The sequence below is a fragment of the Hordeum vulgare genome, chromosome 6H (genome assembly GCF_904849725.1).
Source record: "Hordeum vulgare subsp. vulgare chromosome 6H, MorexV3_pseudomolecules_assembly, whole genome shotgun sequence".
Classification (NCBI taxonomy): Eukaryota; Viridiplantae; Streptophyta; class Magnoliopsida; order Poales; family Poaceae; genus Hordeum; species Hordeum vulgare.
In genome coordinates, this window is record NC_058523.1 from 127,559,851 (window position 1) to 127,631,939 (window position 72,089).

General features: G+C 44.1%; 3 protein-coding genes across 4 annotated transcripts; 2 read left to right on the forward strand and 1 right to left on the reverse strand.

Moving 5' to 3' along the window:
- The first annotated feature begins 8,280 nt into the window (after positions 1 to 8,280).
- Positions 8,281 to 10,003, forward strand: LOC123406269 (aspartyl protease AED1-like). Its single transcript, XM_045099754.1, has 2 exons — positions 8,281 to 8,470; positions 8,580 to 10,003. The coding sequence occupies exons 1-2, from the start codon at positions 8,309 to 8,311 to the stop codon at positions 9,843 to 9,845; spliced, it is 1,428 nt and encodes a 475-aa protein (XP_044955689.1). The 5' UTR covers positions 8,281 to 8,308; the 3' UTR covers positions 9,846 to 10,003.
- A 16,545-nt stretch (positions 10,004 to 26,548) lies between these two features.
- Positions 26,549 to 30,130, forward strand: LOC123401715 (putative clathrin assembly protein At5g57200). Of its 2 annotated transcripts, none has more exons than XM_045095569.1 (15): positions 26,549 to 26,656; positions 26,798 to 26,867; positions 27,016 to 27,113; positions 27,255 to 27,393; positions 27,570 to 27,697; positions 27,793 to 27,885; positions 27,961 to 28,011; positions 28,116 to 28,181; positions 28,283 to 28,348; positions 28,428 to 28,508; positions 28,613 to 28,684; positions 28,770 to 28,946; positions 29,041 to 29,119; positions 29,298 to 29,416; positions 29,542 to 30,130. In XM_045095569.1, the coding sequence occupies exons 1-15, from the start codon at positions 26,576 to 26,578 to the stop codon at positions 29,977 to 29,979; spliced, it is 1,758 nt and encodes a 585-aa protein (XP_044951504.1). In that variant the 5' UTR covers positions 26,549 to 26,575; the 3' UTR covers positions 29,980 to 30,130. The 2 variants fall into 2 exon arrangements, with proteins under 2 accessions (XP_044951504.1, XP_044951505.1); XM_045095570.1 differs by having other exon boundaries at positions 28,773 to 28,946.
- Positions 30,131 to 30,339: 209 nt separating this feature from the next.
- LOC123401717 (glycosyltransferase BC10-like) lies at positions 30,340 to 37,341 on the reverse strand. The gene is made up of 11 exons (XM_045095571.1): positions 37,128 to 37,341; positions 35,986 to 36,498; positions 35,775 to 35,873; positions 34,057 to 34,157; positions 33,906 to 33,977; positions 33,398 to 33,488; positions 32,321 to 32,401; positions 31,742 to 31,798; positions 31,537 to 31,659; positions 31,402 to 31,440; positions 30,340 to 30,872 (listed from the first exon to the last, which is right to left on the reverse strand). Exons 2-11 carry the CDS (start codon positions 36,364 to 36,366, stop codon positions 30,744 to 30,746), a joined length of 1,173 nt encoding a protein of 390 aa, XP_044951506.1. The 5' UTR covers positions 36,367 to 36,498; positions 37,128 to 37,341; the 3' UTR covers positions 30,340 to 30,743.
- Positions 37,342 to 72,089: the final 34,748 nt, after the last annotated feature.

Below are 72,089 nucleotides of genomic sequence, written 5' to 3' on the forward strand. Positions count from 1 at the left end.
GTGGCGCCGGTGACAAGAAGATCGTGCCGGTGCTTTGGTGATGGAGATCAAGAAGCACGTGATGATGGCCATATCATGTCACTTATGAATTGCATGTGATGTTAATCCTTTTATGCACCTTATTTTGCTTAGAACGACGGTAGCATTATGAGGTGATCTCTCACTAAAATTTCAAGACGAAATTGTGTTCTCCCCGACTGTGCACCGTTGCTACAGTTCGTCGTTTCGAGACACCACGTGATGATCGGGTGTGATAGACTCAACGTTCACATACAACGGGTGCAAAACGGTTGCGCACGCGGAAACACTCGGGTTAAGCTTGACGAGCCTAGCATGTGCAGACATGGCCTCGGAACACATGAGACCGAAAGGTCGAGCATGAATCGTATAGTTGATATGATTAGCATAGAGATGCTTACCACTGAAACTATTCTCGACTCACGTGATGATCGGACTTGAGATAGTGGATTTGGATCATGTACCACTCAAATGACTAGAGAGATGTACTTTTTGAGTGGGAGTTCTTAAGTAATATGATTAATTGAACTAATTGTCATGAACATAGTCTAATGGTCTTTGCGAATTACGATGTAGCTTGCGCTATAGCTCTACTGTTTTTATATGTTCCTAGAGAAAATTTAGTTGAAAATTGATAGTAGCAAACTTTGCAGACTGAGTCTGTAAAACCGAGGATTGTCCTCGTTGCTGCACAGAAGGCTTATGTCCTTAATGCACCACTTGGTGTGCTGCACCTCGAGCGTCGTCTGTGGATGCTGTGAACATCCGACATACACGTTTCTGATGACTACACGATAGTTCAGTGCAAAGTACTTAATGGCTTAGAAGCAAGGCACCGAAAACGTTTTAAAACGTCACGGAACATAAGTGATGTTCTAAAGAGATGAAATTGTGATTTCATGCTTGTGCCCTTGTTAAGAGGTACGAGACCTCCAACAAGATTCTTTGACCACAAAGTAAAGGAGAAAAGCTCAATCGTTGAGCATGTGCTCAGATTGTCTGAGTACGACAATCACTTGAATCAAGTGGGAGCTAATCTTCCAGATGAGATAGTGATGGTTCTCCAAAAGTCACTGCCACCAAGCTTTGAGAGCTTCGTGATGAACTATAACATATCAAGGATAGATACAATGATCCTTGAGCGATTCGCGACGTTTGACACTGCGAAAGTAGAAATCAAGAAGGAGCATCAATAGTTGATGGTTTGGAAAACCACTAAGTTTCAAGAAAGGCGAGGGCTAGAAGGGATACTTCGTGAAACGGCAAAACAGTTGCTGCGCTAATGAAGAGACCCAAGATTAAACCCAAACCCGAGACTAAGTACTTCTGTAATAAGGGGATCAGTCACTGAGGCGGAGCAACTCTAGATACTTGGTAGATAAGAAGGCTGGCAAAAGTCGAGAGAAGTATATTTGATATACATAATGTTGATGTGTACTTTACTAGTACTCCTAGTAGCACAAGGGTATTGGATACCGGTTCGGTTGCTAAGTGATTAGTAACGCGAAATGAAAGCTACGACATAAACAGAGACTAGCTAAAGGCGAGGTGACGATACGTGTTGGAAGTGTTTCCAAGGTTGATATGATCAAACGTCGCACGCTCCCTCTACCATCGGGATTGGTGTTGAACCTAAATAATTGTTATTTGGTGCTTGCGTTAGGCATGAACATGATTGGATCGTGTTTATTGCAATACGATTATTCATTCAAAGAGAATAATGGTTACTCTATTTGCTTGAATAATCACCTTCAATGGTTTATTGAATCTCGATTGTAGTGTTACACATTGGTGCCAAAAGATATGAGTTAATGATGATAGTACCACTTACTTGTGGCACTGCCGCTTGAGTCATGTTAGTATAAATTGCATGAAGAGGGTCCATGCTGATGGATCTTTACTCACGTGATTGCGAATCACTAGTGACATGCAAATCATACCACATGAGCAAGGCCTTGTTTTCATTGAGATGAAACAAGATAGTAACTTGTTGGAAGTGATACATTTTGATGTATGCAGTCCAATGAGTGCTGAGGCACGCAGTAGATATCATTATGTTCTTACTTCACTGACGACTTGAGTAGATACATGAGTATTTACTTAATGAATCACAAGTCTGAAATACTGAAAAGTTCAATTCCGTTTCAGAGTGAAGTTCGTCGTAACAAGAGGATGAACTCTCTACGATATGATCATAGAAATGAATATCTGAGTTACGATTTTTGGTACACAGTTAAGACAATGTGGAAATTGTTTCACAGTTCATGCCACCTGGAACATCATAGTGTGATGATGTGTCTGAACGTCATAGCCACGCACTATTTAGTATGGTGCATGCTGTGATGTCTCTTATAGAATTACCACTATCGTTTATGGGTTATGCATTAGAGACAACCGCATTCACTTTAAATAGGGCACCGCGTATTTCCGTTGAGATGACACAGTATAGACTGAGGTTTAGAGAAATCTAAACTGTCGTTTCTTGAAAGTTTGGGGCTTCGACACTTATGTGAAAAAGTTTCAGTCTGATAAGCTCGAACCCAAAGCGGATAAATGCATCTTCATAGGATATCCAAAACAGTTGGGTACATCTCCTATCTCAGATCCGAAAGCAAAGTGTTTGTTTCTAGAAACGGATCCTTTCTCGAGGAAAGGTTTCTCTCGAAAGAATTGAGTGGGAGGGTAGTAGAACTTGATGAGGTTATTGAACCATCACTTCAACCAGTGTGTAGCAGGGCATAGGAAGTTGTTCCTGTGGCGCCTACACCAATTGAAGTGGAAGCTGATGATGGTGATCATTGAGCTTCGAATCAAGTTACTACAAACCTCGTAGGTCGACAAGGTCGCGTACTGCTACAGAGTAGTATGGTAACCCTGTCTTGGAGGTCATGTTGTTGAGCAACAGTGAACCTACGAGTTATGGAGAAAGCGATGGTGGGCCCAGATTCCGACAAATGGCTGGAAGCCATGAAATCCGGGAGAGGATCCATGTATGAAAACAAAGTGTAGACTTTGAAAGAACTACTTGATGGTCATAAGACTATTGAGTAAAGATGGATCTTTAAAAGAAGACAGACGATGATGGTGATAAGTCACTATTAAGAAAAGCTCGACTTGTCGCAAAGATGTTTTCGACAAGATCAAACAGTTGACTATGATGAGACTTTCTCACTCGTAGCGATGCTAAAGGTCTGTTAGAATTATGTTAGTTGTTGATGCATTATTTATGAAATATTGCACGTAGGATGTCAAAACATTGTTTTCTCAACGGTTTCCTTCAGCAAACATTGTATGTGATACAACGAGAAGGTTTTGTCGATCCTAAAGATACTAGCAAGTATGCAAGCTCCAGTGATCCTTCAATGGACTGGTGCAAGCATCTCGGAGTTGGAATATACACTTTGATGAGATGATCAAAGATTTTGGGTGTGTACAAGGTTTATGAGAAACTTGTATTTCCAAAGAAGTGAGTGGGAGCACTATAGAATTTCTGATAGGTATATGTGGTTGACATATTGTGGATCAGAAGTAATGTAGAATTTATGTAAAGCATACAAGGTTGTTTGAAAGAAGTTTTCAAGGGAGTACCTGGATTACGCTACTTGAACGTTGAGCATCAAAGATCTATGGAGATAGATCGAAAACGCTTAATAGAAGTTTCAACAAGATGCATGCCTTGACAAGTTTTTGAAAGAGTTCAAAATAGATCAGCAAAGAAGGAGTTCTTGGTTGCGTTGTGAGGTGTGAATTTGAGTAAGACTCAAAACCCGACCACGGCAGAATAAAGAGAATAGACGAAGGTCGTCTTCTATGCCTTAGCCGTAGAATCTAAAGTATGCCATGCTGTGTACCGCACCTGATGTGTGCCTTGACTCAAAGTCTGTTGAGGGTACAGAGAGTGATCCATGATTGAATCACTAGCAGCGGTCAAAATTTATCCTTAGTAACTAATAGACTAAGGAATTTTTCTCGATTATGGAGGTGGTTAAAGAGTTCGTCGTAAAGGGTTACGTTGATGCAAGCTTTGACACTAATCCGAATAACTATGAGTAGTGAAACGGATTCGTATAGTAGAGTAGATATTTGGAGCATTTCCGAATAGCACGTAGTAGCAGCATCTATAAGATGACATAAAAATTTGTAAAGAACACACGGATCTGAAAGTTTCAGAACCGTTGACTGAAAACTCTCTCACGAGCAAGACGTGATCAGACCCCAGAATTATATGGGTGTTGGATTCGTTGGAATCACATGGTGATGTGAACTAGATTATTGACTCTAGTGCAAGTGGGAGACTGTTGGAAATATGCCCTAGAGGCAATAATAAATTAGTTATTATTATATTTCTTAGTTCATGATAATCGTTTATTATCCATGCTATAATTGTATTGATTGGAAACACAATACTTGTGTGGATACATAGACAAAACACTGTCCCTAGTAAGCCTCTAGTTGACTAGCTCGTTGATCAAAGATGGTCAAGGTTTCCTGGCCATAGGCAAGTGTTGTCACTTGATAACGGGATCACATCATTAGGAGAATCATGTGATGGACTAGACCCAAACTAATAGACGTAGCATGTTGATCGTGTCATTTTGTTGCTACTGTTTTCTGCGTGTCAAGTATTTGTTCCTATGACCATGAGATCATATAACTCACGGACACCGGAGGAATGCTTTGTGTGTATCAAACGTCGCAACGTAACTGGGTGACTATAAAGATGCTCTACAGGTATCTCCGAAGGTGTTCGTTGAGTTAGTATGGATCGAGACTGGGATTTGTCACTCCGTGTGACGGAGAGGTATCTCGGGGCCCACTCGGTAATACAACATCACACACAAGCCTTGCAAGCAATGTGACTTAGTGTAAGTTGCGGGATCTTGTATTACGGAACGAGTAAAGAGACTTGCCGGTAAACGAGATTGAAATAGGTATGCGGATACTGACGATCGAATCTCGGGCAAGTAACATACCGAAGGACAAAGGGAATGACATACGGGATTATACGAATCCTTGGCACTGAGGTTCAAACGATAAGATCTTCGTAGAATATGTAGGATCCAATATGGGCATCCAGGTCCCGCTATTGGATATTGACCGAGGAGTCTCTCGGGTCATGGCTACATAGTTCTCGAACCCGCAGGGTCTGCACACTTAAGGTTCGACGTTGTTTTATGCGTATTTGAGTTATATGGTTGGTTACCGAATGTTGTTCGGAGTCCCGGATGAGATCACGGACGTCACGAGGGTTTCCGGAATGGTCCGGAAACGAAGATTGATATATAGGATGACCTCATTTGGTTACCGGAAGGTTTTCGTGCATTACCGGAAAAGTTTCGGGCTCATCGGTAGTGTACCGGGAGTGCCGGGAGGGGTGCCGGGGACCATCGGGAGGGGTGTCACGCCCCAAGGGGTCTCATGGGCTATGGGAAGAGATAAACCAGCCCCTAGTGGGCTGGAATGAGTTCCCACTAAGGCCCATAAGGTTTGAGAAGGAAAAAACACAAGGTGGAAAGAGTTTCCAAGTGGGAAGGTGGAATCCTACTCCAAGTAGGATTGGAGTAGGACTCCTCCACCTCCAATTTCGGCCAAACCTTTAGGTTTTGAGGCTGCCTCCTCCCCTCCCTCCCACCTATATATACGGAGGTTTTAGGGCTGATTTGAGACGACTTTCTCACGGCTGCCCGACCACATACCTCCATAAGTTTTCCTCTAGATCGCGTTTCTGCGGAGCTCGGGCGGAGCCCTGCTGAGACAAGATCATCACCAACCTCCGGAGCGCCGTCACGCTGCCGGAGAACTCTTCTACCTCTCCGTCTCTCTTGCTGGATCAAGAAGGCCGAGATCATCGTCGAGCTGTACGTGTGCTGAACGCGGAGGTGCCGTCCGTTCGGTACTAGATCGTGGGACTGATCGCGGGATTGTTCGCGGGGCGGATCGAGGGACGTGAGGACGTTCCACTATATCAACCGCGTTCTCTAACGCTTCTGCTGTACGATCTACAAGGGTACGTAGATCACTCATCCCCTCTCGTAGATGGACATCACCATGATAGGTCTTCGTGCGCGTAGGAAATTTTTTGTTTCCCATGCGACGTTCCCCAACACACCGGGGGGGCAACCCACCCCGGGGAAGCCCATAGGCATTGAGGGTGGCGCACCAGCCCTTAGTGGGCTGGTGGGACAGCCCAAGAGAGCCCTATGCTCCATAGGCAGAAAAATCAAAGAGAAAAGAAAAAAAGAGGAGGTGGGAAAAGGGGGAATGACTCCTCCTTCCAAACCTAGTTGGACTCAGTTTGGAAGGGGAGGGTTTCCCCCTTAGGTTCGGCCGACCCCCTTGGGAGTCCTTGGACCCCAAGGCAAGGCTCCCCCCTCCTCCCCCTATATATACGGAGGTTTTAGGGCTGATTTGACACAACTTTTGCCACGGCAGCCCGACCACATATCTCCACGGTTTTACCTCTAGATCGCGTTTCTGCGGAGCTCGGGCGGAGCCCTGCTGAGACGAGATCATCACGAACCTCCGGAGCGCCGTCACGCTGCCGGAGAACTCTTCTACCTCTCTGTCTCTCTTGCTGGATCAAGAAGGCCGAGATCATCGTCGAGCTGTACGTGTGCTGAACGCGGAGGTGCCGTCCGTTCGGCACTAGATCGTGGGACTGATCGCGGGATAGTTCGCGGGGCGGATCGAGGGACGTGAGGACGTTCCACTACATCAACCGCGTTCACTAACGCTTCTGCTGTACGGTCTATTAGGGTACGCAGATCACACATCCCCTTTCGTAGATGGACATCACCATGATAGGTCTTCGTGCGCGTAGGAAAAATTTTGTTTCCCATGCGACGTTCCCCAACATTTCGGGCGTCCACTTCCGCGCGCGGCAGACTCGAGCGCGCGCGCGAACTCTCCCTTTTCTTCCTCCTTTGCTCCCGCGCGCGCCGGCGCCAGCGCCCGTGCCACCATGGACGCGCACACCGGCGCCCCGCTGACCCCGCTGTACAGCCGCGACCCCCCGCCGCCACCCCCGCCGCAGCCACTGCCGCCGCCGCCGCCGGAGCTTCGCCGACCGTCGGCCTCGCGCGCAGCCTCTTCTTGCCGCCGCGGATGACCACGCCGACGGGTGGCGTCGCGCCGGCGCCGTCCCGTGCCGCCGCCGCACCGTCGGATCGGAAGAGAGGAAAAACATCCGCGAAGAAGAAGACGACGGACGGCTCCGGCAGCTCGAAGCCGAAGATGATGCGCAAAAGGAATATGTCAACCTTGCCCGTGAAGAAGTGTTGATTCAAAAAAGAGCCATGATCCGCACAATGGGTGGCGGTGGCCTTGGCGGCATGGGTGGCGGTGGGCTCGGCGCCATGGGAGGCTTGGGTGGCTTCGGAGCCATGGGAGGCATGGGTGGCTTTGGAGCACCCTCCAACGCTATGGGAGGCATGGGTGGCATGAGTTTTGCTTCTCTCATGGGCGGCATGGGTGCACCTCCGGCCATGGGTGGAATGTCTTTCGATGTGCCTCACACACATACCCATGAAAATGCCGTTGAAGATCTTGCCAAGACAGTCGGAGCTACACGTGATACGGTGCGTGATGAGGTTAGGGAGGAAGATTCATCTTCCAAGACGGAAGAATCGTCTTCGGAAGAAGAGGAAGACGACGAGGAAGATGATTGATGTGTTATATGTCTTCAACTTTGTTGGATGAACTTGTATTTTGAACTTCGTTTACATTTTGAACTTGGTTGGATGAACTTGTGGGCATGACTTTTATTCATCTACTTGTTTGTGTTAAATTTCACATGTTCATTGCATTTTGATGAATGTTTTAAACTATTTTTTGTCCAAATGCCATATATTTGGGCGCTGCTGCAGCGGCGCGCGCTGCTGCAGCGAAGCGCGCGCTGCTGCATTTTGAAGCTACTGCTGGAGCCAGCGCTGCGCGACGCGGCAAACTAGTTTTTTAGGCGCGGCGCGAAGCGCGTCTGTTAAAGATGCTCTAACCCGAGTTAGCCGTACAATTTTGTCCTCCCTCTGCTGCAAGACACGAACGCTAATCCAGATCCACTTACGTATGCACAAACGTTGTGTATACGTACGAGCTTTGGGCTGATCGTATGCGGAAAGATATAAACAAGAGAAACCATGCAGATGATGAGAAAAAACATTTTATATGGCCCTATGTCTCATATCAGTCGTCGCACAGCCTCGACGCCATGGCTATATATATGGCATGTCTCTCTACGAGGTACCATACCCAGCAACACTTGGTACAGGTTACCACCGAGATACCACAAGCAATGGCTTCTCCCATGCCTTCTCTGCTGTTCTGCCTGCTTGTTCTTGCCCCTCATCTCGGTAGCTCCTCCCACACCAGCTTCATCAATGGCGGAAAGCGGACCTTTGTCCGCTCGTCCGATCCGAGTGTCCCGCCGACCTGCTCGCCAACGCCTTCAGGTGAAGTACCGATCGATCGCATTACTACAGCATAAAACGTACGTACATCATTCGATGCAGGCTGACGGATTAACTTGTCGACACATATGCATATCTTTAGGAGGCGGTGGTGAGGTACCGGCGGCAGGACGCCTACCTGTAATGCACCGGTTGAGCCCGTGCTCTCCTTCGGGCGCCGGAGAGGGCCAAAGCATGTTATCTGCCGGCGACGCCTTCGACCGCGACTCCCTCCGCCTGCGCGCTCTCTTCGGCGAGGTAGAGCCGGAGGAGGACTCCAAGGCTGGCGTCGTCACCATCCCCGCGACCGGCGCTCCCCTCGCGGCTCTTCCTGGCGCGGCGGACTACAGCGTCGTCGTCGGCTTCGGCACTCCGGTGCAGAAACTCGCCGTGGGCTTCGACACGGCCACGGTGGGAGCCACGCTGCTCCAGTGCAAGCCGTGCTCCGCCGACGGGGACCCGTGCGACAAGTCCTTCGACCCCTCCCGGTCGCGCTCCCTCGCCCAGATCCCGTGCGCCTCGCGAGACTGTCCCCTGATGGCTTGCTCCCGGCCGAGTAGCTGCGCGGTGGCCCTGAAGAAGAAGGGCGCCGTGCTGATCAACGCCACCGTCGTCACCGACACGCTCACGGTCTCGAGGTCGGTCCATGCCGACGACTTCAGGTTCGCTTGCTTGGAGATGGGCGCCGCGACGACGGAATACAGCTCGTCCGGAGTCCTCGACCTCAGCAGGGAACGCCACTCGCTGGCATCACGGGTCGCCGTGTCTCCGGACACGGTGGCTTTCTCCTACTGCCTGCCGGCGGACCCAGGCTCCCCGGGTTTTCTCTCCCTCGGCGCGACACGGCCGGAGCTGTCCGGCCGCAGCGTGGTTGGCGGCTACGCCACCGTATGGGACAGGGCTTCCCACCCGAACCTCTACTTCCTCCGGCTCGTCGGCGTGAGCGTGGGCGTGCGGCACCTCCACGTCCCGCCCGCCGCGCTCGCCACGGATGCGCTGCTGGAGGTGCACGCCACCTTCAACTACCTCAGCCATCACGCGTACGCGGCTCTCCGGCACGAGTTCAGGGAGCTCATGCGGGAGTACCGCCGGGCGCCGCCGGTGGGGGAGCTCGAGACGTGCTACGACTTCACGGGGCTGCGCTCTTTCTCGGTGCCGATGATCACCCTCAGGTTCCACGGCGGGGCGGACCTCGTCATGGACCACGTGCTCTACTTCAAGGACCCCAGAAACGTCTTCGGCGTGGCGTGCCTCGCGTTCGCGCCGGCGCCGGCGTACGTGCCTGCTGGTGTCGCGGTGGTCGGGTCGATGGCGCAGGCCAACATGGAGGTGGTCTACGATGTGCGTGGAGGCAAGGTTGGCTTCGTCCCAAACGGCTGCTAGCTCGCTCATGGATCATATTCATATCAGCTAGCATGCATGCGTGCATCTTAATTTGGGCATAGCGCATGTTGGTATGGTTTGCTTCAAATCTTCAAATAAGAGTCACGTTTGGTGTGGAAGTGTGGAGCGGAGTCATCTCCAGTTCTCCACACGGACAAATAAGCAGCAGCTGCGTAGCTATATACTGCATTTTTTTAAGATATGTAACCACTGCGCTTGTACTTTTGATGTTATTTTGAACAAGGATATATGTTTTCTTTACACACAGTGCAGATGCTCTTCCCTGATTTATTGATTGTGATTTTTTTTTTTAGGGTTGATTGTAATTTTTGTTAATAGCTTATCTAGCTGACCACTTGGTCTCCCCTGATTTATATTCGGTATGGTATTTATATTTCTATATGAAAATCACTTGTATCTTCACCGGACGCCCTGCTCGCTAACACACTTCGCCCTCGTGCGCATGCGACATGGCTCCACACATATCGCTTTCGGTTTTACTAGAACTCGACCAGTTGAGTTTTAAGTTTAGCCTCGTTCATCATCAAAACCGTTGGATTAAAAGCTCATCCTATTGCAGCGGATGATGTGTCAGGTGGTGTTTCTTTTCAAGGGACTAGACTTTTTTTTAGTCCCAGGGACTAAAGAAAAAAGTCCCTCCAATAGAGTCTTTTTCTAGTCCCTTAAGGAAAAGTCTCTCCTGTTTCTTTATCTAGGGACTAACAGTGACTTTTTAGTCTAGTCCGTGGCTAAAGAAACACCACCTCAGTCCCGTGGAAGCCTGTTTGGTTTTTTGTTTTTGTTTATTATCAAGATGGTAGCCTGTCCTGGCCGGTCACCTTCTTTTTTTGAATAAAAGGGTTCCCCTGCTCCATTTACTAATAATGAAGCAACGAAGTTCAGTTTTACATCCAAATGCAACAACCAGAGTAACATCAATCCCTGGGAAACATCAAGAGCTACCGAAATCCAAAAGCCGAAACAGCAACACGACATATTACGGACGCGACATTGAAACTAAGGTTTTTGCTCCAAACTCAGGCATGCGGAGATATCCACGCGATGCGTAGAAGCTCCCCCCGGAATTTTTCCAGCACTCCCTCCTGAGTGGCGTCGCATAGCACAGCCCATTGCCGGAAAAAACTTCGTAGTTTCACAAGAACTCAATCCAGACCTCTCCAAGACCGACCCTGGAAACAAAATTCATTTCTCAGTCTCCAAATACTCTACAAGGAGGCAACAGCAATCATATTTTAGACTGCCATTTTCTTATGAATCTGCCACAAGGCACATATATCATTAAAATAAGAAATATTGTGTAGTTGAAAAGACTCAGCAAATAGTTTCCAGACACATTTAGCAACCACACACTCAAATAACAGATGTTGTACAGATTCCAATTCACTATAGAATAAACAAGTAGGATCATCAACATTCCTACGCTTGGCTAGGTTGTCTCTAGTTAAGATTTTATTATAAACACTCAACCAAAGGAAAACATGGATATTTTGTGGACAGAGAACTTTCCAAAGTTTATCACCAATGGGCCACTCCCCCAAAATTAATAGTGTTATAAAAGGACTTCACAGAGTGAACCCCATTGGGTTCCAACATCCAAATGGGGGTATCACGGGCCTTAGATAATGTAACACCCTGAATAATCTCCAGCAGTTGTTTCCATTTATCCAGACCCCTGATATCCACACATCTCCTAAATGAGAGTTTAAGATTTACTCCATCCCACACCTGAGAGACAGTGCAGTTTGGTTGGTTATATATGTAGAATAAATCCCAGAACTGTACCTTCGGGGAATATTCCCCAACCCATAAGTCATGCAAGAATTTGATGTTTTTACCGTTACCAATATTCCACTTATAAAAAATCTTAGAAGCATTTAACGCCCAGGTTACGCTCTTCCAAAAAGAAGAACCATTGTCAGCTTTAGCCCAAAATATATTAGAAGATTCAGTGTTATATTTGAAAGAAATAACTTCTTTTCCAGTCTTTTCTTTGGGTATCAATAAACCTCTTCCCCCATGAGGCTAATAGGGCCATATGGAATTCCTTTAGGTTGGGAATCCCCATCCATCCAAAGGATTTCTTCCTGGTAATCAGCCCCCAATTGGCCAAATGATACTTATGTTAGTCTCCCACATTCCCCTAGAAAAAATGGGCCATCTGTGAATTAATAGCATCTATTGCCCATTTGGGGAATTTGATAACCGCCATAAAATAAGCAGGCATACTAACAATGCAGGCACATAGAAGAATCAGTTTACCTCTATAAGTAAGATGTTTACCCAACCAGCCAGAAATGCAACTCATAATCCTATCAATAATTAGTTGAATGTCTTCCCTACGTAGTTTGTCATAGTGCAGAGGCATGCCCAAATACTTAATGGGGAAAGAACCAATCTTGCAACTAAAGATCTGGGCAAATGATTTAGTCATCTCTTCCTCAATATTAATTGTCAGGAGATCACTCTTATGAGAATTGATTTTCATCCCAGATAAATTGTCAAAGCAAGATAGGATCCATTTAAAATTTCTAGCTTTGTCACAAGAATTTGCTAAGAAGAGCAAGGTATCATCAGCATATTGTAGGCTAGTAATCTCCCCTTTAATAACATGAGGCAGAAGCCCTCATATCAAGTTTTGTTGAGAAGCTTTAACTAGCATTTTAGAAAAAATGTATGCGACCAGATTAAAAAGTGTTGGAAATATGCCCTAGAGGCAATAATAAATTAGTTATTATTATATTTCTTAGTTCATGATAATCGTTTATTATCCATGCTATAATTGTATTGATTGGAAACACAATACTTGTGTGGATACATAGACAAAACACTATCCCTGGTAAGCCTCTAGTTGACTAGCTCGTTGATCAAAGATGGTCAAGGTTTCCTGGCCATAGGCAAGTGTTGTCACTTGATAATGGGATCACATCATTAGGAGAATCATGTGATGGACTAGACCCAAACTAATAGACGTAGCATGTTGATCGTGTCATTTTGTTGCTACTGTTTTCTGCGTGTCAAGTATTTATTCCTATGACCATGAGATCATATAACTCACTGACACCGGAGGAATGCTTTGTGTGTATCAAACGTCGCAACGCAACTGGGTGACTATAAAGATGCTCTACAGGTATCTCCGAAGGTGTTCGTTGAGTTAGTATGGATCAAGACTGGGATTTGTCACTCCGTGTGACGGAGAGGTATCTCGGGGCCCACTCGGTAATGCAACATCACACACAAGCCTTGCAAGCAATGTGACTTAGTGTAAGTTGCGGGATCTTATATTACGGAACGAGTAAAGAGATTTGCCGGTAAACGAGATTGAAATAGGTATACGGATACTGACGATCGAATCTCGGGCAAGTAACATACCGAAGGACAAAGGGAATGACATACGGGATTATATGAATCCTTGGCACTGAGGTTCAAACGATAAGATCTTCGTAGAATATGTAGGATCCAATATGGGCATCCAGGTCCCGCTATTGGATATTGACCAAGGAGTCTCTCGGGTCATGTCTACATAGTTCTCGAACCCGCAGGGTCTGCACACTTAAGGTTCGACGTTGTTTTATGCGTATTTGAGTTATATGGTTGGTTACCGAATGTTGTTCGGAGTCCCGGATGAGATCACGGACGTCGCGAGGGTTTCCGGAATGGTCCGGAGACGAAGATTGATATATAGGATGACCTCATTTGATTACCGGAAGGTTTTCGGAGTTACCGGGAATGACGAATGGGTTCCGGGAGTTCACCGGGGGGGCAACCCACCCCGGGGAAGCCCATAGGCCATAAGGGTGGCACACCAGCCCTTAGTGGGCTGGTGGGACAGCCCAAAAGGGCCCTATGCGCCATAGAGATAAAAATCAAAGAGAAAGAAAAAAAAGGGAGGTGGGAAGGAAGGGAAGGACTCCCACCCACCAAACCAAGTCCAACTCGGTTTGGGGGGGAGCCTTCCCCCCTTGGCTCGGCCGACCCCCTTGGGGCTCCTTGAGCCCCAAGGCAAGGTCCCCTCCCTCCCACCTATATATACGGGGGTTTTAGGGCTGATTTGAGATGACTTTCCCACGGCAGCCCGACCACATACCTCCACGGTTTTTCCTCTAGATCGCGTTTCTACGGAGCTCGGGCGGAGCCCTGCTGAGACAAGGTCATCACCAACCTCCGGAGCGCCGTCACGCTGCCGGAGAACTCTTCTACCTCTCCGTCTCTCTATCTGGATCAAGAAGGCCGAGATCATCGTCGAGCTGTACGTGTGCTGAACGCGGAGGTGTCGTCCGTTCGGTACTAGATCGTGGGACTGATCGCGGGATTGTTCGCGGGGCGGATCGAGGGACGTGAGGACGTTCCACTACATCAACCGCGTTCACTAACGCTTCTGCTGTACGATCTACAAGGGTACGTAGATCATTCATCCCCTCTCGTAGATGGACATCACCATGATAGGTCTTCGTGCGCGTAGGAAAAAATTTGTTTCCCATGCGACGTTCCCCAACAGTGGCATCATGAGCTAGGTTCATGCGTAGATGTATTCTCGAGTAGAACACAAAAGTTTTTGTGGGCGGTGATGTGCGTTTTGCTGCCCTCCTTAGTCTTTTCTTGATTCCGCGGTATTGTTGGATTGAAGCGGCTTGGACCGACATTACTCGTACGCTTACGAGAGACTGGTTTCATCGTTACGAGTAACTCCGTTGCTCAAAGATGACTGGCAAGTGTCGGTTTCTCCAACTTTAGTTGAATCTGATTTGACCGAGGAGGTCCTTGGATGAGGTTATAGCAACTCATATATCTCCGTTGTGGTGTTTGCGTAAGTAAGATGCGATCCTACTAGATACCCTTGGTCACCACGTAAAACATGCAACAACAAAATTAGAGGGCGTCTAACTTGTTTTTGCAGGGTATGCTTGTGATGTGATATGGCCAATGATGTGATGTGATATATTGGATGTATGAGATGATCATGTTGTAATAGAAATATCGACTTGCACGTCGATGGTACGGAAACCGGCAGGAGCCATAGGGTTGTCTTTATACTAACGTTTGTGCTTGCAGATGCGTTTACTATTTTGCTAGGATGTAGCTTTAGTAGTAATAGCATGAGTAGCACGACAACCCCGATGGCAACACATTGATGGAGATCATGGCGTGGCGCCGGTGACAAGAAGATCGTGCCAGTGCTTTGGTGATGAAGATCAAGAAGCACGTGATGATGGCCATATCATGTCACTTATGAATTGCATGTGATGTTAATCCTTTTATGCACCTTATTTTGCTTAGAACGACGGTAGCATTATGAGGTGATCTCTCACTAAAATTTCAAGACGAAATTGTGTTCTCCCCGACTGTGCACCGTTGCGACAGTTCGTCGTTTCGAGACACCACGTGATGATCGGGTGTGATAGACTCAACGTTCACATACAACGGGTGCAAAACAGTTGCACACGCAGAACACTCGGGTTAAGCATGACGAGCCTAGCATGTGCAGACATGGCCTCGGAACACATGAGACCGAAAGGTCGAGCATGAATCGTATGGTTGATATGATTAGCATAGAGATGCTTACCACTGAAACTATTCTCGACTCACGTGATGATCGGACTTGAGATAGTGGATTTGGATCATGTACCACTCAAATGACTAGAGAGATGTACTTTTTGAGTGGGAGTTCTTAAGTAATATGATTAATTGAACTAATTGTCATGAACATAGTCTAATGGTCTTTGCGAATTACGATGTAGCTTGCGCTATAGCTCTACTGTTTTTATATGTTCCTAGAGAAAATTTAGTTGAAAATTGATAGTAGCAAACTTTGCAGACTGAGTCTGTAAAACCGAGGATTGTCCTCGTTGCTGCACAGAAGGCTTATGTCCTTAATGCACCACTCGGTGTGCTGCACCTCGAGCGTCGTCTGTGGATGCTGTGAACATCCGACATACACGTTTCTGATGACTACACGATAGTTCAGTGCAAAACACTTAAATGGCTTAGAAGCAAGGCGCCGAAAACGTTTTAAAACGTCACGAAACATAAGTGATGTTCTAAAGAGATGAAATTGTGATTTCATGCTTGTGCCCTTGTTAAGAGGTACGAGACCTCCAACAAGATTCTTTGTCCATAAAGTAAAGGAGAAAAGCTCAATCGTTGAGCATGTGCTCAGATTGTCTGAGTACGATAATCACTTGAATCAAGTGGGAGTTAATCTTCCAGATGAGATAGTGATGGTTCTCCAAAGTCACTGCCACCAAGCTATGAGAGCTTCGTGATGAACTATAACATATCAAGGATAAATACAATGGTCCTTGAGAAATTCGCGATGTTTGACACTGCGAAAGTAGAAATCAAGAAGGAGCGTCAATAGTTGATGGTTTGTAAAACTACTAAGTTTCAAGAAAGGCAAGGGCTAGAAGGGATACTTCGTGAAACGGCAAAACAGTTGCTGCACTAATGAAGAGACCCAAGATTAAACCCAAACCCGAGACTAAGTGCTTCTGTAATGAGGGGAACAGTCACTGAGGCGGAGCAACTCTAGATACTTGGTAGATAAGAAGGCTGGCAAAAGTCGAAAGAAGTGTATTTGATATACATGATGTTGATGTGTACTTTACTAGTACTCCTAGTAGCATGAGGGTATTGGATACTGGTTCGGTTGCTAAGTGATTAGTAGCACGAGATGAAAGCTACGGCATAAACGAAGACTAGCTAAAGGCGAGGTGACGATACGTGTTGGAAGTGTTTCCAAGGTTGATATGATCAAACGTCGCACGCTCCCTCTACCATCGGGATTGGTGTTAAACCTAAATAATTGTTATTTGGTGCTTGCGTTAAGCATGAACATGATTGGATCGTGTTTATTGCAATACGATTATTCATTTAAGGAGAATAATGGTTACTCTATTTTCTTGAATATTCACCTTCAATGGTTTATTGAATCTCGATCGTAGTGTTACACATGTTCATGATATTGGTGCCAAAAGATACGAGTTAATGATGATAGTACCACTTACTTGTGGCACTGCCGCTTGAGTCATGTTAGTATAAATTGCATGAAGAGGCTCCATGCTGATGGATCTTTGTACTCACCTGATTTCGAATCACTAGTGACATGCAAATCATACCACATGAGCAAGGCCTTGTTTTAATTGAGATGAAATAAGATAGTAACTTGTTGGAAGTGATACATTTTGATGTATGCAGTCCAATGGGTGCTGAGGCACGTAGTGGATATCATTATGTTCTTACTTCACTAACGATTTGAGTAGATACAGGAGTATTTACTTAATGAATCACATGTCTGAAATGTTGAAAAGTTCAATTCCGTTTCAGAGTGAAGTTCGTCGTAACAAGAGGATAAACTGTCTACGATATGATCATGGAAATGAATATCTGAGTTACGAGTTTTGGTACGCAGTTAAGACAATGTGGAAATTGTTTCGCAGTTCATGCCACCTGGAACATCACAGTGTGATGATGTGTCTGAACGTCATAGCCACGCACTATTTGGTATGGTGCATACTATGATGTCTCTTATCGAATTACCACTATCGTTTATGGGTTATGCATTGGAGACAACCGCACTCACTTTAAATAGGGCACCGCGTATTTCTGTTGAGATGACACAGTATAGACTGAGGTTTAGAGAAATCTAAACTGTCGTTTCTTGAAAGTTTGGGGCTTCGACACTTATGTGAAAAAGTTTCAGTCTGATAAGCTCGGACCCAAAGCGGATAAATGCATCTTCATAGGATATCCAAAACAGTTGGTTACATCTCCTATCTCAGATCCGAAAGCAAAGTGTTTGTTTCTAGAAGCGGATCCTTTCTCGAGGAAAGGTTTCTCTCGAAAGAATTGAGTGGGAGGGTAGTAGAACTTGATGAGGTTATTGAACCATCACTTCAACCAGTGTGTAGCAGGGCGTAGGAAGTTGTTCCTATGGCGCCTACACCAATTGAAGTGGAAGCTGATGATGGTGATCATTGAGCTTCGAATCAAGTTACTGCAAACCTCGTAGGTCGACAAGGTCGCGTACTGCTACAGAGTAGTACGGTAACCCTGTCTTGGAGGTCATGTTGTTGAGCAATAGTGAACCTGCGAGTTATGGAGAAAGCGATGGTGGGCCCAGATTCCGACGAATGGCTGGAAGCCATGAAATCCGAGAGAGGATCCATGTGTGAAAACAAAGTGTAGACTTTGGTAGAACTACTTGATGGTCCTAGGACTATTGAGTAAAATGGATCATTAAAAGAAGACAGACGATGATGGTGATAAGTCACTATTAAGAAAAGCTCGACTTGTCGCAAAGATGTTTTCGACAAGATCAAACAGTTGACTATGATGAGACTTTCTCACTCGTAGCGATGCTAAAGGTCTGTTGGAATTATGTTAGTAGTTGCTGCATTATTTATGGAATATTGCACGTAGGATGTGAAAACATTGTTTCCTCGACGGTTTCCTTGAGCAAACATTGTATGAGATACAACCATGAGGTTTTGTCGATCCTAAGGATACTAACAAGTATGCAAACTCCAGCGATCCTTCAATGGACTGGTGCAAGCATCTCGGAGTTGGAATAAGCACTTTGATGAGATGATCAAAGATTTTGGGTGTGTACAAGGTTTATGAGAAACTTGTATTTCCAAAGAAGTGAGTGGGAGCACTATAGAATTTCTGATAAGTATATGTGGTTGACATATTTTGGATCATAAGTAATGTAGAATTTCTGTAAAGCATACAAGGTTGTTTGAAAGGAGTTTTCAAAGGAATACCTGGATTGCGCTACTTGAACGTTGAGCATCAAAGATCTATGGAGATAGATCAAAAGCGCTTAATGAAAGTTTCAATAAGATGCATGCCTTGACAAGTTTTGAAAGAGTTAAAATAAGATCAGCAAAGAAGGAGTTCTTGGTTGCATTGTAAGGTGTGAATTTGAGTAAGACTCAAAACCCGACCACGGCAGAATAAAGAGAATAGACGAAGGTCGTCTTCTATGCCTTAGCCGTAGAATCTAAAGTATGTCATGCTGTGTACTGCACCTGATGTGTGCCTTGACTCAAAGTGTGTTGAGAGGTACAGAGAGTGATCCATGATTGAATCACTAGCAGCGGTCAAAATTTATCCTTAGTAACTAATGGACTAAGGAATTTTTTCTCGATTATGGAGGTGGTTAAAGAGTTCGTCGTAAAGGGTTACGTCGATGCAAGCTTTGACACTAATCCGAATAACTATGAGTAGTGAAACGGATTCGTATAGTAGAGTAGATATTTGGAGCATTTCCGAATAGCACGTAGTAGCAGCATCTATAAGATGACATAAAGATTTGTAAAGAACGCACGAATCTGAAAGTTTCAGAACCGTTGACTAAAACCTCTCTCACGAGCAAGACGTGATCAGACCCCATAACTATATGGGTGTTGGATTCATTGGAATCACATGGTGATGTGAACTAGATTATTGACTCTAGTGCAAGTGGGAGACTGTTGGAAATATGCCCTAGAGGCAATAATAAATTAGTTATTATTATATTTCTTAGTTCATGATAATCGTTTATTATCCATGCTATAATTGTATTGATTGGAAACACAATACTTGTGTGGATACATAGACAAAACACTATCCCTAGTAAGCCTCTAGTTGACTAGCTCGTTGATCAAAGATGGTCAAGGTTTCCTGGCCATAGGCAAGTGTTGTCACTTGATAACGGGATCACATCATTAGGAGAATCATGTGATGGACTAGACCCAAACTAATAGACGTAGCATGTTGATCGTGTCATTTTGTTGCTATTGTTTTATGCATGTCAAGTATTTATTCCTATGACCATGAGATCATATAACTCACTGACACCGGAGGAATGCTTTGTGTGTATCAAACGTCGCAACGCAACTGGGTGACTATAAAGATGCTCTACAGGTATCTCCGAAGGTGTTCGTTGAGTTAGTATGGATCAAGACTGGGATTTGTCACTCCGTGTGACGGAGAGGTATCTCGGGGCCCACTCGGTAATGCAACATCACACACAAGCCTTGCAAGCAATGTGACTTAGTGTAAATTGCGGGATCTTGTATTACGGAACGAGTAAAGAGACTTGCCGGTAAACGAGATTGAAATAGGTATACGGATACTGACGATCGAATCTCGGGCAAGTAACATACCGAAGGACAAAGGGAATGACATACGGGATTATATGAATCCTTGGCACTGAGGTTCAAACGATAAGATCTTCGTAGAATATTTAGGATCCAATATGGGCATCCAGGTCCTGCTATTGGATATTTACCAAGGAGTCTCTCGGGTCATGTCTACATAGTTCTCGAACCCGCAGGGTCTGCACACTTAAGGTTCGACGTTGTTTTATGCGTATTTGAGTTATATGGTTGGTTACCGAATGTTGTTCGGAGTCCCGGATGAGATCACGTACGTCGCGAGGGTTTCCGGAATGGTCCGGAGACGAAGATTGATATATAGGATGACCTCATTTGATTACCGGAAGGTTTTCGGAGTTACCGGGAATGTACCGGGAATGACGAATGGGTTCCGGGAGTTCACGGGGGGGGGGGGGGGGGGCAACCCACCCCGGGGAAGCCCGTAGGCCATAAGGGTGGCGCACCAGCCCTTAGTGGGCTGGTGGGACAGCCCAAAAGGGCCCTATGCGCCATAGAGATAAAAATCAAAGAGAAAGAAAAAAAAAGGGAGGTGGGAAGGAAGGGAAGGACTCCCACCCACCAAACCAAGTCCAACTCGGTTTGGGGGGGAGCCTTCCCCCTTGGCTCGGCCGACCCCCTTGGGGCTCCTTGAGCCCCAAGGCAAGGTACCCTCCCTCCCACCTATATATACGGGGGTTTTAGGGCTGATTTGAGACGACTTTCCCACGGCAGCCCGACCACATACCTCCACGGTTTTTCCTCTAGATCGCGTTTCTGCGGAGCTCGGGCGGAGCCCTGCTGATACAAGGTCATCACCAACCTCCGGAGCGCCGTCACGCTGTCGGAGAACTCTTCTACCTCTCCGTCTCTCTTGCTGGATCAAGAAGGCCGAGATCATCGTCGAGCTGTACGTGTGCTGAACGCGGAGGTGCCGTCCGTTCGGTACTAGATCGTGGGACTGATCGCGGGATTGTTCGCGGGGAGGATCGAGGGACGTGAGGACGTTCCACTACATCAACCGCGTTCACTAACGCTTCTGCTGTACGATCTACAAGGGTACGTAGATCATACATCCCCTCTCGTAGATGGACATCACCATGATAGGTCTTCGTGCGCGTAGGAAAATTTTTGTTTCCCATGCGACGTTCCCCAACAAAAAGAAGGGGAGATATAGGGTCCCCTTGTTTGAGGCCTTTGCCACCAACAAAATAGGGTCCAATCACATCATTAATGCGGACAGAATCACACTTTTGATCGAGGAAATCCACCTCGAACCAAACCCCCTAGATTTTAGCATTTCAAAAAGAAACTCCCAGCCTACTCTATCATACGCGTTTTCATAATCTAGTTTGAGCACAAGCCCTTGAGTTTTGGAACGCTTAATTTCGTGAATCACTTCATGGGCTAACGCCACACTCTCAAGAACAAATATCCCTTTGATAAAAGAGTTTGATTAGAGGAGATCAATCTATCCCCAATAGGAGATAACCTGGTAGTCATTGCTTTAGTCAGAATCTTAATTGCGCAGTTCCCAAGACTAATAGGTCTAAATTTCTTCATATCCTTGGTATCTAGCTCTTTAGGAATTAACACACTTACGACAAAGTTCAACTTATAAAAGTCAAGTTTTCCCTCTTCAAAATCTCTTACCAAGGCCATGAAATCATTTTTAATCAGCTCCCAGAAAGACTGGTAGAACAGAAACGAAAGACCATCAGGGCCTGGTGCACCATGTGCATAGGAACTGAAAATTGCACCTTTAATTTCCTCCTTAGAATCTTTTTTATAAGGATTCGTTTTCCTCGGGAGTCACTAATTCATCCTCCTTTCAAAAGGAAGGGCCCAGACTTATATTATGCCTCTGTTCATAACCAAAGAGCTTTTATAGAAAGACGTGGCAACCTCCAACATCTCTTTGGTGGAATGAACTAGGCCATCGTCACCGTTCAACTCATATAAATGGTTTTTCCTATGACGATGGTTAGCTAGGGCATGAAAGTATTTAGTGTTTTTGTCACCATGTTTGATCCCCCTATCTCTGGATCGCTGCCACAAGGCAGTTTCTTCTTTTTTCCAAATCTCATCTAATTCTTTCTTAATCTCCTCCATCCAATTCCTATCAGCGTCATCTAACCTGTTAGACTCCGAGAAGACATAAAGGATGTCAAATTCTTGGAGAAGATTTTTTTTCTTCTTCTTCAAAGCAGCTTCTAAATTGATAGTCCAACCCTTAATCTTCTTCCGCAAAATTCTAGTTTTTTTCAACCAGCTATCAATTGCCACATCTAGACAGGAGGTATTTGTCCATGTTCTATGAACTAAATCTTTGAAGTCAGGTTAGTCCAGTCACCATTTCTCAAATCAAAACGGTTTAGGGGAGGTAACCCTCCTAGCTTTAGTATCTAAAAGGAGAGGGGTATGATCGCTCCCAACACGTGGGAGAGCAGACAGGACAGATAAAGGAAAGCGAGCATCCCAGGATGTGGATACAAACACACGATCAATCATCGCAAAAATAGGATCATCCTGGTCGTTACTCCAAGTATAGCTCCTATCAGCGATTTTAATTTCCATGAGGCCCCATTTATTGATCCAATCATTGAACAAATAATAGAACTGGTTATTAATCAACCCATTGTTCTTGTCAGTAACAGACCTAACTAGGTTAAAGTCTCCACCAAGGAGTACGGGATAGGACACCTGATGCATGACATCATGCAACTCAACAATGAATTCAACTTTGTGCTCTTTGTATGCACTACCATATATCGTGATAAAATGCCATAAGAAACCATCGTCTTTATTCTTAACAGTAACTATCATGCAAAAATATATATTAATAAAGCCAATGATTTCAAAGACATCGTTTCTAAGGCCCACAAGGATCCCACCAGCAGTGTTAACGGTAGGTAGAATGTGCCAAGAAAAGTCAATGCCATTAGCAATGGATTTCAAAATGTGGTTATCAATATTCTCTCTTTTAGTTTCAAAGAAACCAACAAAGTCAATTCTGTGACTACTAATAAAGTCCCCTAGGCACTGTAATTTCCCTTGTTGGCCTATAAACCCCTAATATTCCAGAAAGCTCCTATCATGGAATTTTGAAAGGATGGGATAAGCCACAAGGCTTACTTTTTGTAAGAAGGGTTGGACTATCCAATACTAAAACAGCAGTGCCCACTGTTCAAGAACTTGGAATAGTGTCACCACGCGAGCATTGGTTGTGAATATTCACATCTAGATTATCAGGGAGAACAATCTCCGGGTTAAGATCAGCAAATTGAAGGCATTTTAATTTCTCATCATCAATCATGTCATCAATGATATCATATTGTTCAGGTTCATCATTACCAATGTGTATATCTATTTTCCTAGCTTGGTCCGCAAGAATATGATTATCAAGGCATAAAAAAGAATTACCTTTGAACGACTTGGGAATCTCTAGGTTTTTCTTCTGCTGATATGCTTTGGCTTTATCCATAATGTTGACATCCCCGTGCCCCCTTGTGTTTGTCCTGATGGACAGCATATTTTCAAGAGGGGTCATACATATTTTAACGTGGGTCGCAACAACATTTTCTTAGGAGCGGCCGCAACTGCATGTTTTAAGAGAGGGTCATAATTGCATGTTTTTAAGACGGAGTTGCAACTACATATTTTTAAGAGGGGTCGCAACCACATTTTCTCAAGAAGGGTCATAAGTACATGTTTTTTAAGAGGGGTCGCAACTGCATTTTCTCAAGGAGGGTCATAACTACATGTTTTTAAGGCGAGGTGGCCCTGTTTGGAACCATAATAGATTATGATAATCTGGATTATGAAGATAGATTATATAATCTGGTTTATAAAAATAATCTAGGTGGACATGTTTGGAGGCAGGATTATATAAACTATAATCCAGGTTTAACATTGCATAATGACCTGTCTGCCCTTTGTTTTTTTTTGAAAAAGGAGGATGGCGGTGGTAGGAATGTAATTACCTCCAACTTTATAAGGATAATGGGTCATTAGCAATTCATAATCTGATTTTAGCTCGTATAGAGTAGATTATGAGTTTTTTATAATCTATCCGTCTAGTTTTTATAATCTATACCATAAGTTGTCCTGTTTGGAGACATAATAGATTATAAAAACTGAATTATATAATCTGGGTGATTCCAAACAGGGCGCAACCGCATGTTTTCAAGGAGGGTCGTAACTGCGTGTTTTTAAGATGGGGTCGTAACTGCGTATTTTTTAAGATGTGTCGCAACTGCATCTTTTCAACGAGGGTTGTAACTACATGTTTTTAAGATAGATCGTAATTACATGTTTTTTAAGAGGATACACAACTGCATATTTTTCAAGATGGGCTGCAACTGCATGTTTTAAGGCTAAGTCACAACTGCATTTTTTAAGGGGGTTGCAACTGTATTTTTTCAAGAGGAGACATAATGCATTTGAAGACGTGTCAAAATTGCATGTGTTTTAAGGTTGATCGCAACTGCATGTTTTGAAAACGAGTCACAACTGCATGTTTTAAGGCTAGGTCACATCTGCATTTTTTAAGAGGGGTTGCAACTGCATTTTTTCAAGAGGAGACATAATGCATTTGAAAGCGTGTTAAAACTGCATGTTTTTAAGGTTGGTCGCAACTGCATGTTTTGAAAACGGGTCACAAGTGCATGTTTCAATCGCGATTGCATGTTTTCAAGACGGGATTACAAATGCATGTGTTTCAAGAGAGGTTGCAACGGTAAGTTTTTAAATAGGGTCACCATACATGTTTTTAAGCCATCTCATAACTGCATGTATTTCAAGGGGGGGTTGCAACTGCATGCTTTCAAGAGGGGGCGCAACTGCATTGTTTCAATATTTTTATTTTCATTTCTCTATTTCCATTCTTGTTTTATTTTGGAAAAGAATCATGATTTTTTTTAAAAGAGCGTTTGCATATTTTGAGAACTTGTGATTTTTCACCAAATTCACGATTTTTAAAATTTCATGATATTTTTTAACATTTATAGTTTTAAAGTTCACCAACAATTTTTTTAAATCATCTTTTAAATTCACAAAGAATTTTCATATTTGATGAACATTTTTTGAATACATGAACATTTTTAAATCGGTAAACAGTTTTCGAAATAGGAAATGACATGGTTTATGGGGAAATGGAGCAACACGAAATTCACATAGCTCTATTATTATACTCACGGCACCATTGTTGCCAACGTATTATAGCGTAATGAAACAAACGGAAATTAACATAAAGTCACTGCTAATTAGTTTGTGGTGTTAATTGTTTCTAAAACATTTTTTTCACAAGTTTCCACCTAGCTTCCTCGTTGCTCCAAACAACTACTCCCTTCATACTTAAATATAAGTCTTTTAATAAGCTTCACTAGCAGACTACATATAAATGTATATAGACTTACTTTAGGATATAGATTTACTTATTTTGCTCCGTATGTAATCCTTAGTGAAATAGTAGTTAGGAACATAGGAAAAAGTAGTTATGTTCTTATTACGCGTCACAATAAAAGCTAGTAGGCCAGCCTACTCAAGCCTCTTACGGCACAACACAAAATGGTACTAGGCTAAAAAAGGACAAGAAAACGGATTAGGCCGACACAAAAGGAAAAAAATAATCAAGGTTACAACAAAGATGACGCTGAGGTGAATGAAACATAGTTATGTCTCAGCTAGATGAGTTCTAGCTAATCCCTAAGAAAAAAGGGATGAAGGAGATAAAGCTTTTGGGCCTGCATTGGACGCCCGTGAGGGAGATGGTCGGCCGATCACTCGGCCATTCATCCGTCCAAGCATTACCAAGCAAGAAGCATAGATTTATACTCCCTCCGTTCTTAAATATAAAGTGGATTATTTTTTCAAAAAATCGAACTTCTCTAATTTTGATCAAGTTTGTAGACAAAAGTATTAATGTCTAGAATACCAAATCATAATTACTAGATTCATTATGAAATACATTTTTAGATATTACATATTTAATATCACAAATCATTATATATTTTGCTATTAAGTTGATCAAACATAGAAAATGTTTGACTTTTAAAAAAACTAATACGTTTTATATTTAGGAGCGAAAGGAGTACTCGAGGGTCGAGACAATCAAACACCTCCTTAAACATATGTGTCAGTCATCTGATAGCGTTCAAATCTGTTTTCTTCAAGAATTATCTGAACAGTGTAGAAAAACAAAGGTACAGAAATTAAGGGGCGGTCGCTACCGCGAAAAGAGCGCGCTTCTTTTGTTCGTCGTCCTCCCCGCGCGTTCTGGGCAGAGCTCCACAGCAGCAACACCACCCAAGACTCTCACTCCAACTCTCTCAAACACACACCGTTCTCAAGTTCGTGGCCGCGTAGGAGTAGCGACGAACGGACGCCAGCAGGCGGGCGCCTGATCGCCCGCTCCGGCACCGATGGAGCCACCAAAATTAGCGCGAGGCGTGAACGAGAGGCAGCCGAGGAGGGCCCGGGGGGCCATTCCCACCCTCCGGTTGGGGGCAGAGGGAGGCAGCGAGCAGGAGAGGGAGGGAGCCACGGCGCGGGGGTGATCGGGCGGGGGGGAGCCTGATGGGGTCGTGGCGCAAGGCCTACGGCGCCCTCAAGGACTCCACCAGGGTCGGCCTCGCCAAGGTCCACAGCGACTTCAAGGTGATCGATCCACCAACGCATTACGCTTACGCATGCATGCATGCATGGGTGATCGAATTTCTCCTTTCAATCAATCGCCAACGAACCGCATGCGACGCGAAATTACAATCTTGCTTGGTTGGGTCGGGGTGGGTTTGGCAGGATTTGGACATCGCCATCGTCAAGGCGACCAACCATGTGGAATGCCCTCCCAAGGAGCGCCACGTCAGAAGTGAGCAATAATCAATCCGCTCTTCCGTTGCCTAGCAAATTAACGACCGTCTATCTTCTTCTTCTTCTTTTTATTTTTCCTAGCTCGTCAGGTTCATCTTATAATTGTTGCAAATTAAGCTTGTGATTTTCGTCTCGCATTGTTGCAGAAATATTCGTGGCAACCTCGGTGACCCGCCCTCGCGCCGATGTCGCCTACTGCATATACGCCTTGTCCAGAAGGCTGTCCAAGACAAAGAATTGGACAGTGGGTGCCCTTCCTCTTTGCCTCCTAGCTATCAATTTCATCATCTTCCATTCTCATGGTCTAGGTTATTAGAGAGCCATGTTTCTATCCTTCTTTTTAGCAAATTAACTACTCCATTGTCCATGCCATCTTATTGTATAGGTTGCTTTGAAGACGTTGATAGTGATACACAGGCTTCTGCGAGAAGGCGATCCCACTTTCAAGGAGGAGTTCCTGGCCCACACATACACAAGAAACCTTTTGCACATGGCGAGTTTCAAGGATGACTCGAGCCCATTAGGTTGGTATAACTTGCAATGCATCCTTCTTTTCCTCCCAAGAACATGGAAAAAGATATGCAACATCCTTGCATGTTGCATCAAAGGAGGCCAGATACCCCAAGGCAATGGCAGTTCCCGATTCTTGATCGGCAGAAATGGCACCTCCATCGATTCACCTTGTTCTTGATCTTGGCAGCTTGGGATTGCTCCGCGTGGGTTCGCACCTACGCGCTTTTCCTGGAGGAACGGGTCGAGTGCTATAGGAATATAAAATACGACATCGAAACCGAGCGTTTGATGAGATCTCCCCAATGTTCCACCAAGGTAGGGATTGTGTCTTTTCAGCAATTGTGGCCATAAAATTTTGTTCGTTTGCCTTGTGCGCATGCATGGAAAGGTTGTGATCCTGAGAAATGCAGCCACATAGTAGAACCAGGACGCTGCCTTGCTTTGATCTTATGGAGCATTTGCCTTCATTGCAACAGCTGCTCTTCAGGCTTATGGGCTGCCAGGTCTGATTACTGCCCTCTTGCGCTACTAGCTCCAAGAACTGTTTACTTGCTGAATTCATGTTTTCAACTTTGCAGCCTGAAGGTTTAGCATGCTCAAATTTCCTTATTCAATATGCATTAGCCTTGGTAACCCACAAACCTTCTTTGATACTTCAAAGGTTACTATTTCCATTTTGCGAGATATTATTTGACCTAGGATATCATATGGTGGTGTGTTGCATATGCGTTAGGCTTTGAAGGAGAGCTTCAAAATATATTGCGCAATTAATGATGGAATCATCAACCTTGTTGATATGGTAAAGTGATTTTTCATGACATTGGCATACATGACTTATAGCATTTGTTAATATCTCTGAAGTATAACCATAGATTTCCGGATCCCATTGGTATGATCCAGTTCTTCGAGATGCCGAGGTATGATACTATCAAGGCTCTTGCAATCTATAAAAGAGCTAGCATGCAGGTCTGTCATCTTCTTTATGCCAAAATTGTACCCTGTTATCTCTTTGTATTCTAGCTTAGAATTTTTGTCTAATCCACAGGCAGAAAACCTTGCTGATTTTTACGAATTCTGCAAGGATCTTGAGCTTGCCAGGACATTCCAGTTTCCTACTCTCAGACAGGTTGGTTCCTCAGCATCCTGCAAAAATGGAGGGGTTAATGACTAACTTCTTCATCTCATGAGCATGGTGTTCTAATGTGCTTTTCATCGTGCAATGCTCTACAGCCACCCCCATCATTTCTTGCAGCCATGGAGGAGTACATCAGAGAAACGCCACGTCCCACAATCAGGAGAGTGGTGAGTGCAGTCATGTTCCACAAATAAGCGCAAGTGCCACAGCAGTTCTGTTGTAACATTCTGTTAACTCTTCCTGTTGCCAAAGCAGGACAGTCAGGAGAGGAAGCTACTAAGGTACAGCCAGGAAGCTCCAACGGAACCCGAAAAGCCGGTGGAAGAGGAGAAAGAAGAGCCTCCAGAGCCTGAACAAGAGCCAGTGCCTGAGCCTACGCCTGAGCCTGAACAACAACTGCTGGCAATGGAAACCACTGGAGATTTACTCGTATTTCTCTCCATAAGCTTTTATTTCTGGCCCATTTCCGTTCATTTCCTCTGAATCTTAATACTGTCCTTTCCTGCTTGCATGCTTTAAGCAGAACCTGGATGAGGAGGTGAATCTGTTTGTCGCAGATCTCTATGAACAAAACGTGCTTGCACTCGCTATTGTTGGACCAGGTACAGAAGAAGATCACCACATATCCCTCTGCTGTCAAACTCTCTAAAATAGCATCATAATTTACAAACATGGTTGCCGAAACATTGATCATCTAATGTCCAGTTAACTTACCTGCATTGTTGCTCGCAAACGTTTTTCTAGAAAGGGTGTCATCAGATGTTTGGTCACTGCTTGTAGGAGATGGAAGCAAGGCATCAACTTGTCAAGACTTGTTTTCTGGCAGCGCATCTGGGTGGGAGCTGGCCCTCGTCACTGCTCCAAGCAGCTACACCAGCCAACCAATTGAGACCAAATTGGTCAGCATAATACCGTTGCTAGTTTCTGTTAGCTCAATTAATAGTCAGAACTCAGAAGACATTGCCCATGGCTGTAAAATTGAAACTGATCAGAATCACCTGCACATTTTCCATCTGAATAACAGGCTGGGGGCTTTGACAAGTTGCTGCTCGACAGCCTCTACGAAGACGGGGCAAGAAGGCAGCAGATCGCCAGCGTGACCTACAACAGCAACCTTGGACAAACCAACCCGTTCGAAACGAACGACCCTTTCACCATGTCCAACAGCTTTGCGCCGCCTTCCAACGTCCAGCTGGCAATGGTGACCCAGCAGCAGCAATTCGTCCAGGCTCAACAACATCAGCAGCAATACTACTACCAGCCTCAGCTGCAATATTACCAACCCCAGCTGCAGCAGCAGCAGCAGTATTTCCAGGCTCAGCAGCAACAACACAAGTGTTTCCAGCAGCAGCCTCAGTATTCTGTGCATCCGGCCGGAACTTACAATCCGTTTGGTGACCCTTTCACTGACATTGTAACACTGGCTGCTCCTCCAAAACAAGGCAATTTAAGTTTGATCTAAATTGCCCGGCCCTGTTTCTGATCTCAGTCAATACAGATGGGTACTCCCATTCTCAGTAGAGCAACCAGTACAAATTGAATGCTTCTGTTGGGTTAAGATGATGTACAGTTGTACACAATATCAACATTTGGAGCAAACATGACAAGTACAACTGCGTTTGTTTATACTAACAACTTTGAATATTTATGGAGGAACAAATAGTTCACTGAATAATGAAAATTTGCTATAATACAGGTAAGAAATTGCACAAATGGCAAAGTAACTAAGGCTAGACTACTGTACATGTATATCATTAAAACAACACTCACCCAGCAGAGTAAAAAGATCAGAATATAAACATGTCGGCAAAACTGAGCAAGCTAAACTATAAGGTTGCTCTCATTTCATAATCTGTACCCAAAAAGGATGGGCATAGTAACAGCTGAAATTGACAAAAAACCTGTTCCTCAAGGGATGGGAGCTAGGAAACTAGAAACAAAAAAAATTAGAAATACAAGAATGAGAGAAAAGGTGAAATGGACAGCTAACAGAAACATGCACAAGGCACAGTGGATTACAATGAGGGCAGTGTCCATATACTAAATAGATATCACATCAGCCCCTACCTAGGGTCCCAGAATGACAGGGCGTCACTATTGTTATAGCAACGACACATGTCTCTGGCCCTGGATCTCTGTTAAGAAGCTAAGTATCAATTGCAAAATTTACATAAAAGAAAAAATCCTAGGGAAATCCTAGGCCAATGGCAAAGAATTGTCTAGAATTCAAGCAGATGTGTAACTGGGAAATAGCTTCAGTAGATTGTTGACAGCATCTGGGTAAAATTTTCTGGCAAAAAGGAAGCACGGTCTCTTTCTTCCGTTCAATATACATGGGGTCGATGTCACAGTTCTCTGCAATATAGATAAAGAAACATGTCAAATCATTCCATGTCAATGCTACAACACAGCTATTTGTAACTTAAAATTTTGCTGAACTATTGGACTGGAAATTCTTCAAAATGACTGCTGATGACACGACCCAATATCTTAATGTCCATTGGATGGCGGTCTGGTAACAGGATTAGAGAGGCATAAGGGAAACATGTGATCTTATTACCAACTGGTTGTGCTAGTATTTTGTACTCTTGTATGACTTGTTTGGATGCTGAAACTATGCAATAATAGATGGCTGTGTGCATCAACCAATGCAGAGGCCAGGGGTTTTCCCTCCTTTTCAAAAAAAATAATATATCCATAAATAGTAATCACGTGCAAGGTATAGATTCCTAGTACATGAATGCAAAAATGCAAAACGAAAAATATCTTCAGGCATTCACATGCAAGTACTAGATCACAATAAATCAACTAACAATCACTAAGTCCTAGTAACAGAAAAATCAGATATTGTGCTTGAGCGATAAAGAGGAATTGTTATGCTTACAGTCTCATCACTTGCAATGTGCACAATCTCATTGAAATACTGCAGAAGATTTAAGTAAATGAGTCAGTGTATAACATACATATCATGTTAATTGGCAAAATTGTGTTTCTCATTTTGCAAGATAAAAGAATATACCGTTATGTTTCTTAAGAGTTCATAGGTAATATCAGCAGCTCTATAGGACCTCGGATGCCATTTTCCCTCAGACCAGTCAACATGTGTCACTGAATAATTAGTGATCCCACCAGGATCTACTATCTGAACATTAATGTGGAAGTAAATAAGAAAAGCAAATGGAGAACAGAAGGCTAGATATCGGTTCAAAAGATTTATTACTGACTTTGAACAAGGTTGGCAAATAGTGCTCATCAGCGATACAATTCCGTCCCACTGTTGGCTGCAAAACACAAAGCAAAAACATTGCTTATCTAAAACCAGCTTCCAAAGAACATGCAAGGTGAAACACAAAGCATAGGCTCTGAAAACAGCATGAGAACTATCATGGCACCATGTGATGTGGCTATTTGAGCCTGATTTTATAGCCTGAAATAGAAGGAACCTGTCAGCATGTGATGTCGCTATTTGAGCCTGATTTTATACAGTGCTACACTCTGCTGAAATAGGAGGCACCTGTCTGAAGATCTGTGAGTATTCGTTTGTAGCACTATTCCCCAAGATTCCATGTGGTTTTTCTATTTAGCAATCGAAATAGGTGGTACTGCGGCAGAAGCCTTCTCCCAATTTCAGATCATTTTCAGTTATACATCTTGAGGTTTAGACCCAAACTAACACCTTAGCATTATTATCAAATGTTATTCTACAAAACCTACTTATGTTCTCATAGAAAAAGAGCTAGCAGTTATCACTGTATGCATGCAACATGCAATGACATAACTGACACCAAAGGAGGGGAACGTACCTTGCAATATAGCTTAAATTTACGGTAGTAGAGGTTGTCTGCCATAATCAGTATGGCATGTCTTCTTGTTATAGCAAACCACTACATGAAGCACAAAATTACTCAGTAAAGCATGAAGAAATTCAAGTGATTACATATCTGTGATAGGAAGGATAAGGTGCAGTCTGTGCCTTTATCTCCAAGTCACCTTGATACTCAAGTTAGGATAGTATCAATCTGTTTAGTGTTTTTTTTAAAGTTTGTTAGTGCTTAACTTCTTCAGATTAGGCTCAAGCTTTTTCTTTCCCAATTCCTCTATATAAAGAAAGGCTGGCTATGTGATCCTGGTCAAGCTACCAGTGAACTAACGAAGAGATTAGTATCCAAGCCCTAAGACACCGCTGCACCTACCCAAGGTTTTCGAGTCGCGACTCATGCGAGTCGCTCAGGGGTAGCGACTCGGAAAGAGTCGAGCCTGCGACTAGTCACGACTCGCTTTTCAAGTCGACACTAAGTCGAGTCGACCTTTGTGTTGCGACTCATCGACTAGTCGACAACTAGTCGAGCGACTCGAAATCCATGCACCTACCGACATGCCATTGCGGCACTTGTGAAGGTGAAGGTTGTACCCCCTCGACTTGAAACCCACCAGGCCACCATGACTAAATCTAGCACATGAGACCAACTTCCTCTGCAAGTCCAATAATACCCTCAGCTATAAAACAACTAAGTGTTACAATCTCTTACCTCTCAACTGGTCAAAACAACCCCCTCTCCCTAAAACATTATAGTTTTGGTTGATGTGACACTTGTTTACATGTTTCTATGACAGTGATGTGGGCATTGATACAAACGCCCTCGCCATCATTTTCTCCGTACTTAGGATTCCACTCTATATAGAGTCGCCTGTTGGGATGCCAGATAAGCCAAGACAACTGATGTGGCTGCTAACATGTCGAAACCCACTCATGAATCTAGCCTAGGAGAAAAGACCGAAAGAGTTGAGGGTGTAAAATGAACTTGTTCCTTTGTGATACCAGATGCATGTTGTGGTACATTTTATAAGACACGGTAGTAGTAGTAAAGCAAAAGATGTACCTGTGCACCCTTCCTGAAGTCCCTGTGCTCTATTTCAGGAAACATTTCTATAGAATATCTTCCACTTCCATGAGGACCAGGATCCAGGAAACTGATAGTATGGACAAACAATCAACAGAAGGCTAAAGACATACACATATTTTACTCTGCCATACAAAGTGGGCAGCAAACATATGTCGCTATATTCTTTCAAAAAGGAAGTCACAGATAATGTATTCTAAACTATCCTTTCGGTGACGCATGTGCTGTGTGCATTCCTTTGACATAAGAAATACAAGTAAAAAGTGATAGTGAGATAAAACGTGCACACTGGAGCATCTGCCATATTCCCAACTGTTTCCATGTAAATAGGATGATAAGAAAAATTAGACGAGAGGAGTATAGGTATTGTCATCAATACATGAGTTGATATCAAATAGCACTATGTGCTCTTGAAGCTACCCTACATTTTTGTCTTTTGTGTTTTCTCTTCTTACAGGTATCCAAATATTAGTTAGATTGCTCTTACCTGTCAACGAAGCTAACATTTGTTCCCATCAGATAATTATAGATGTAATCAAATGTATGTAGTGGAATACAGCTGCCATGCAAAGAAAAAGGGTATTAACATACTGAAAGAAAATTGACTAAGGAACCCTTTTGCAAGAATTATTGAAAACCTGTCAGAAAGCAAGACGAAAAATTGATTATCAATATCTAGCAATGCATTTCCTAACAGCCTTTTCTCTGCATCAACCATTGAAACCCTGCCCCATACTACCTGCATTATAAAGAAATCACAATGTTTAGTTTTATAAAGAAAAACATGTAGCTTAAACTAATAATATGATGCGCTGTATACAGAAAAAAGACAGGGATCACAAATTGCAGTGAAATTGTAGAAGTTGGGAATAGTTCTTTTGCTGAAAAGCAATATAGTGGTATTCTTAATTAAGAGAACCAACCCCGTACAAAACACAGGAAGTTGCAGCCAGACAAAAAAAGTTCATTCCACATGCATGACTACACAAGACAGCAAGTTACAGCCAGGCAAAATTTTCATCTCGCATGCATGACTAATCCAGTTGCTTTCAGATATTCCTATGTCAACTGTAACGAGTTCTACCAACATATCATGTACTTATTGTTTCCATGCATATTGCAGTTTTCTATCTCAAATCTCAGTCAGTTAATTGCTACTCGGTGGGTCACCGAATAGCTGATAAACTGATTTACCGGCCGAATAACTGATTTATCGGCCAATTAGCTGGAAATTTCGCCTATTTATCCCTACTCAGCACCCGACCGATATGGTACCAGTTACCGATATCCTGAACACTGATCTCAATGCATTCTATCATCCAATCTTCCCCATAATCTCACAATAACATCTGTTATATTTTGGTAGACCAGCTGAATATTTGTGCTCTGCTTTCCTACGAGAAAACTATACTGATCATATTATCTCAATGCATTCTATCATCCAATGTTCCCCATAATCTCACAATAACATCTGTTATATTTTGGTAGACTAGCTGAATATTTGTGCTTTGCTACGAAAAAACTATACGGATCATGTTAAACCAATGTCAATGAACCAGCCTGCCTTACATCTCAGTTGCATTTTTTTGCTCATCGGAGTTCTGCCAAAACCGGCATCATGCATGGCCTACAGCCTCACACCTTCACAGCCACACCTAGCCGTGCTTCTTTACGACCCTTGTAGCTCAATTTTATTTTTCTAGGAAGGTGAGTTGGTTAGTTTTTCTTTTTTGTTCAAAGATTTATTTTAGCAAGGTGAAAAGGAAAGAGAGAAGGAAGGCATGGATGAACCACCACCACCTCTCCTTTACAGAAAAGGTTTTCTAATCCTGCGGAATTCCATAAGGCACACAAGACAAGGTCTCAACAGTAGAAACATCATTAATCTTTTATTATATAGAGACATAGTACGGTTTATGGTCAGATTATGAGACTTGGGCATCTTGTAATATGAGCAACAGATAGTTATCTCGGCACCCATTTTTGAATGAGCAATCAAGTTATCTTGAATTAGTGGGTTTAAAAAATCATTCAATAATGCTACATAGACAATCAGTCGCCATTGTACAGTACTCCCTTTATCCATGTACTACTACACAAATGCACCCTTATGCCCTTGTACATTTTTCCAACTGTGGTATGATCCATATTTGTTACTGTTTTTGCCAGTTTTCCATATCAATTAAGAATGCAGCAAAAACACGAGCGATGACAAGATTTTCTTCTTTCTCAACAATCACATAGTGTTAAATTATGTTGATCTTTCTTACTTATTTGAATTTCATTGCCTGTTTAAACATGTGGATAAAGATAAACAGAGAAAAGAAGCATACTAAGTGGGGGTGGAACTTTGTACCTTCTCACTGCGAATTTCTCGGTTCACAAACAAAGGACTAGAATGCACAGGCTTTTCTCGCGATGCATGGATATAGATGGAATATCGTCCCTCATGGCCCTGTATACATAAGTTCAGGCACACCATTTCTCATTTTAGATTAAGATGATGTTGCTACATACATATATAATATAAACTCTATATTCGTCTAAAAGGAATATCAGCACAGAACCTGCAAAAATTTCTCCCACAATTTCTCGAAGGGCAATGAACCAGGTGTCAAGAACATAAATGCAATCTTTGGATTCTTGGACATGGGCATAGGCATTGAAAGCATATCCCTAATAACCACAGACGAAAAAATCTCTTGATCGGTCGGCTCCCGCCGGGTCACAGCAGGGAGCCAATCCTTAAAGGGAGTACAAACACTTGAAGCAAAGAAGTAACAGGTCGAGTAGCGCCGTGGAGGATAGACATAAGCCCCGATCAACGAAACACAAACAATTGATAGTAGCACAATTATCCACATGGGCTTCTTGGCAGTGCGGTGGCGCGGATGTGGCATGGCTGTCATGTCCTTGCTGCCCCGCTGCCACACCCGCGGTACTTTCATCTCCTTGCCATTGCAGAATCAAGAGTAATATATCCGGATTATACCCTCCACATGTGCTTCAGAAGGCCAAAACTACATGCCACGTACCAAACAGGGTGTGAACAAAATTATCCCCCCAATGCTGCCACCTTTCTGCAATGCAAGGATACACAAGATTAATCCATGGACCACATTCATCTACAAGAAACAAAGCAATGGCGATCACTCAAGCCATGTGCGAGGCAAGATGCCACGCAACAACGAAATCGTCCTGAACCTGGAGTATATGTTATTCTATGAGATACCAAACCGTTTGCCACTTGTTTCGCTTGTGACTAGTTATGGCGAAGTTTGGCAAGTAGGCCCCAAATAAACATTTCGAATTAATGACTAGTAGTTATGACGATTAGAACAGCAAAGGTGGCGATCTCCCTGTCCAAATCAAATCACAGGGCATGGTCAAAATGGCCGCCGCTCTCAAAAGTCAACTCGCGGCCAAATCCCACGATCCCCACCGAGACCCGCATCGCATTCCCAATCCGAACCCGATCGCCGCCTTGGCGAAACGCGCAATCCCGCGCCAAATCACGCGCACCACGCCCGCAAATCACCTCATAAAACCAACCCGTAAACCGGAGCCCCGCGCCGAAAGCAGCACGAGCAACAGCGCCGGAACGCAGCGGCTGGCCGCGCCCGTCTCCGGGGCGCCCCGCCCGCCAATGCTATGAGACCGAGCAGGAGCGCCGGGCCGCGCTCGAGACGGTGGGAGGAGGAGGACTTACACGCAAGGCGGAGCGGGAGGAGGGAGCGTCGTGCCCAGGACCAGGAGACCGGGGCGCGTCTCGTCGCAGGTCGGGATCTGAGGCCTGGAGGCGGCGAGATCGGAGCTAGGGCTGGCGCGAGGCGGTGGACGGTGGCGGGTGGAGGGGAGGGAGACGAGGTGGTGGTGGTGATGGTGGTGGAAGTGGGCGAAGAAGGGGAGGAGGGATTTAAAACGGAAATGGATTAATTAATGGCCAAGTGGCGTTAATCATTTGTTAAGACGCCTCCCTCCCGGCTGTTTATTCGCTTCGGGTGTTACCCTTTTCCACCACCCAGCGTTATTTGTAACTCGGGAGTGAGGGAAACGGAGGGAAGATAATTAATTAAGAACATCTATTGTTTCCTAAAATTGGTGCTAGTGTAAAATGGTACTCCCTCGTCACATTTTAGAAGGCACACACGTGTATCTACGTCGTCAATTTGACTTATATAAAGTCTATTGTTTAATATAAAAATTATATCATTAGAAAATAAAACATCTAAAGTTTTTAATGATATATTTTTTATAATATATGCTTATTATTAAGTTAATCAAATTAACGACTTAGATACACGTGTTGGACTTATAAACTGAGATCAAGGGAGTACTACGAGATGCGTTAATCATTGTTGCCGGACTTACAAACTGAGATGGAAAGAGTATTAGTTATTCTAGATTTATCTAGAGATGGACGTCCGGATAGATCCATATCTAGGGAGTACTAGTATCCGTGACCATAGTTGAATACTTTGAATTTGAAATAAATATTCTCTTTGTTTTCAAATATAGATGAAGTATGAATTGAATCAAAAAGACAATTCTTTCTAAAATTGATCATGTATATATTCAAAAAAAATAGACAGTACCAAAGTAATATTAATATACCCACCATTACATATATTTTATAATGCATTTATTAAATATATTGATTCTTGAACAATCACCCCCGAAGGAGTTATCTTCACGTGAATTTCATTCAGTTTTTGCATATAGGCTTTGCGGCCTATTACAAGATGGTGTTCGAGCGAACCGGAATCGGCAAGAAAAACGAGAGAAGAGATCAAGAAGAAACACACATCGACCAACACACACAGAAGGGGGAAACAAGAGGGGTCGCTCTAAGTAGCCTAAGAGAAGACCGATGCCCGACGAGAAGAAACCACCACGGTCCATGCACCACAACTATCGAGGATAGCCAACAGAACATGACAATGGGAAACATGTCATAACTTGGAGCACCACATCGCATAATCGAACGATATCGGTCAATTAATCGAGACCAACCATGACACTGCACAGTCAGTGTAATCAAAATACAATGCCCATCCGAGACTACGTAGCGGCACTATGTATGTCGCGGGGTGCATTCGAAAGGACAAGCATGGTCAAGACGACGCCATGGCACCTATGTGACACATGAGATACACCATAAAATATCCGCACATGAAACATCTTGAACACATGTGAGAGCCACCGTCGAAGTCGAAGAGCATAACATTAGCGAGACCACATCGCCAATCCCACCTGGGTTAGGTGTATCTGAAGGGCGGGCTAGCCGCAATCACGCCATAGACCGCCCACGCCAGGCAAGGCACAAAGCTCCGACAAGGATTGGGAGCTTGAGGCAAGCAACAAGCAAGAGAGGCCACCACCATATCTGCTACGGCACGCTCCGTGTTGGGAGGCTGCCGACATCATGTCCGTCGTCTGCAAAACCAAAGAACTTCACCAGGACAGGCAAAACAATGTCTCCATTGTAGGCAGCAAGACAAAAGTGGCTCGACGTCCATGAACGATCGCCCACCATGTAGGGAGCAAATCGCAACCATGGCCGTCATCTGCGAGACGTGAAGAACGTCAACCTAGCAACAGGGTCGCTGCAGGCAAATGACTGGGTAAAAAAGGTGGCAACAACTCGTGACCATCAGAAGGATGAAGCAATCAAATTTCGTTGAAACATATGCAACCTATTTTCACCACAACGCGCATGTATCTGATAGAACCTGTGGATCTGCTAGTCTAGATAGGTCCGGTAGTAGTTGTAGGTATTACCTTGTCCTGAATTCGAGAAACTCCCACCGGCCTTCATCGGTGTGGTGGTGACGGTGGTGGTGACAGAGAAGGGTGTGGTGTCGGTGGAGCTTTCCGTGAGCACCGCGCAGCCCTAGATCGGTAGGGCGTGTAGATGGGGAAAGTGGCGACGGCGAACCTCGTATCTCGTGTCCCGGCCCACACCTCTGTTAAATATAACGCGGGTCACAGGGACCCACCAACAATAACGGGTTGGGCGTCCCCGATCAGGGCGCATATGGATCAAGGGTCCGGTGGGCCGTTGGGCCCACGTGGAGAGATCAACCTAACAGTACCATCTACCAGGGACGGAGCCAGCATTCATGCAACGTTTGTCTTGAAGGGGGCAAAATTCATATGAAGTGGAATTTTTTGACTGCAACAATCACAATCATAGTATAAAAATCAGTTTATTAGGGGGGTCCTCGTACCCCCTAAATTCGTCCCTGCCATCTACTCCTTCTGCCTCATAATATAAGATTAACAAAGGTTTTATATTATGGGATGAAGGTAGTAGTTATTAAGATTCTTTAGTGCATGGGATAGGTATACACTATGCATCTCCAACTCTATACGATGCTACTTTCTTCAGGCTCAAACTAATATGCGTGACCACGGCGCCGCACTCCAATGGCCTCAGTTTTGGATCATCGAGTTCCAGGGGAGATCTTGCCGTGGACGGTGGATCACAGCAGGGCATCATAGGAGTCATCAGGAGCATGAGAAAACAAAAGATGGATTAGGCTGTCACTATCACACAAGGCACGACAGAAACGAAAGCATCCAACCTACTACTCCATCCGTTCCTAAATATAAGTCTTTTAAGCAATTTCACTAGATGTCTATATACGAAGGAAAATGATTGAATGTACACTCTAAAGTATGTCTATATACATCCATATGTAGTCCACTAGTGAAATCTTTATAAAGACTTATATTTAAGAACGGAGGGAGTAGCTTGTAGTGGCTTTCTCATGAAAAACAAAACACGGGTAGGGACGTGGGTGCAGAGAGACAATCAAGGCGGTACTGGACAGAGAAAAACCAAATAGGACCTCACACTGTCTGTTATCGGCTGAAAAAACTATTTGCATGTTCGATTGCGATTCCTAAGGAAACCCTCTACATGGGAATTTGGGATCTAGTCAAATGACAGCCTGCTGGTCCAAATAGGGAGAGCATGTTCAGTTATTATGGGCATATATTAAGTAAATAAATGCAGTGCGTGTTGACTATATATGCAATTAAAAACACTTGTCGAACAAACAACATCCCCCCTCGTCCTCCCCGAGGGCGACTCGGACGGCGCCAAATCTTCCTGCCGCAACCCTCTCCCCCGCCGGCTTCTCCTTCCCCGCCACCGCCTAAAGCATCGCCCGGGCCAAGCCCTGTCGGATCTGGCGGCGGCGGACATCGACTCTCTGCACGACGCCACCCCTTAAGCAGAGGGCTCGGGTGTTGGACGACGGCGCGGTGCTCCCCACGCATGCATCGCTGAGCACTGGAGTGGTGGTGGACGGTTGTGGTGGTCGGCGTGAGTCGTCGCCTCGGTGCTCCTGTTGGTCCACGCGTGGGTGGTGACGGCGCTCGCGGAATGGGGTGCGGCTGCGACAACGTCAACTCGGCGGACAGGGGGCTGCAGATGCATCGACGTTGCTGCTCGATGGAGCTCAGGCGTGCTGCTGCGGGGGCCCATGTGCGTTATGTTCTGGATCTCTGGGGGTCTCCCCTGCCGGCTTCTCCTTCCCTGCCACCGTCTAAAGCATCGCCCGGGCAAAGCCCTGTCAGATTTGGCGGCGGCGGGCAGCGACTGTGTGCACGACGCCACCCCTTAAGCAGAGGGCTCGGGTGTTGGACGACGGCGCGGTGCTCCCCATGCACGCATCGCTGAGCATTGGAGTGGTGGTGGACGGCGGTCGCGGTCAGCGTGAGCCATCGCCTCGGTGCTCCTGTTGGTCCACGCGTGGGTGGTGGCGGCGCTCGCGGAATGGGGTGCGGCTGCGGCAACGTCAACATCGACGGACAGGGGGCTGCAGATGCATCGACGTTGATGCTGCTCGATGGAGCTCAGGCACGCTGCTACGGGAGCCCAGGTGCTTATGTTCTGGATCTGTGGGGGTCTCCCCCTTGATCTGGGGATCGACAGCGGGCCAAATGGCTACTTCCGGACTTCGGCCAAGGCTAATTGTGTCCATGCATCCTGAAGGCTGCCTGTGCACGACCGTTGCTGGCATTGTTGCTCGCCGACTAGGTGGGTCGGGGCTCCACGCGCAGCACCGGATCCGGTGTCTTGGGGCACCGAGATGGCTGCTGCTCAACGTGAGGTGGTGGCTCGTTGTTAGGAGCTAGGTTGTGCGCACTAGGCGGAGGGTGGTCGAGGTGGTACTCGTGGCGGACCGTCTTCTCTCGTTAGAGGCGTAGGAGCGATGCGAGGAGAAAGTCTATCTCTGACTATGGTCCGAGCCGGCAGCGACGACGTCCGTGGGCGTTGCTACCTTCTTGAGGGCGCTAACGTGGCGAGGTGCTCCTCTCCCTTGTCGTTCCCTCCTCCGGGGGACACCTCGGGTCCATGATCTTTCAGATCGACTAATGACGGTGGTCTGCATCGTTACCCTCTTGTGGGCATCATTTTTGGAGTAGGGATCTGCTGGGGGACCAGTCTTGGTTTGACGGTGGTGGTGTTGAGACCGGTTTGGGGTCGATGGTGGTTGTTCGGTGATGTTCTTTAGGGTTCGACGGCGATGCCTTTCGCATCGTGGGACGGTCATCTATTACCCCCTCGTGAAGGGTCTCACGCTTGTTGTTGGCTAGCTAAAGACACTTGATACGTACATTTTCATCATGCTTTCATGTTGATATTTATCGCTTTATGGGCTGTTATATTACCTTGTGGTACCATATTTATGCCTTCTCTCTCTTATTTTGTAAGGTTTATTTGAAGAGGGAGAATTCAGGCAACTGGAATTCTGGACTGGAAAAGGAGCAAATATGAGTCCTCTATTCTGCACAACTCCAAATGCCCTGAAAATTTACGTGGAATTTTTTGGGAATATATAAAAAATACTGGGTGAAAGAAGTACAAGAGGGAGCTTTTTCGTGGTTTCGCCACCGCCATGAGGCGGAACTTGAGCAGATCCAATCTAGAGCTCCGGCAGGACGATCCTGTTGGGGAAACTTCCCTTCTGGAGGGGGAAATCGTCGCCGTCGTCATCGCCAACACTCCTCTCATCGGAGGGGAGACATCTTCATCAACATCTTCATCAGCACCATCTCCTCTCCAATCCCTAGTTCATCTCTTGTAACCAACCTCCGTCTCGCGACTCCGATTGGTACTTGTAAGGTTGCTAGTAGTGTTGATTACTCTTTGTAGTTGATGCTAGTTGGATTACTTGGTGGAAGAGTTTATGTTCAGATCCTTGATGCTATTCATTACACCTCTAATCATGATTATGATTATGCTTTGTGAGTAGTTACTTTTGTTCCTGAGGACATGGGATAACTCATGCTAATAATAGTCATGTGAATTTGGTATTCGCTCGGTATTTTGATATGGTGTATGTTGTCTTTTCCTCTAGTGGTGTTATGTGAACGTCGACTACATAACACTTCACCATACTTGGGCCTAGAGGAAGGCATTGGGAAGTAGTAAGTAGATGATGGGTTGCTGGAGTGACAGAAGCTTAAACCCCAGTCTATGCGTTGCTTCCTAAGGGGCTGATTTGGATCCACTAGTTTAATGCTATGGTTAGACGTTGTCTTAATTCTTCTTTCATAGTTGCGGATGCTTGCGAGAGGGGTTAATCATAAGTGGGATGCTTGTCCAAGTAAGGGCAGTACCCAAGCGCCGGTCCACCCACATATCAAACTATCAAAGTAACGAACGTGAATCACATGAACATGATGAAACTAGTATGACAGAAATTCCCGTGTGTCCTCGGGAGCGTTTTTCCTCCTATAAGACTTTGTTCAGGCTTGTCCCTTGCTACAAAAAGGATTGGGCCACTTGCTGCACCATTGCTACTACTTGTTACTTGTTACTTTTCACTTGCTACATTTCACCACGCTACATCATCACTTGTTACCGCTACTTTCAGTGCTTGCAGTTATTACCTTGTTGAAAACCGTTTATCAGAGCCTTCCGCTCCTCGTTGGGTTCGACACTCTTACTTATCGAAAGGACTACAATTGATCCCCTGTACTTGTGGGTCATCAAGACTCTTTTCTGGCGCCGTTGCCGGGGAGTGAAGCGCCTTTGGTAAGTGGAAATTGGTAAGGGAACATTTATATACTATGCTGAAACTTATTGTCACTTGTCACTATGGAAACTGTTCCTTTGAGGAGTTTTTTCGGGGTATCTTCACCATGAACGGAAGCACGAGGAGTTGTTCCTCAACCTGAGGTACCTACTGAAAATATCTTTTATGAAATTCCTTCGGGTATGCTTGAGAAACTGCTGGCTAATCCTTTTACAGGAGATGGATCTTCCCATCCAAACTTGCATCTGATCTATGTAGATGAAGTTTGTGGTTTATTTAAGCTTGCAGGTTTGCCCGAGGATGAGGTAAAGAAGAAAGTCTTTCCTTTATCTTTGAAGGATAAGGCGTTGACATGGTATAGGCTATGTGATGATATTGGATCATGGGACTACAATCGGTTGAAATTGGAATTTCATCAAAAGTTTTATGCTATGCATTTAGTACATCGTGATCGGAATTATATTTATAACTTTTGGCCTGGCAGGGAAAGCATAGCTCAAGCTAGGGGGAGGCTTAAATCAATGCTATATTCATGCCCCAGTCATGAGCTCTCGAGAGAAATTATCACTCAAAACTTTTATGCTTGGCTTTCTCATGAAGATCGTACCATGCTTGACACTTCTTGTACCGGTTCTTTTATGAAGAAGGATATTGACCACAAGTGGAATTTATTGGAAAGAATCAAATGTAACTCTGAAGATTGGGAGCTGGAGGAAGGTAAGGAGTCAGGTATGAATTTCCAGTTTGATTGCGTTAAATCTTTTGTTGAGACAAACACTTCTAGAGATTTTAGCGCTAAGTATGGACTTGACTCTGAGATAGTAGCTTCTCTATGTGAATCTTTTGCTGCTCATGTTGATCTTCCTAAAGAGAAGTGGTTTAAGTATCATCCTTCTGTAGAAAGCAACATAGTCAAAACCAATCTAGTTGAGGAGAAAGTCATTGCTTTTAGTGATCCTGGTGTTCCTTGTGCCTACGCTGAGGAACCACCTTACCCTGCTAGGAAAAAGGATTATTCTAAAGCTCCAACTGTGATACGTAGGGGTTACATTAGACCACTTGCACCCCCTGAGGAGATTAGAGCTGAACCTAGTGTTGCTATTATCAAAGATCTCTTAGCCGAAGACATAGATGGGCATGTTATCAAATTCCGCGAGGACTCCGCTAGAATTGCTAAACCTCACGCGAAAGACAAATACGGACCTGTAGTTGGCCTGCCCATTGTTTCTGTCAAGATAGGAGATCACTGTTACCACGGTTTATGTGATATGGGAGCTAGTGTTAGTGCAATACCCCGTTCCTTATTTGATGAAATCAAAGATGAGATTGCATCTGCCGAGCTAGAACCCATTGATGTCAATATTACGCTAGCTAATAGAGACACTATCTGCCCTCTGGGAATTGTGAGAGACGTAGAAGTCCTGTGTGGTAAGACGAAGTATCCTACTGATTTCCTCGTCCTTGGTACTGCACAAGATAGCTTTTGTCCCATCATATTCGGTAGACCCTTTCTCAACACTGTCAATGTTCACATTGATTGCATTAAGCAGACTGTCACTTTTAGTTTCGAGGGTGTGTCTCATGAATTTAACTTCTCCAAGTTTGGAAGACAACCCCATGAAAAAGAGTCGTCTGGTAGGGATGAAATCATTGATCTTGCCTCTATTTCCGTACCTCCTACGGATCCTTTGGAGCAATATCTGCTTGAGCATGAAAATGATATGCATATGGAGGAAAGAGATGAGATAGATAAAATTTTCTTAGAACAATATCCTATTCTCAAGAATAATCTGCCTATTGAACTGCTTGGGGATCCTCCCCCACCAAAGGGTGATCCTGTGTTCTTGCTTAAACAGTTGCCTGATACTCTTAAGTATGCCTATCTTGATGAGAAGGAGACATATCCTGTTATTATTAGTGTTCTCCTCTCAGAGCATGAAGAGAAGAAGTTACTAAAAACTCTGAGGAAGCACCGTGTTGCTATTGGATATACTCTTGATGATCTTAAGGGTATTAGTCCCACTCTATGTCAGCACAAGATTAAAATCGATCCTGATTCTAAACCAGTTGCTGATCATCAAAGGAGATTAAATCCTAAGATGAAGGAGGTCATTAGAAAAGAAATATTAAAGCTTCTGGAAGCAGGAATCATTTATCCTGTTGCTCATAGTGATTTGGGTAAGTCCAGTACATTGCGTACCTAAGAAGGGAGGTATCACCGTCGTTCCTAATGATAAGAATGAATTAATCCCACAAAGGATTATTACTGGCTATAGGATGGTGATAGACTTCCGGAAACTGAACAAGGCAACCAGGAAAGACCATTATCCTTTGCCGTTTATCGACCAAATGCTAGAAAGGCTATCCAAACACATACACTTCTGCTTTCTAGACGGTTATTCAGGTTTCTCGCAAATACCTATTGCACAATCTGACCAGGAGAAAACCACTTTCACCTGCCCCTTCGGTACCTTTGCTTATAGACGTATGCCTTTTGGCTTATGCAATGCACCTGCCACCTTTCAAAGATGTATGATGGCTATATTCTCTGACTTTTGTGAAAAGATTGTCGAGGTCTTCATGGATGACTTCTCCGTTTACGGGTCTTCCTTTGATGATTGCCTCAACAACCTTGATCGAGTCTTACAGAGATGCAAAGATACCAACCTCGTCTTGAATTTGGAGAAGTGTCACTTTATGGTTAATGAAGGCATCATCTTAGGACACAAAATTTCTGAAAGAGGCATTGAAGTTGATAAGGCTAAGGTTGATGCAATTGAGAAAATGCCTTGCCCCACAGATATCAGAGGTATACGAAGTTTCCTAGGTCATGCTGGTTTCTATAGAAGGTTCATTAAAGACTTCTCTAAGATTTCTAGGCCTCTTACCAACCTCTTGCAGAAGGATGTTCCTTTTGTTTTTGATGAGGATTGTGAGGAAGCTTTTGAAATACTTAAGAAGGCTTTGATAACTGCACCTATTGTTCAACCACCTGACTGGAACTTGCCCTTTGAAATCATGTGCGATGCTAGTAATTATGCTGTTGGTGCTGTTCTAGGACAAAGAGTTGACAAGAAGTTGAATGTTATTCATTACGCTAGTAAAACTCTGGACAGTGCCCAAAGAAACTATGCCACTACGGAAAAGGAGTTTTTAGAAGTCGTGTTTGCATGTGAAAAGTTCAGATCTTATATAGTTGACTACAAAGTCACTATTCACTCTGATCATGCTGCTATTAAGTACCTTATGGAGAAGAAGGACGCTAAGCCTAGGCTAATCAGATGGGTTCTCTTGCTACAGGAATTTGATTTGCACGTTGTTGACCGAAAGGGTGCTGATAACCCTATGGCAGATAACTTGTCCAGGCTAGAGAATGTCCGTGATGACCCACGACCTATTGATGACAGCTTTCCTGATGAGCAACTAAATGTCATCCGCACTTCACATAGTGCACCGTGGTATGCCGATTACGCAAATTATATCGTAGCCAAATACATACCACCCAGTTTCACCTATCAGCAAAAGAAGAAATTCTTCTTTGATTTGAGACACTACTTTTGGGATGATCCTCACCTTTATAAGGAAGGAGTAGATGGTGTTATTAGACATTGTGTGCCTGAACATGAACAGGGACATATCCTGCAAAAGTGTCATTCCGAAGCCTACGGGGGACACCACGCTGGAGATAGAACTGCTCATAAGGTATTGCAATCAGGTTTCTATTGGCCCACTCTCTTCAAGGATGCCCGTAAGTTTGTCTTGTCTTGTGACGAATGCCAAAGAATAGGGAACATCAGTAAGCGTCAGGAAATGCCTATGAACTATTCACTTGTCATTGAACCGTTCGATGTCTGGGGCTTTGATTATATGGGACCCTTCCCGAGTTCCAATGGGTACACTCACATCTTAGTTGCTGTGGATTACGTCACTAAGTGGGTAGAAGCTATCCGCACTAAAAATCCTAATCACCACACCTCTATTAAGATGCTTAAAGAAGTCATTTTCCCAAGATTTGGAGTCCCTAGATATTTGATGACTGATGGCGGTTCACACTTCATTCATGGTGTTTTCCGCAAGATGCTCGCTAAGTATGATGTCAACCATAGAGTTGCATCTCCTTATCATCCTCAGTCTAGTGGTCAAGTGGAGTTGAGTAATAGGGAGATCAAATTGATCCTACAAAAGACTGTCAATAGATCTCGAAAGAACTGGTCTAGCAAACTTGAGGATGCACTATGGGCTTATAGGACTGCTTATAAGAATCCCATTGGCATGTCGTCGTATAAAATGGTTTACGGTAAGGCCTGTCATTCACCTCTTGAGCTGGAACACAAAGCTTATTGGGCAATCAAAGAGCTCAACTTTGATTTGAAACTTGCCGGTGAGAAGCGGTTGTTTGATATCAGCTCATTAGATGAATGGAGGGCCCAGGCATATGAGAATGCCAAGTTGTTCAAGGAAAAGGTTAAGAGATGGCACGATAAACGAATACAGAAACAAGAGTTCAATGTAGGTGATTATGTCCTGCTATACAATTCTCGCTTAAGATTCTTCGCAGGCAAGCTTCTCTCTAAATGGGAAGGTCCTTACGTTATCGAGGAAGTATATCGTTCCAATGCCATCAAAATCAATAACACGGAAGGAAATTTTCCTAGAGTGGTAAATGGGCAAAGAATCAAGCATTATATCTCCGGTACTCCCATAAATGTTGAGACCAATATCATCAATATCATAACTCCAGAGGAGTACATAAGGGAGATTTATCAGCCTGTTTCAGACCCTGAAAACGAAGAGGTATCTGTTTCAGTAAGTAATTGGACTCCGAAACTTTTCCAATAGGAAATTTCCTCCGTTTTGGAATTTTTGGAAAATTAGAAAAATAAAAATCAGTCCGGAGAGCGCACGAGGCGGCCACAAGCTTGGCTAGCCGCCACCTACCCCCCTGGTGGCGGCTAGAGGGCTTGTGGGCACCTCGTGTGCCTCCTGGACTCCGTTTTCTTGCGGAGCACTCCTTCTGGTCCAGAAAAAATCATTATATATACGCCCGAAGGTTTTGATCTCCGTATCGCGCAGTTTTCCTCTGTTTTCGTTTCGAGCATGTTTCTATGGCAGATCTAGATCATCATGACTTCCCCAAACTCTTCTAAGGACAAGATCTTTGAGAAGGTCATCAATCCCTACCTCACGGAAGTGCTGAAACACCCTCAATCTATCAAGATGAGCGAGCGGATGTTGCACATGTGTGATGTTGAGGGGCCTAAGAAGACCGGAAGCATGGAGACGAGGCTCGAAGCAATGGACCAACAAGTCTTCAAGTGCCAAGGGATGGTGGAGCCTGGACTCAACGCCGACCACATGATGATCACGAAGTTCACCAGCAATCACAAGATGGATGCCATTGACATTGGGAAACACCTCTCCAGGCTCCATGACAGGGTTGACCAACTTTAGGGCCAGATCTATGACCTGCAGAACCAAAACTGTGAGTATGAGTATAGATTTAAATCAATAAGGTTGGCTGCAGATTTGAGGATTCCGGCGACTCGTTCATCTTGCCATGATGGAGCACCTATGCCTTGGAAGACGTAGGATCAGACTACTTCAACAACACCACCACCATCACCACCAAAGGAAGACAACTAAGCATTGGTATGGGCAATCCCCTTGGCTTTTGCCAAGCTTGGGGGAGTTGCCCTGGTATCGTATCACCTTTATATCTTTTGCTTTTACCTTTGTTTTAGTTCTTTCCTTTTCAGTTTTTATTTCTTCTCTTAGAAGAATAAGTCTTTAGTGTTTAGTTTGAGTCTTTTGCCTTGTGTCTCCCCCGATGTATTCGAGCTTGCGAGCTATATAATAATGAGTATCTTAGTCAAGGGCTTTGCTTTGTGTCGTGATCAAAAGTATGAAAAGAACGATAGCATGAAAGATCATGAGATGATCTTATGGAAAGTGATAGCTTCACATATGACACGTATGATGATTGAAACTTGTTGAGAGTAGACCAACATAGACCTCAGTCATTGTTGCAATTAATAAGAAGTAATAAGGAAAGAGAGGTTCACATATAAATATATCATCTTAGACACCTTCTATAATTGTGAGCACTCACCAAACTATTACATGCCTAGAAGTAGATGTTGGACAAGGAAGACAACATAATGAATTGTGTTTGCTAGGTAACAAACAATGTTATATGATTAGAGATCCCTTAGCATGTGACGATTGCTTCCACCTCATATTAGCCAAAACTCCCGCAACAAGTACAGATACTACTTGTGCATCCATAAACCTTCAACCCAGTTTTGCCATGAGAGTCCACCATACCTACCTATGGATTGAATAAGATCCTTCAAGTAAGTTGTCGTCGGTGCAAGCAATAAAAATTTCTCTCTAATATGTATGATCTGTTAGTGTGTGGAAAATAATCTTTGTACGAACCTGTGATGAGGAAGACATAAAAGCGACAGACTGCATAATAAAGTTCTTTATCACATGAGGCAATATAAAGTGACGTTCCTCCGCACTAAGAGGACACACATTCAAACCTCAAAAGCGCATGACAACCTCTGCTTCCCTCTGCGAAGGGCCTACCTTGTACCTTTACTTTTTGCCCTTGTAAGAGTCATGGTGATCTTCACCAATTCACGTTTTTTGCCTTTGTCTTGGCTACCGTCACATGCTTGGGAAAGATCTATATTCATATATCAACTTGGAGTTGAGTACTTATGCTTTATTATTGTTGACTTTACCCTTGAGGTAAATATGTAGGAGGCAAAACTATAAGCCCCTATCTTCCTTTGTGTCCAGCTGAAACATTGATACCATGGGTACCACGTGAGTTGTAACAATTGTGGAAAACAAAAGAGATGATTGAGTATGTGGGTTTGCCTTACAAGCTCTTATTTGACTCTTTCTCATGTTATGATAAATTGCAATTGCTTCAATGACTTTGGACTGTTGTTAGTTACTTCTCGGTAAGGTTTTTGCTTCATACTTTGCTTTGTGAAGGAATTGTTACTTTCCCATAAGAATCTTTATGATGCATTGCTGTTCTATGTGTGATCATGATGCCCTCATGTCCGTATTATATTTTATCGACACCTTCGTCCCTAAACATGTGGACATGTTTATGGAACTTGGTTTTCGCTTGAGGACAAGCGAGGTCTAAGCTTGGGGGAGTTGATACGTCCATTTTGCATCATGCTTTCATGTTGATATTTATCGCTTTATGGGATGTTATATTACTTTGTGGTACCATATTTATGCCTTTTCTCTCGTATTTTGCAAGGTTTATTTGAAGAGGGAGAATTCACGCAGCTGGAATTCTGGACTGGAAAAGGAGCAAATCTAGGTTCTCTATTCTGCACAACTCCAAATGCCCTGAAAATTTACGTGGAATTTTTTGGGAATATATAAAAAATACTGGGCGAAAGAAGTACAAGAGGGAGCTTTTTCGTGGTTTCGCCGCCGCCACGAGGCGAAACTTGAGCAGATCCAATCTAGAGCTCCGGCAGGATGATCCTGCTGGGGAAACTTCCCTCCCGGAGGGGGAAATCGTCGCCATCGTCATCACCAACACTCCTCTCATCGGAGGGGAGACATCTTCATCAACATCTTCATCAACACCATCTCCTCTCCAATCCCTAGTTCATCTCTTGTAACCAATCTCCGTCTCGCGACTCCGATTGGTACTTGTAAGGTTGCTAGTAGTGTTGATTACTCTTTGTAGTTGATGCTAGTTGGATTACTTGGTGGAAGAGTTTATGTTCAGATCCTTGATGCTACTCATTACACCTCTGATCATGATTATGATTATGCTTTGTGAGTAGTTACTTTTGTTCCTGAGGACATGGGATAAGTCATGCTAATAATAGTCATGTGAATTTGGTATTCGTTCGGTATTTTGATATACTGTATGTTGTCTTTTCCTCTAGTGGTTTTATGTGAACGTCGACTACATAACACTTCACCATACTTGGGCCTAGGGGAAGGCATTGGTAAGTAGTAAGTAGATGATGGGTTGCTGGAGTGACAGAAGCTTAAACCCCAGTCTATGCGTTGCTTCGTAAGGGGCTGATTTGGATCCACTAGTTTAATGCTATGGTTAGACGTTGTCTTAATTCTTCTTTCGTAGTTGCGGATGCTTGCAAGAGGGGTTAAGTGGGATGCTTGTACAAGTAAGGGCAGTACCCAAGCGCCGGTCCACCCACATATCAAACTATCAAAGTAACGAACGCGAATCACATGAACATGATGAAACTAGTATGACAGAAATTCCCGTGTGTCCTCGGGAGCGTTTTTCCTCCTATAAGACTTTGTTCAGGCTTGTCCCTTACTACAAAAGGGATTGGGCCACTTGCTGCACCATTGCTACTACTTGTTACTTGTTACTTTTCACTTGCTACATTTCACCTCGCTACATCATCACTTGTTACCGCTACTTTCAGTGCTTGCAGTTATTACCTTGCTAAAAACCGTTTATCAGAGCCTTTCGCTCCTCGTTGAGTTCGACACTCTTACTTATCAAAAGGACTACGATTGATCCCCTATACTTGTGGGTCATCAACCCTCCCATGGTTGTCGATGTGTTGCGGCGAGCTTCGTGCTCTTGGTGATGTCTCAGTTCTTCTTTGATCATTGATGGCGCAAGATGCCTCCCCAACTTGCTAATTGTCCCGATACCGTGGCGGAGCTCCCAATCAAGGTTCATGTTAGTTTCACTCGTTGATTGTGGATGCTTCTGGGTTGTGTCGTGGTCTCGGTGCACACGCGAGGCGATGCGTTAGGCTGGTTGCAAAGTTCGGGTATTGTGATCCCTTGATGACACCCCACATCTACGAGTGTCTTTCATGGTGATGGCTCTTCTGCATACTCGCATGGTGTGCCCTATCTGGGTGTTGCATGTACGATTTTTGGCCCAGTTTTCCATATAAACAGGGCCAACTTGTTCAGTTTTTGGCCTCTAGTTGTATGGTTTTCGGCCTCGTTTCCTGTTGGAAATATGCCCTAGAGGCAATAATAAAATGGTTATTATCATATTTCCTTGTTCATGATGATCGTCTATTGGTCATTCTATAATTGTATTAACAGGAAACAGTAATACATGTGTGAATAAATAGATCACAATGTGTCCCTAGCAAGCCTCTAGTTGGCTAGCTCGTTAGTCAATAGATGATCATGGTTTCCTAGTCATGGGCATTAGATGTCATTGATAACGGGATCACATCATTGGGAGAATGATGTGATGGACAAGACCCAATCCTAAGCGTAGCACTAGATCGTATTGTTCGTATGCTAAAGCTTTTCTAATGTCAAGTGTCTTTTCCTTCGACCGTGAGATTGTGCAACTCCCGGATACCGTAGGAGTGCTTTGGGTGTATCAAACGTCACAACGTAACTGGGTGACTATAAAGGTGCACTACGGGTACCTCTGAAAGTGTCTGTTGGGTTGGTACGAATCGAGATCGGGATTTGTCACTCCGCATGACGGAGAGGTATCTCTGGGCCCACTCGGTAGAACATCATCATGAGCTCAATGTGACTAAGGAGTTAGTCACACGATGACGTGCTACGGAACGAGTAAAGAGACTTACCGATAACGAGATTGAACAAGGTATAGATATACCCACGATCGAATCTCGGGCAAGTTCTATACCGACACACAAAGGGAATTGTATACGGGATTGATTGAATCCTTGCAATCGTGGTTCATCCGATGAAATCATCGTGGAGCAAGTGGGAGCCACCATGGGTATCTAGACCCCGTTGATGGTTATTGGCCGGAGAGGTGTCTCGGTCATGCCTGCCTGTCTCCCGAACCCGTAGGGTCTACACACTTAAGGCTCGATGACGCTAGGGTTATAGGGAATTGTTATACGAGGTTATAGAAAGTTGTTCAGAGTCCCGGATGAGATCCCGGACGTCACGAGGAGCTCCGGAATGGTCCGGAGGTAAAGATTGATATATAGGACGGATGGTTTTGGACACCGGAAGTGTTTCGGGCGTCGCCGGTAACGTACCGGGACCACCGGGAGTGGCCTTGGGGGTCCACCGGAAGGGGGCAACGACCCCGGGAGGCTAGATGGGCCAAGTGCGGGAGGGAACCAGCCCCTAGGTGGGCTGGTGTGCCCCCACACTTAGCCCAAGGCGCAGGAGGTGGAGAGGGGGGGGGGAAACCCTAGGCGCTGGTGGGCCTAAGGCCCACCTAGGGGTGCGCCACCCTCCCCCTGCCGTGGCCGTCGCACCTCCCATCTGGGGCGGCTGCCGCACCACCTAGGGTGGGAACCCTAGGGGTGGCACCCCCTCCCCTCCTCCTATATATAGTGGGCACTTTTGGGCTTTTGAGGACACAGTTTTCCATCTCCCTCGGCACAACCCTGCTCTTCTTTCTCCTCCTCTCTGCCGGTGCTTGGCAAAGCCCTACCGGGAGACCTCGTCTCTCCATCGACACCACGCCGTCGTGCTACCGGAGATCTTCCCCAACCTGTCCCTCCTCCTTGCTGGATCAAGGTGCGGGAGACGTCACCGGGCTGCACGTGTGTTGAACGCGGAGGTGCCGTGGTTCGGCACTAGATCGAAATCACACCTCGATGTGAATCGCCGCGAGTACGACTCCATCAACCGCGTTCTAGCAACGCTTCCACTTAGCGATCTTCAAAGGTATGAAGATGCACTCACCCCTATCTGATTGCTAGTCTCTCCATAGAAAGATCTGAATATGCGTAGGAATTTTTTTGAATTTATGCTACGTTACCCAACAGTGGCATCCGAGCCAGGTTTTCTATGCGTAGATTCTATGCACGAGTAGAACACAAAAGGTTTTGGGCTATGATTTGTCAATTGCTTGCCGCTACTAGTCTTATTCTGTTTCGGTGGTATTGTGGGATGAAGCGGCCCGAACCGACCTTACACGTACGCTTACGTGAGACTGGTTCCACCGACAGACATGCACACCGTGCATAAAGGTGGCTAGCGGGTGTCTGTCTCTCCCACTATAGTCGGGTTGGATTTGATGAAAAGGGTCCTTACGAAGGGTAAATTGCTTTGGCATATCATCGTTGTGGCTGTCACGTAGGTAAGAAGGCGTTCTTGCTAGAAACCCAAATCAGCCACGTAAAACTTGCAACAACAATTAGAGGACGTCTAACTTGTTTTTGCAGGGTTTGACATGTGATGTGATATGGCCAAAGTTGTGATGTTGCATGTATGATGTATGAGATGATCATGTTATTGTAATAGGTTTCACGACTTGCATGTCGATGAGTATGACAACCGGCACGAGCCATAGGAGTTGTCTTAATTTATTGTATGAGATGCAACGCCATGTGCTTACTACTTTTACTTCATTGCTAACGGTTAGCTATAGTAGTAGTGATAGTAGTAGTTGGCGTGACGACTTCACGGAGACACGATGATGGAGATCATGGTGTCACGTCGGTGACAATGATGATCATGCGATGCCTGAAGATGGAGATCGAAAGAGCAAAGATGATAATGGGCATATCATGTCACTATATGATTGCATTGTGATGTTTATCATGTTTTTCATCTTATTGCTTAGAACGACGGTAGCATAATAAGATGATCCCTATTAAAATTTTGAGAACGTATTCCCCTAAGTGTGCACCGTTGCGAAGGATCGTTGTCTCGAAGCACCACGTGATGATCGGGTGTGATAGATTCTAACGTTCGCATACAACGGGTGTAAGCCAAAATTACACACGCGAAACGCCTAGGTTGACTCGACGAGCTTAGCATGTACAGACATGACCTGGAAAACAAGAGACCAAAAGGTCGAACATGAGTCGTATGGTTGAATACGATCAGCATGAAGTTGCTCACCATGGTGACTAGTCCGTCTCACGTGATGATCGGACACGGGTTAGTCAACATGGATCATGTATCACTTAGATGACTAGAGGGATGTCGATTTAAGTGGGAGTTCATACTTAATTTGATTAAATGAACTCAATTGTCATGAACTTAGTCTAAAAGTTGTCTTTATATATATTGTAGATGGCCAACGTCAACCTCAATTTCAACGCATTCCTAGAGAAAAATAAGCTGATAGATGATGGTATCAACTATGCGGACTGGGTTCGCAACTTGAAGCTCATCCTTGAAGCAGCTAAAAAGGCTTATGTCCTTGATGCGCCGCTAGGTGACCCTCCTGCTCCCGCAGCAGCCTAGGACATTCTGAACGTCTGGCAAACGCGGAGTGATGAATACTCTCTGGTTAGGTGTGGCATGTTATACAGTTTAGAAACGGGGCTCCAAAGGCGTTTTGAGCAACACAGTGCATATGAGATGTTCCAAGAGCTGAAGCTAGTTTTTCAAGCTCATGCCCGTGTTGAGAGATATGAAGTCTCCGACAAGTTCTTTAGCTGTAAGATGGAGGAGAACAGTTCTGTCAGTGAGCACATACTCAAAATGTCTGGGTTACACGGTCGTCTGACTTCACTTGGAGTCGAACTTCCGGATGATGCTATAATTGACAGAATCCTCCAGTCTCTCCCACTAAGCTACACAGATTTTGTGCTGAACTACAACATGCAAGGGATGGAGAAGACCATTCCCGAGTTGTACTCGATGCTCAAGTCTGCAGAAGTGGAAATCAAGAAAGAGCATCAAGTGTTGATGGTCAACAAGACCACTAGTTTCAAGAAGGGCAAGGGTAAGAAGAACTTCAAGAAAGACGGCAAAGCCGTTGCCGCGCCCGGTAAGCCAGATGCCGGGAAGAAGATAAAGAATGGACCCAAGCCTGAGACTGAGTGCTTCTATTGCAAGGGAAAGGGTCACTGGAAGCAGAACTGCCCCAAATACTTAGCGGACAAGAAGGCCGGCAATGTTAAAGGTATATGTGATATACATGTTATTGATGTGTACCTTACCAGCGCTCGTAGTAGCTCCTAGGTATTTGATACCGGTGATGTTGCTCACATTTGCAACTCAAAGCAGGAACTGCGGAATAAGCGGAGACTGGCCAAGGACGAGGTGACGATGCGCGTCGGGAATGGCTCCAAGGTCGATGTGATCGCCGTCGGCACGCTACCTCTACATCTACCGTCGGGATTAGTTTTAAAACTTAATAATTGTTATTCAGTACCATCTTTGAGCATGAATATTGTATCAGGGTCTTGCTTAACGCGAGACGGCTACTCATTTAAGTTAGAGAATAATGGTTGTTCTATTTATATGAGTGATATGTTTTATGGTCATGCTCCGCTGGTGAATGGTTTATTGTTGATGAATCTCGATCGTGATGTTACGCATATTCATAGTGTGAGTACCAAAATATGTAAAGTTGATAATGATAGTCCCACATACTTGTGGCACTACCGCCTTGGTCATATCGGCGTTAAGCGCATGAAGAAGCTCCATACTGATGGACTATTAGAGTCTCTTGACTTTGAATCATTTGACACATGCGAATCGTGCCTCATGGGCAAGATAACTAAGACTCCATTCTCAGGAATAATGGAGGGAGCAACCGACTTATTGGAAATAATACATACTGATGTGTGTGGTCCAATGAACATTGAAGCTCGCAGTGGCTATCGTTATGTTCTCACTCTCACTGATGATTTGAGTAGGTATGGGTATATCTACTTGATGAAGCACAAATCTGAGACATTTGAAAAGTTCAAGGAATTTCAGAGTGAGGTCGAGAATCAACGTGACAGAAAAATTAAGTGTCTACGATCTGATCGTGGAGGAGAATATTTGAGTCACGAGTTTGGCACACACCTAAGGAAGTGTGGAATCATTTCACAACTGACGCCGCCTGGCACACCGCAATGCAACGGAGTGTCTGAACGTCGTAATCGCACTTTATTAGATATGGTACGATCTATGATGTCTCTTACCGACTTACCGCTATCATTCTGGGGATACACATTAGAAACTGCAGCATTCACTTTAAATAGGGCACCGTCTAAATCCGTTGAGATGACACCGTATGAACTATGATTTGGCAAGAAACCTAAGTTGTCGTTTCTTAAAGTTTGGGGCTGTGATGCTTATGTGAAGAAACTTCAACCAGAAAAGCTCGAACCCAAAGCGGAGAAATGCGTATTCATAGGATACCCTAAGGAAACTATTGGGTATACCTTCTATCTTAGATCCGAAGGTAAAACCTTTGTTGCCAAGAACAGATCCTTTCTAGAGAAAGAGTTTCTCTCGAAAGAAGTAAGTGGGAGGAAAGTAGAACTTGATGAGGTAATTACACCCCCTCTCGAACAGGAAAGTAGCGCAGCGCGGGAAATTGTTCCTGTGGCGCCTGCACCAACTGAAGAAGAAGTTAATGATAATGATCATGAAGCTTCAGATCAAGTTACTACTGAACCGCAAAGGTCCACGAGGGCACGCTCCGCACCAGAGTGGTACGGCAACCCTGTGATGGAAATCATGTTGTTAGACAACGGTGAACCTTCGAACTATGAAGAAGCGATGGCGGGCCCGGATTCCAACAAATGGCTTGAAGCTATGAAATCCAAGATAGGATCCATGTATGAGAACAAAGTATGGACTTTGGTGGACTTGTCCGATGACCGGCGAGCCATAGAAAATAAATGGATCTTCAAGAAGAAGACTAATGCAAACGGTAATGTAACCGTTTATAAAGCTCGACTTGTCGCAAAGGGTTTTTGAAAAATTCAAGGAATTGACTACGAAGAGACTTTCTCTCCCGTAGCGAAGCTGAAATCAGTCCGAATCATGTTAGCGATTGCCGCCTTTTATGATTATGAAATTTGGCAAATGGACGTCAAAACAGCGTTCCTTAACGGGAACCTTAAGGAAGAGTTGTATATGATACAACCAGAAGGTTTTGTCGACCCTAAGGGTGCTAACATAATGTGCAAGCTCCAGCGCTCCATCTATGGGCTGGTGCAAGCATCTCAGAGTTGGAACATTCGCTTTAATGAGGTGATTAAAGAGTTTGGGTTCATACAGGTTTACGGAGAAGCCTGTTTGTACAAGAAAGTGAGTGGGAGCTCTGTAGCTTTCCTCATACTGTATGTGGCTGACATATTATTGATGGGGAATAATATAGAGATGTTGGAGAGCATAAAGTCCTATTTGAACAAGAGTTTTTCAATGAAGGACCTTGGAGAAGCTGCATACATATTAGGCATCAAGATCTATAGAGATAGATCGAGACGCCTCTTAGGTCTTTCGCGAAGTACATACCTTGACAAGATATTGAAGAAGTTCAATTTGGAAAACTCAAAGAAAGGCTTCTTGCCAGTTTTGCAAGGTATGAGATTGCGTAAGACTCAGTTGCCGACCACGGCAGCAAATAGAGAGAAGATGAGTTATGTCCCCTACGTTTCAGCCGTAGGCTCTCTTATGTATGCCATGCTGTGTACCAGACCTGATATAAACCTTGCCATAAGTTTGGTAGGGAGGTACCAAAGTGATCCCGGTATGGAACACTGAACAACGGTCAAGAATATCCTTAAGTACCTGAAAAGGACTAAGGAAATGTTTCTCGTTTATGGAGGTGACGAAGAGCTCGTCGTAAAGGGTTACGTCGACGCTAGCTTCGACACAGATCTGGATTACTCTAAGTCACAGACCGGATATGTATATGTTTTGAATGGTGGGGCAGTGAGCTGGTGCAGCAGCAAGCAAGAAGTCGTGGCAGCATCTACATGTGAAGCGGAGTACATAGCTGCTTCAGAAGCAGCTCATGAAGGAATTTGGATGAAGGAGCTCATCACCGACCTTGGAGTGGTTCCAAGCGCGTCGGGTCCAATGACACTCTTCTGTGATAACACTGGGGCCATTGCCATAGCCAAGGAGCCCAGGTTTCACCGGAAGACGAAGCACATCAAACGCCGCTACAACTCCATCCAGGACCATGTCCAGAGTGGAGTAATAGAGATTTGTAAAGTACACACGAATCTGAAGGTTGCAGACCCGTTGACTAAACCTCTTCCACAAGCAAAACATGATCAACACCATAAAGCTATGGGTGTTCGATACATCACAATGTAACTAGATTATTGACTCTAGTGCAAGTGGGAGACTGTTGGAAATATGCCCTAGCGGCAATAATAAACTGGTTATTATCATATTTCCTTGTTCATGATGATCGTCTATTGTTCATGCTATAATTGTATTAACAGGAAACAATAATACATGTGTGAATAAATAGATCACAATGTGTCCCTAGCAAGACTCTAGTTGGCTAGCTCGTTAGTCAATAGATGATCATGGTTTCCTAGTCATGGGCATTAGATGTCATTGATAACGGGATCACATCATTGGGAGAATGATGTGATGGACAAGACCCAATCCTAAGCGTAGCACTAGATCGTATTGTTCGTATGCTAAAGCTTTTCTAATGTCAAGTGTCTTTTCCTTCGACCGTGAGATTGTGCAACTCCCGGATACCGTAGGAGTGCTTTGGGTGTATCAAACGTCACAACGTAACTGGGTGACTATAAAGGTGCACTACGGGTACCTCTGAAAGTGTCTGTTGGGTTGGTACGAATCGAGATCGGGATTTGTCACTCCGCGTGACGGAGAGGTATCTATGGGCCCACTCGGTAGAACATCATCATGAGCTCAATGTGACTAAGGAGTTAGTCACACGGTGACGTGCTACGGAACGAGGAAAGAGACTTACCGGTAACGAGATTGAACAAGGTATAGATATACCGATGATCGAATCTCGGGCAAGTTCTATACCGACACACAAAGGGAATTGTATACGGGATTGATTGAATCCTTGACATCGTGGTTCATCCGATGAAATCATCGTGGAGCAAGTGGGAGCCACCATGGGTATCCAAACCCCGCTGATGGTTATTGGCCGGAGAGGTGTCTCGGTCATGTGTGCCTGTCTCCCGAACCCGTAGGGTCTACACACTTAAGGTTCGATGACGCTAGGGTTATAGAGAATTGTTATACGAGGTTATCGAAAGTTTTTCGGAGTCCCGGATGAGATCCCGGACGTCACGAGGAGCTACGGAATGGTCCAAAGGTAAAGATTGATATATAGGACGGATGGTTTTGGACACCAGAAGTGTTCCGGGCGTCGCCGGTAACGTACCGGGACCACCGGGACCATCGGGAGTGGCCCCGGGGGTCCACCGAAAGGGGGCAACAACCCCGGGAGGCTAGATGGGCCAAGTGCGGGAGGGAACCAGCCCCTAGGTGGGCTGGTGCGCCCGCCACACTCAGCCCAAGGCGCAGGAGGTGGAGAGGGGGGGGGGAAACCCTAGGCGCTGGTGGGCCTAAGGCCCACCTAGGGGTGAGCCACCCCTCCCCCCTGCCCTGGCCGCCGCACCTCCCATCTGGGGGGCTGCCGCAGCACCTAGGGTGGGAACCCTAGGGGTGGAACCCCCCTCCCCTCCTCCTATATATAGTGGGCACTTTTGGGCTTTTGAGGACACAATTTTCCAACTCCCTCGGCGCAGCCCTACTCTTCTTTCTCCTTCTCTCTGCCGGTGCTTGGCGAAGCCCTGCCGGGAGACCTCGTCTCTCCATCGACACCACGCCGTCGTGCTGCCGGAGATCTTCCCCAACCTCTCCCTCCTCCTTGCTGGATCAAGGTGCGGGAGACGTCACCGGGCTGCACGTGTGTTGAATGCAGAGGTGCCGTGGTTCGGCACTAGATCGGAATCACACCACGATTTGAATCGCCGCGAGTACGACTCCATCAACCGCGTTCTAGCAACGCTTCCGCTTAGCGATCTTCAAAGGTATGAATATGCACTCACCCCTATCTCGTTGCTGGTCTCTCCATAGGAAGATCTGAATATGCGTAGGAATTTTTTTGAATTTATTGTACGTTACCCAACATTTCCCTCATAAACTGGGTCAATTTGTTTAGCTTTTTTATCCAATTTTCCTTATAAACTAGATCAGCCAAAGCTTAAGGGAGTACTCTTGGCTTTGACATCTTTTTGAGCAATATATTAAGGTGGGGAACCCCTCCCCTTAGCGATCATTCAAAAAAACTACATATGCATTTTGCATATAAAATAAAACTATTGAATGAAGCAGACTTCCTCGTTCTTCACACCATAGTTTTTTTCATTTTGTTAAAACTTGTAGTATTACTCGAACATCCACCACAGGAGTACATTTGTCCAAACATAGGGCGGCGACACTAGAAGGTGGTATGCATTGTTGGCTCTCCGATAGGCACCATGGCAGCGACGGCGACTATGTATCTTGGTCATGTGGGCGGTGAGGGTATAGCGGTGTGTGACTCGGGCTTGTTCATTATCATTGGTAGGAGGGTAGCCTAGATGTTGATCTGTAGACTGGTGCACATCAAGGTTGTCCTGGTTGCCTCTTGTGGCATGGGTGAACTGCCGAGCGAAAGCTATGCACTTTGGCGGTGAATGCCCGTGGATGTCGCTCTTGTCTCGAGGACGTCATTGTGGTTCTCCTCTTCGTGCCAAGATTCCGGATGAAGACCTTCGTCTGGTTCGGACTCGGCAGCGGGCGATGCTTTGCGCCGCTCCCCCGTGTGAGAGCATTGTTGTGGAGCTTATATGCCTTAGGGTGTTTCGTAACGTTGTAGTCTAGTATGCTTGTCTTATCTCTCGAGTATGTAGTTGCATGCATTTATATTGTTTGGTTATCATAGGATTGCTTCATAAGAGGGACACCTCACTACCATTTGTAGTTCGGCCTTGCACCTTAATTTGTGCTTTATCTATAAAGCAAGGCAACTACCTATTTTGAGAGCTCAATTGTATTTGATGGTTCAAGACCCAGTAAAATGATAGCTCCATTTTACATCATGTTTTTCTACTGTTATTTATAATTCTTTTGATCAATATTTCACTTTATGATGCCATTCTTGTGCTTTTCTCTCTTAATTTACAAGTTACACGTGAAGAGGGGAATTGCTGGCAGCTGGAATTCTGAACCTAGAACAGCTACAATATAGATAGCTATTTTTCGAAGCTCCAAATGACCTAAAAATTCACGGACATTTATTTTGGAATATATAAAAAATACTAAAATAAAGAAGTACCAACGAAGATCAAACATGGGTCCACAAGGCAGGGGTGCGCCCTAGCCCCTTGCAAGTGGGTTGTTTGTTCAAGTAAGAACAAGACCCTAGCATCGGTCCACCAACATATCAATTTATCAGAGTAATGCACGTGAATCAACATATATAACTCAAGTTTTTCATCATAGGATTTTACCATAACTTCTACTATATGTTGGGCAAAAGCTTTATTTTGTTCATAAGCATTGGGTGAGCTAATGATGGATTGCATAAAGGAAATACATTCTACTAAAGAACAATTATTATAATTCAAATCCTTGTGATCCAAGATAGTGGGCACATCACTAGTTAAAGTTTTAACCTCTCCAAACCCACGTATTTAGTTTTATCACTATAGTCATCACCCTCCAAGTAATTGGGACGCTCTAATAAAATCATTGTTATTAGTATTCGAGAAGTCACACAACTTAGTAGTATCTTGAGACACGGTGACCAGGCAAGCGAAGTAACAAGGAGGACAAGTGAACTAGCGAGCAAAGAAGTAAGCTAGTAACTAGCAAAGGTAAATATTTTTATTTTTGATTTTATGAATCAATCTAAATATAACAGAAAACAAAAAGAAGAACAAGTGAATGATAATTTGCGTGAAGTTACTTGATAGTAGGTTGGTGATACTCCCCGGCAACAGTGTTAGAAATCCTTCCTCATACTTGTGATATGTGTTGGGTTTTCTGTGAAGTGGAATGGGTGATGCAACACAATATAGGTAGGTATTTCCCTCAGTAGAGAACCAAGGTTTATCAAACCAATAGGAGTAACAACCAGACCACGTCTTCAGCGACTGCACACAAAGAAGCAAACACTTGCACCCAACATGGGCAAGAGGGTTGTTAATCCCCTTGGACTCGTTATTTGCAAGCAAGTAAAGTGTAGCATTGAGGTAATTGAGGTAAATAAAGTTGATAATTGAGGTAATTGTAGGCAATTTCAAAGTAAATAAAGGCACTGAGGTAATTGTAGCATTTCTAAACTTATAAGTGAATAGACCCGGGGGCCGTAGTTTTCCCTAATGGCATCTCTCATGTAGTATGCATACATTGGCTACACAAATTTCTGTTGGGAAATTGATAGAAAAGCACATAGTTATGTGATATTCACGGCATTGATCATGTATATATAGGCATCACGTCCATAAGAAAATAGTTTGATTCCTGTCTGCACCTATTACTATTACTCCACCCATCGTCCGCTATCCAACATGCATCTAGAGTATTAAGTAAAACAAATTAATTCTTGGAGAAAAATGACATGATGTAGACAAAGAGAACTAAATTAATATGAATGAACCCCATAATTTTATCCTTAGTGGCAACAATACAAAGACGTGTCCTTGTCCATTTCTATCACTGGGATATAGGACTCCGCCAGATTGAACCCACTACAACACACCCATCTCACTAAAGAAATAACAATCTAGTTGGCCAAACTATTTCAATTGACCGGAGAGATTTACGAAGCTACGATAATCATGCAAATAAGAATCATAATAGAATTCAGAGATGACTAAAATAATAATCATGAATACTCTGAACATAAACCCACAATTCATCAGATCCCAACAAACTCACCACACAAAATGATTACAACGAATAGATCAAAGCGAAGATGTGATGATTATTGTATTGAAAATCAAGAGAGAGAGAGAGAGATAGAGAGATAGATATAGAGAGATAGAGCCATCTAGGTACTAACTGTGGACCCGTAGTTCCGTGGTAAACTACTCACACATCACCATGGGAGCAACAAGGTTGATGTAGAGGTCCTCCATGATCAATCCCCCCTCTAAGAGGACATCGGAAAAGGGCTCTAGATGGGCACGCGGCGGAACAGAGACTTGCGGCAGTGTAAAGTGTTTCTGGTGGCTCCCTAGGGTTTTGTGACATTTGAGGATTTATAGAACAAAGAGGAACGTGAGGAGGCGCTTGAGGGCCCCACCATACATCAGGGCGCGACCCCCCCGGGGGGCACCCTGTTGTGTGGTGGCTCCCTCATGTTCATTATGGTCCCCTTTCGAAGCTTTCAAGTATTCTTTTGGTCCAAAAAATCATAAAAATGTGTTGGCGGCAATTAGACTTCGTTTGGTACTGTAACCTGAAAAGCCAAAAAAATTGCAAAAAAATAGTAACTGCCCTATGCACTGGGTTAATAGGTTAGTGCTCAAAAATAATATTAATTGGTAAATAAATACCCAAAAAGTATCCTATAATGACAATATTATAGCTTGGAACGATAAAAAATATAGACACGTTGGAGACGTATCACCTTCCACAATTGTTACAATTTCGGTCACGACTACATGGAGGCTTCTCTTCATATCTTGAGTTGGAGCTTCTCTTTGCCTCTATTCTTGTAGGACTTGTTGAATTTCTTGACCACAAGGCTTATCTATTCATTGGTAACAAGGTTGTCACTCGAGGTAGCGAGAGCGTCACTTGAACCTTTGTATGCACCACTTTACTTGTTGTGGGGCTCTTCTTTGTCTTTGAGTGACATCTCATGAGCAACAATACTTCCAATGACTTCTGTTGGCTTGTGATCTGTGTAGTTTGGCATCATTTGGATGAATGTGCACACAGTGTCGTACTTTCCATCCAAGGCTCTAAGGATCTTCTTAATGATGAATTTATCAATCATCTCTTCACTTCCTAAGCCGACAATCTCATTGGTGATGAGAGCAAGCCTAGAGTACATTTCTGTGACTCCTTCACATTCCTTCATCTTGAACTTGTCAAGTTGACTTTGTAGCACATCCAACTTAGATTCCCTAGCGGATTCGGTTCCTTTGTGTACATCAACTAAAGTATCCCAAATTTTCTTTGCATTCTCAAGACGACTTATTTTGTTGAACTCTTCGGGGCATGGGCAGTTGAATATAATGCCGCATGTTTGAGCGTTGTATCGCAACATCTTCAATTCTTTCGCAATCACTTCACGATCTCGTTCCTTTCCATCACCAAAGAATTCACCTTGCAATCCAACACGGACAACAACCCAAACAATGGGGTTATGACCAAGAATATGCATTTTCATTTTGTGCCTCCAACTAGCAAAGTTTGTACCCTCAAAATATGGACATCTATAGTGGTAATTTCCCTCACTAGACGTCATACTCTCATAGGTTGTGAAACCAATGCAATGGAGATCAAAGCTCTCATACCACTTGTAGGATACAAAGTATGTATAGAGGGGGTGATTAGACTACTTGACCAAATAAAACTTAACCTTTTCCCAATTTTATCAGTTGGCAGCTTTTAGCAATTTTACCAAGTCTAGCACACTGTACACACGCAAGTCTAAGAGTATAGAAGCAGAAAGTAAAGACATGCACATGTAACTATAGTAGAGATAGGAAGATCAAACGCAAAGATGACATGGAGATTTTTGGCATGGTTCCGATAGGTGGTTCTATCATACGTCCACATTGATGGAGACTTCAACCCACGGAGGGTAACGGATGTGCGAGTCCATGGAGGTCTCCACCCACAAGGGGTCCACGAATAAGCAACCTTGTCAATTCCACCATGGCTTACATCCACAAAAGACTAGCCTCACTCGAGGTAGATCTTCACGAAGTAGGCGACCTCCTTGCCCTTACGAACTTCTTAGTTCAACCCCACATGAAGTCAATGACTCCCAAGCAACACCTAACCAATCTAGGAGAGACCACTCCCCAAAAGGTAATAGATGTGGTATGGATGATGAACTCCTTGCTCTTGTACTTCAAAAGATAGTCTCCTCAACATTCAATCACTCTCTCATAGATTTGGCTTGGTAGAATAGATTGATTGGGTGGAAAGCAGCTTGGGGAGGCTAGATATGAAGATTCATATGGTTGGAGTGGAATATCTTGATCTGAACACATGAGCAGGTGGTTCTCTCTCAGAAAATGGATGGGGCAAGTATTGGATTGTTCTAAGTGCTCTCCCCACGAATGAGAGGGAGGTGGATGGGTATATATAGGCATATCCAAAAATCCAACTATTAGAACATTATTGCTCAACTTGGTGGGACCGAAGTAAAAAACTCTGTCACATCGACTAGTGCAAAATGTGGAAACTTTTGACATTTCGGTGAGGCCGATATATAAATCTTGGTGTGTCTGATTTTGGCTGGCCTATGCAGTTACACAAACTCGGTGGCACCGATTTGTAAAACTTAGAGGTTCCAACTTTTAGTAGATGGATACCAAGGAGTTGGTCACTGTTTTTCGGCGGGACCGAAATATAACTTGGTGTCACCGAGAGGTTAGGGTTGGCTTTGTATTGTGTCTAGGGTATTACTCGGCAGGGCCGAATTTGGAAACTTGGTGGCACCAACTTTAGGCTTTGGGGTTTGGGCAAAACATTTTTGTGGGAGAATTCATGAGGGTTTTTTGGTGGCTAACCCTAAGCACTTGAGCAACTAGATCATCATAGATACCTCATCCCCTTTTAATAGTATTGGATTTCCTATGAACTCAGATGCGGTTTCTCACAAAATGCAAAGTCTAGAGTCTTGAAGCTTTTGCCAATTAATGTCCCAAGCATCTAAGAGATCTCCTCACAATCCTTTGCCAATCCATTCATTGAACTCTTCTTGAAATATACTTCGTAGAACCATTAGTGTGATGAAATATATGTTATTATTAGTTACCAAAACCACCTAGGGAGAAGTTATGCTTTCAGTTATTTTTATTATGCCTTGCTTATTTAGTTATTCACAATGCGCAGTACAATTTGATAAACACCAGTTTGATACTTGTGATCTGTGTTGGGATTTCCCTGAAGAGGAACGGGTTATCACAACACAATGTGGGTAACTATTTCACTGAGTTATGAAACCAAGATTTATTGAACCAATAGGAATATCAACCACAACCGTGTTCAACGGCTGCACACAAAAGAACAAACAACTTGCACCCAATGCGGGCAAGAGGGTTGTAAATCCTCTTGTATTGTTATTTGCAAGCAAGTGAGGTGTGTAGATAATTGTAGATAACAAGATAAAATAAAAACAAGTAAATTGCAGTAAGGTATTGAAGGTTTTATCAATATGGTGTGAATATACCTCAGGGCCATAGTTTTCCCTAATGGCATCTCTCATGAAAACTAGCATTCGGTGGGTAAACTAATTATTGTTGGGCAATTGACAGAAAAGTGGATAATTATGTGATATTCACGGCAATGATCATGTGTATATAGGCATCACGTCCATAAACAAATAGGCCAACTCGTGACTGCACCTATTACTATTACTCCACACATCGACCGCTATCCAAGATGCATCTAGAGTATTAAGTAAACAAAGTAATGCATGGAGAACAATGACATGATGTAGAAAAAGTAAACTTAAGCAATATGAATAAACCCCATTGTTTTATCCTTAATAGGAGCAACACAAAGACATGTCTTGTCCCCTTTTGTCACTGGGATATAGAAATTTGCCAGGTTTAGCCTACCACAACGCACCTCTCTCAACGAAGAAATATCGATCTAGTTGTCCAAACTATTTTAATAGACCAGAGAGAATTACGAAGCTATCACAATCATGCACATAAGAATCATATAAGTATTCAGAGGAGACTCAAATTTATCATGAATAATCTGAAGATAAACCAAAAATTCATCGAATCCCAACAAACGCACCGCACAAAAGGAATTACATCATATGGATCAAAGCAAAGATGCAATGATCATTGTATTGAAGATCAAAGAGAGAGAGAGATTGCTATCTAGGTACTAGCTATGGACCCATAGGTCTATGGTGAACCACTCACACATCGTCATGAGGGCAACAAGGTTGATGAGTAGGCCCTCCATGATCGATCCCCCTCTGTCAGGGTGCAGAACGGAGCTCTAGATGTCCTCTTGTTGGAACAGAGACTTACGGCAACGTAAAAAGTGTTTCGGGACTCCCTCGGATGTTTTTAGGGTAGATGAGAATTTATAAGCTAGAGAACGGAGTCGGGAGGGCCACGAGGGAGGCACATGCTAGCAGGGTGCGCCCCCAGGCTGCACCTTGTTAGCTTGTGGGTCCCTCGTAAGGCCTCCAACCTTTTTCCGATGCTCGTTGGTCATCTTTTGGTGGAGAAAAATCACCAAAAAGTTTCAGGTTAATTGGGCTTCATTTGATTTGGAAAACCTGAAAAGTGAAAAACATGCAGAAAATAGTAAGTGGCGCAAGGCACTGTGTAAATAGGTTAGTGCTTAAAAATAATATAAATTGGTAAATAAATACCCCAAAAGTGTTCTAGAATGATAATATTTCAGCATGGAACAATAAAAAATTACAGAAATGTTGGAGACGTCTCATAGTTCAATTGCCATATTTGTTTCCTGTTAACCCTGTGATGTTCAATTATACAACTGATGTTTAAGCACAAGCTATGTTATATGCAATTTCAACAATACCATTATGAATGACTATATTTGGTTGATGCTAAGCATGTTGTAGCGATCATATGCCTCTTTTAATGGTTTTCGGTTCCCATGGCTATATTTGTTTCTCATATGTTACATATATTCCCTCTGCCCCATAATATAAGATGTTAATACATCCAATATGCTAGTATATTGGATTCAATTAGATTTTATATAGCGGTGAGGAGAGAGTATTGTACTACATCATTGTGCAATTGTATTTTAGCTTCTAATATTACTTGTACCTTGTAGGTACATATGTCACTGGTAAAGATCCGCGCTTTGGCCCTTTTTGCGTATGGGGCAATGAGATATTCATGAACAAGCATCATGTGAGGTAACTAATAATGATTGTTAGTACAATGGGGGTCAAAATATGACATTGAAACTATTTATTTACAATTTGTCCAAGACAACAGAGATCTGCAGTATGGTAATTCAGAACTCTGTGCCCTTTCTAGTGCCCATAATGAGTTGTTGGATGGCAATGTTTGTATCTTTTTTGTTTGAAGTGGTTCCCAACATAGTCTACTCAAGATCACTACATGGTTGTTGTACATGCAAAGGTACATGTATTTCAATCAGACTACAATGAGTATCTACAAGTCCTGATGAAGATGGTGAATGATGGGCGCGGTCGGCCATCACAAGGGGTTGGACTAGAGTCGTGTAAGTATTCGACATGGAGGAGGGAAAAATACGGGCATTCCGCTTCACCTTTTACATCAAGTAGAATATTTGTTGCCTCTTTATTTACTGTCATTAATACCAGTATTCAACCGTCATTCATCATTTTTTATTTGGTGCTTATGTAATTATTTTGTTGATGTAATTTTTGAACGTCTCTACCTGTGAATCGAATAATGCATTGGTTGTTGAACCTATCTTTGTATATGAGGGCTATGGAAAAATTTATTCCCTAATTTCAAATTCAAATCATGTACAATTTTAAATTGTTGTGATTGAATTAGGGAAAAAAATGTTGTGTGGGTCATTATGCCACACATGGTTTGTAAATCTCAATGTTTGTGATATACCTCATGATCCGACACGTTTCACAGATAAAAACATGTGCGAGCATGCACACAATTGCCATTTTCAAACCGTGTGTAATGTCAAACAATATCACAAATGGATTTACCAAATTAGACGTTAGTGATATTACATATATTGTTCACGGTTCAAAATGATAAACTATTTGTGATGTTATACACATCGTAAACGTTGCACCACAGAATAGCGTGTGTGATAGTTATCCCATCTGACACAAGTATGACATTCAGATGTTTCATAAACTTATTCGACGCTCATACGGCGGTTAAATTACTACTTAGTTACAAAATCGCAAATGGTGCGGCAAATGTGTGTGTGATATTCTCCTTAGTATACACGATTTACAATTGTGAACTATTTGTGATGTAGCACGCATCATAAATGTTGCACCACAGAATAGCGTGTGCGATGCTAATGTTGGAAATATGCCCTAGAGGCAATAATAAACTAGTCATTATCATATTTCCTTGTTCATGATAATTTTTTATTATCCATGCTATAATTGTATTGATTGGAAACTCAAATACATGTGTGGATACATAGACAACAAACTGTCCCTTGTAAGCCTCTACTCGACTAGCTCATTGATCAAAGATGGCTAAGGTTTCCTAGACATAGACATGAGTTATCATTTGATAAGAGGATCACATCACTAGGAGAATGATGTGATGGACAAGACCCAAACCTTAAGCATAGCGTTTGAGTTTACCACTATTGCTTTCTGCATGTCAATGTATATGTCCCTATGACCATGAGATAATGCAGCTCATTGACACCACAGGAATACCTTATGTGTATCAAATGTCACGATGTAACTAGGTGATCATAAAGGTACTCTGTTTGGGTTGGCATGGATCGAGATTGGGATTTGTCACTCTGTTTGGCGGAGAGGCATCTATGGTCCCTCTCGGTAATACAACATCACAAGAAGCTTGCAACCAATGTGACTAAGGAGTTAGTCACAAGATCTTGTATTACGGAACGAGTAAAGAGACTTTTCGCTAACGAGATTGAACAAGGTATGGAGATACCGACGATCGAATCTTGGGCAAGTGACGTACTGCTGGACAAAGAGAACTGCATACGAGATTGACTGAATCCTTGACATTATGGTTTGACTGATAAAGATCTTCATGGAATATGTAGGAAACAATATGGGCATCTAGGTCCTGCTACTGGTTATTGTCCGGAGAGGTGTCTCGGTCATGTCTACATGATTCTCGAACCCGTAGGGTTAACATTCTTAATTTTCGATGACGCTAGAGTAGTACTAGGATATGTAAATTGGTGACCGAATGTTGTTAGGAGTCCTGAATGAGATTCCGGACATCACGAAGAGCTCTGTAATGGTCGGGAGGTAAAGATTTATATATGGGAAGTCATATTCAGGGTTCCGAAAAATGTACGAGATTTTTTGGTATTGTACCGGGAAGATTTTACAAGGTTCCGGTGTGGGCCCCACCTGCATGAGACCCACATAGACGTGGGTAGTGGGGGAAAGTCCCCACACCCCTCGTCTAAAAAGGGGAGTAGTAATCGGTGGGGAAGCATATCTTGAATGGATAAGATCGAGATCCCTAAAAAGGGGGATAGTAATCGATGGGGAAGCAAAGGAGGGATTTCCTTCCTCCCCCTTGACCAACGACCCTAGGGGCTTGGAGGGAAAGACACCATCCCCTCCCAAGCCTATATAAATATGGGGAGGCACAAGGGGGCAGCAGACTGTCCCATGGTTGCGGCCCTCCTCCCGTTTCTTCCCCGTACATCACTCCGAAGGCGCTTGGCGAAGCCCTTTGTCGGTGCACTAGTAACGGGGTATCGAGTGCCCCTGACTTTTGCACAAACGTTAAGAGCATGACCCCTCAAAGGCAACCACCAACCCAAGAAAATAGCCGGAACCAGACGCCGGCAAGGCCTACACAAGCAGCCTAGGACGGGCCCAAGACGTGCCAAGATCCCTCGGCACCTGCCGGGGACGAAGGCACAAGCATCCTCAACGAGACCCGACAAGCTGTCCCCCGGCAAGCGCAAGCCAATCTGCCACCGCTCCACCTCATCGCTACACCAGTCACTTATAGATGAGGTGCCGAGCTCCCAGATGGCTAAGTCGCTCTCGCTGGATATGT

Excerpts from the sequence above, each read along its gene's own strand:
- LOC123406269 (XM_045099754.1), top strand. The coding sequence starts at position 8,309 with ATGGCTTCTCCCATGCCTTCTCTGCTGTTCTGCCTGCTTGTTCTTGCC. Across the intron at positions 8,471-8,579 it reads CGCCAACGCCTTCAGGTGAA|GTACCGGCGGCAGGACGCCT; the intron begins GTACCGATCGAT and ends GGCGGTGGTGAG.
- LOC123401715 (XM_045095569.1), top strand. The coding sequence starts at position 26,576 with ATGGGGTCGTGGCGCAAGGCCTACGGCGCCCTCAAGGACTCCACCAGG. Across the intron at positions 27,886-27,960 it reads TCAGGCTTATGGGCTGCCAG|CCTGAAGGTTTAGCATGCTC; the intron begins GTCTGATTACTG and ends TCAACTTTGCAG. Across the intron at positions 28,509-28,612 it reads AGTTTCCTACTCTCAGACAG|CCACCCCCATCATTTCTTGC; the intron begins GTTGGTTCCTCA and ends AATGCTCTACAG.
- LOC123401717 (XM_045095571.1), bottom strand. The coding sequence starts at position 36,366 with ATGAAAGTACCGCGGGTGTGGCAGCGGGGCAGCAAGGACATGACAGCC. Across the intron at positions 31,660-31,741 it reads ATTTGCCAACCTTGTTCAAA|ATAGTAGATCCTGGTGGGAT; the intron begins GTCAGTAATAAA and ends ATTAATGTTCAG. Across the intron at positions 31,441-31,536 it reads AACTCTTAAGAAACATAACG|TATTTCAATGAGATTGTGCA; the intron begins GTATATTCTTTT and ends AATCTTCTGCAG.